The sequence below is a fragment of the Cavia porcellus genome, unplaced genomic scaffold, assembly GCF_034190915.1.
Source record: "Cavia porcellus strain 051 isolate PalLab524CR breed Dunkin Hartley unplaced genomic scaffold, mCavPor4.1 scaffold_34, whole genome shotgun sequence".
Taxonomy (NCBI): Eukaryota; Metazoa; Chordata; class Mammalia; order Rodentia; family Caviidae; genus Cavia; species Cavia porcellus.
The window spans coordinates 32,741,545-32,809,536 of NW_026947517.1; positions in this window are offsets into that span (position 1 = coordinate 32,741,545).

The following is a 67,992-nucleotide window of genomic DNA, read 5'->3' on the forward strand; positions in this document are numbered from 1 at the left end:
GGGTTATTTGTTAGGGAGAGGGTTAGATTTAGGCTTCCGGTTACTCTTACGTTTAGGGTTATGATTAGGTTTAAGCTTCGGGTTATGGTTAGGGTTAGGGTTAGTTTTAGGATTACGGTTAGGGTTAGGTTTACGATTAGGTTTAGTGTTTGGATTATTGTTAGATTTAGGGTTAGTTATAGAGTTAGGGTTAGAGTTAGGATTTGGAGTTAGGTGTTAGGGATAATGTTAGGGTTAGTGTTAGGTTTAGGTTTAGGCTTAGGTTTAGGGATAGTGTTAGGGTTAAAGTTAAAGGTTAGGATTAATGTTAGGATTAGAAGTTTGGTTTAGTGTTAGTATTAGGTTTAGGGATAGGGTTACTGTTAGGGTTAGAGATTAGTGTTAGGTTTAGAGTTAGGTTTAGGATTAGGGTTAAGGTTAGTGTTAGATTTATGGTTAGTATTAGAGTTAGGGATTAGGTTAGGGTTAGGTGTTAGGTGCTAGGGATATTGTTAGGGTTAGTGTTAGGTTTAAGGTTAGGGTTAGGTTTAGGGATATTGTTAGGGTTAGAGTAAAAGGTTAGGATTAAGGTTAGGGTTAGAAGTTTGGTTAAGTGTTACTGTTAGGTTGAGGGTTAAGGTTAGTGTTAGGCATAGAAGTTAGTGTTAGGTTTAGAATTAGGTTTAGGATTAAGGTTACGCTTAGAGATAGGTTTAGGGTTAGAGGTATGGGTTAGGGTTAGTGTTAGGGTTAGATTTAGTGTTAAGGTTAGGTTTAGGGTTAGGGTTAAGGTTAGGGTTAATGTTAGAGGTATGGGTTAGGTTTAGGGTTAGGGTTAGTTTTAGGGTTTTGGTAGGTTTCGGGTTAGGGTTAGGGTTATGTATTATGGTCAGTGTTAGTGTTAGTTTAACGGGTATGGTTATGGTTTTTGGTAGGGATTTATGTTAGGTTTAGTGTTCGGTTTATGTCTGGTTTTAGGGTTAGCGTTAGTGTTAGTGTTTGGGTTAGAGTTTAGGGTTAGTGTTAGGTTTCCGGTTATTGTTAGAAGTTAGGGTTTGGCTTATTGTTAGCATTAAGCTTAGGGTTAGGGTTAGAGGTATGCGTGAGGGTTAGGTTTAGGCATAGGCTTAGCTTTAGTGTTAGGGTTAGGGTTATTGTTATAGTTTAGGGTTAGTGTTAGTGTTAGAGTTAGGGTTAAGATTAGGGTTAGGTTTAGGTTTACATTTAGGGTTAGGGTTAGGGGTTAGCTGTTAGGGATAGTGTTAGGGTTAGGCTTCGTGATACGGTTAGGGTTAAGGTTACAATTAGGTTTAGGGTTAGTGTTAGGGTTAAGGTTAGAATTTAGAATTAGGGTTGGGGGTAACGTTAGTGTTTTGGTTACGGTTAGATTTTAGGTTTAGGTTTAGGGTTAGTTTTAGATTTAGGGTTATGGTTAGAGTTTAGCATTAGGTTTAGTTTTAGGTTTAGGTTTAGGGTTAGGGTTAGGGTTAGCTTTAGGGTTGGGGTTATGGTGATGTTAGGTTTAGGGTTTGTTATTACTGTCATGTTTCAGGTTTGTTTAATGGTAGTGTTAGGGTTTAGATTAGGGATTAATGTGAGGTTTAGGGTTAGTGTTATGTTTAGGGTTATGGTTATGTTTAGTGTTATGGTTAAGGTTAGGTTTTGGGTTAGAGTTTAGGGTTAGGGTTAGGGTTAGGATTAGGATTAGAATTTAGGGTTAGAGTTATGTTTAGGATAAGGGTTACGGTTAGGGTTAGGTTTAGTTTTAGGGTTAGGGTTAGGTTTAGGGTTTAGGGTTAGGTGTTAGGGAGAGTGTTAGGGTAGGTGTTAGTGTTAGGGATTAGTTGTTAGGGAGAGTGTTATGCTTAGGCTTTGTGTTACCGTTTGGGTTCCGGTTACAGTTAGGTTTAGGGTTGGTGTTAGCATTAGGGATAGAGTTTAGAAATAGGGATAGGGGTAGCGTTAGGGTTTTGGGTTAGGGGTAGGGGTAGTGTTAGCTTTATAGTTGTGGATAGAGGTTAGCGTTAGGTTTACGGTTGGAGTTAGTTTTAGGGTTAGTGTTTTTTTTTTAATTTTTTATTTAAAGAAAAGGAAACAAAAGAATACATGGAGATTTTAAAAAAGGGTAGAAATGATACAAACTTACAGAAAAACAAACGGTAAGAAATTGCTGGTTGATAAGTTACACATCGTCATCTTAGAAGTAGCTGTTCATGTTATGGAATTAAAGCATTTAGAATGACATTCATAAAGTGACACTACAAACCCTTCTGCTCTATGATCGAACAAGAGCTCAGTAACATGGTTATCAGTCCTACACATTTGTTTTACTTCTCAAAGAGGGTAAGATTAAACATATTAAAACAGAACATAGCAGTTAAAAAAACAATTTAAAGAAATACAGATTTCATAGGAAGCCCACTGGAGATCTTGATTGTCTATCTAACTGTCTCTAGTTTTTTACAAATAGTTGTCCCCTTCTTCATCCACCTTATATACTTAGTGTATATTATAGAACTAATCAAATCATTGAAGACTTTTTAGGTGCTCAAGTACCAAATTAGGGAAGACAATAGTAACTACCAACTCATCTCTCCTTCTCTTTGTGATAGCTGTCCCCATCTCTACATATGCTGAAATTGAACTCAAGAAACCAGTCCAATGTCATTCTAATCAGCAAACATTAGTATTGCTAGAATTTCTATCATAATGCTACTAAATTAGCCTCGAGTTTCCTAGAGTCTCTTCCTCAGAGTATCTGTTCATTACATCTTACATTATATAATCTGTTCCCATAAATAATTAAAAAGAAAAAAAGAACCCATGTGTGAATTTCTACATATATATCTATCCTCTCTGTGTTATAGGGAATACCAAGTCATAGCAAGCCAGCAAAACAATTTCCTAGAAAAACATGCAATGGATAAAACATTTAAGACCACAATATAGATGATCTTCCATAGTTACTATGTTTCCTCTTGTTATTTTCAATAGATTTGACCACCACACTGGCTTATTATAGTTAAATATAGTATCACCTATTTTTATAAAAACTTAACTTTGGCAGCATTGTAGGGTTTGGAAGCTGTTACTAATTAATACCAGTATGGATATTCTTTACAACTTGTCATCCTCAGAGTAGTTGCCTCTACTTTTAGGGTTGATACTGACAAGCATACCAATTTCAAATAAAATCAGCCATGGCCAACCCATAGTCTTACGATTCAGATTCAATTAAGATCAGTCATAGTAAGACAATGTAAGTATTATAGGATTTCAGTTTAAGTTAATAGGAAAGTAAGGATAGTTACCATGGTATAGCCTGCTATTTTTGGGTCAAGATGTCTGTGTCCTCAAATCTGACATGAGCAGACAGACCAGAACAAATTAAATTCAATCTAAATATGGCACTAGGGCTACTGTGTCTTTTAAATCATTATACACCATTAGCAATGACCTCTGTTTTTTTTTTAATATAGTTTCAGAGCTCTCTATACTAAAGACTAGCTTACCGTCTCGGCCTCATGTCTGCTACTCCACTTTTCTGCTATAATTTGTCCACCTTATTCCCTCATTCCATTGTCTGCCCCGTTCACTGAGGCCTCTCTGCCACTGTTGCTGGAATCCTGGTATCTCTTCCTCTCTTTCTCTGTAATGTCCTTCAGCGCTCTCTGTAGGGTTGGATTGGTGGCCACGAACTCCCACAGTTCCTCCTTGTCTTGAAAGTATCTTATTTCTTCATTAATTTTTAGAGAGAGTTTTGATGGATATATGAACTTTGGTTGCATATTTTTTTCTTTCAGGACTTGGAATATTTCTCCCCACTCCCTTCTTGACTTAAGAGTTTGTGTTGATAAGTCTGCTGTTATTTTGATAGATTTCCCGTTATAGGTAACCTGCATCTTTTCTCTGGCTGCTTTTAATATTCTGTTTTTTTGGTGGATTTCTGGGATCTCGATTATTATATGTCTAGGCATAGATCTGTTTTGGTTGTAGGTAGCTGGTGTTCTGTATGCTTCTTTTATCTGGATATCATTTCTTTTTGCTATACATGGGAAATTTTGCTTTAAAATCTCTGTGAATATTTTTTGTATTTCATTTTTGGATGTTCCTGCTTCCTCACTCACATTCTTTATTCTTAGGTTATGTATCTTTTTGTCATCTTCCAGTTTTAGAATTGCTTCTTTCTGGTTCCTTGTTATTTTTAAGAGGCTTTTTCTTTCACGTTCATATGTCCTAAATCTCTCTTCAAGTTTCAGAAGGCTGTCTTTAGTTTCTGTCAAGGCATTTTGCCAATGTTCAATGGAGTTTTTAGTTTCCTGATACTCTCTTTGGATCTGTTTCATGTATTCTAGGTTACGCTTAAATTCTTCTTCAGATGCTTCTCTTTCTTTTCTGATTTCCTCAGTTCTTCCATCTGTGTTCTCTTGGGCGGGGCTTGTCATTTCTTTAATTAATCTCTTTATATCTTGCCTCACTTGGATCAGGAGTACAGCTTTAAATTCCTCTATGAGATCATGTAGGTACTTTTTAATTTCGGCTGATGCTGTGTCGAGTAGTGGATGGTTACTGTGCTTGTTCTCTTCAGTGTTTAGTTCTCCTGGGCTTATTTTCTCCTGTTGGGCAGCTGGAGATTTTTTTTTTTATCTCTTGTCATGTTTCTGGTTTCTTTCAGACTGTCCTGGAGTTCTCTGGCCCTCTCCGAATTGCTTAGGGCCTTTCAGAAGCGTGCTGGCTTGAGTTTTTGCTGTCCTCCCCAATTTACTGTTATCTGGGGTAGACTGGGATGCAGGGGCAGTACAGGCTAGTCTCTAGCCTCTGTGCCAGTTAGTTCCTAAATTAGGCTGTACTTTCTGGTTGTCACTGAGTTGTGACTATTTTGTATCCGCTCATTGGGCCCCAAGCAGAGGCTTGGGTTAGCCCCAGTATCTCCTGCCAGTTCTCTTTGTACCAGAAGCAGCTGACTAATGTCACTATGGCACAGGGTCCTGCCCAAATCTCAGCTGTTCTCTTCCAGACCTCTCTGTGTCAGGAGCACCAGCACAGCAGAACTGCCCAAACTCTGTATGAGGCTGAAGCCAACACGTACTCAGGCTCTGCCCAATTCCAAGATGCCTTCCACTAGCCCTCCCTACAGGGGGCTCAGTGACGCCACTGAGCTGTAGGTTCTGCCCAACTGTAAAATGGCTGCCACCAGACTCTGTGTTATTGATGTCCCCGTGGTGGCGGGCACTGTCCCGTTCCAAGATTTGCACTCCCTGTACGGCGTGGAAGGGTCAGAAACCCGTGCGGCGTGCCCTCCCAGCACAGTGCGGAGCAGCGTTTGGCTTTGGAGCTCGAGAGTCTTTCACAATCTCCTCTGGTGTAGCTGGGCAGTCAAAAGCCAACACAGCTTTTCCTGTTGCGTCCATGGGTTAAACTGTTGATTTAAAGGCGCAGGATTTGCATCTTCCCGTTTTCAGCCTTCACAGTCTCAGCACGACTTTAAATCCTCCAGCTGCACTGTCTTGGTTAATAAGAATCGTTATCCATTTGTCTGGCCCTCTCCATGTTGTGATATTCTAGCTTTTAATATGATTTCTCCGGAGAGACTCTCCGCCCGATCCTCTAGTTAGCCGCCATTTTCTCCCATCTCTAGGGTTAGTGTTAAAGGTTAGTGTTAGGGTTAGTGTTAGCGTTACAGTTTTGGGTTAGTGCTAGCTTGAGGGTTAGGGTGTTTGGGTTAGGTTTAGGGTAAAAGTTTATGGTTAGGGTTAGGTTTAGGTTTAGGTTTAATGTTAGGAATATAAGTTAGTGTTAGGGGTAGGGTTAGGGTTAGTGTTACGGTTAGTGTTAGGGGTTAGGTGTTAGGGAGTGTTAGGGTTAGGCTTTGGGTTATGGTTACTGTTACGGTTACAATTAGGTTTAGGGTTAGGGTTAGCGTTAGGGTTGGGGCTAGGTTTACGGTTAGTTTTAGTGTTAGGTTTAGGGTTAGGGTTAGGGATTAAGTGTTACGGATAGGATTAGGGTTAGGGTTAGTGTGAGGGTTAGGGTTAGGGTTACATTTAGGTTTAGGGTTAGAGTTAGGGTTAGGTTTAGGGGTACATATTAGAGGTAGGATTAGGGCTATGTTTTGGGTTAGGGTTAGTTTTACGGTTAGGTTTAGCGCTACGGATAATGTTAGGGTTAGGGTTAGGCTTTAGGGTTAGTGTTAGGGTTGGGGTTAGTATTAGGTTTAGGATTATGGTTAGAGGTTAGCATTAGGTTTAGTGTTAGAGTTTAGGGTTAGGGTTAGGGTAAAAGTTAGGCTTAGTGTTTATGGTTAGGGATAGGGTTAGGGTCAGTGTTAGTGTTGGTCTTAGGGTTAGGTTTAGAGATATGGGTTAGGATTATGGTAAGGGTTAGGATTAGGGTTAGGTTTAGGGTTATGCTATCGTTAGGGTTAGTGTTAGGGTTAGGTATTACATTCAGTTTTAGGTTTAGCTTAAGTGGTAGGGTTAGGGTTAGGGCTAGGGATTAATGTTAGCTTTAGGGTTATGGTTATGGTTATGGTTAGCATTAGGGTTAGGGTTAGGGTTAGTGTTAGGGTTAGGTTTAGATGTTAGGATTAGTGTTTGGGATAGGTTTATGGTTATGGTTAGGTTTAGGTTTAGTGTTAGATTTAGGTATAGGGGTTAGTTGTTAGGGAGAGGACTAAGATTAGGCTTCAGGTTACGGTTAGCTTTAGGGTTACAATTAGGTTTAGGCTTAGGCTTATGATTAGGGTTAGGGTTAGGGTCTTGCTCTAGGGTTAGGGTTAGTGTTAGAATTTGGGTTAGGATTAGGGTTAGTTTTAGTGTTAGGGATATGGTTATGGTTAGGCTTTGTGTTATGGTTAGTGTTATGGTTGGGGTTAGGGTTAGGGTTAGGGTTAGTGTTAGGGTTAGGGTTAAGGTTAGGTTGAGGGTTAGGGTTAGGGTTAGTGTTAGGGTTAAAAGTTAGGTTTAGTCTTAGGTTTAGGGTTAGGGTAGGGATAGGTTTAGTGTTAAGGGTAATGTTAGATGTTAGGATTAGTGTTAGTGTTAGAATTAGGGTGAGGTTTATTGTTAGGGTTAGTTTTAGGCTTAGGGTTAATTGTATGAGTTATGGTTAGGTTTAGGATTAGTATTATGATTAGGGTCATGGTTAGAGTTAGGGCTGGGTTATGCTAGGTTTAGGATTAGGGTTAGAGTTAGGTATTACAGATTGGGTTAGGGTTAGTTTAAGGGGTAGAGTTATGGTTAGGGTAAGGGATTAATGTTAGGTTTAGGGTTAGGGTTAGGGTTATGGTTATGGTTATGGTTATAGTTAGGGTTAGGGTTAGGGTTAGTGTTACAGGTTAGTGTTAGGGTTAGGATTAGGGTTAGTGTTATGGTTAGAGTTTAGGGTTACATTTACTGTTAGGGTTAGTGTTATGGTTAGAGTTAGGGTTAGGGTTATGGTTAGAGGTTAGCATTTTGTTTACGGTAAGAGTTAGGGTTAGGGTTAGGCTTAGGCTTAGAGGTGATGGTTAGGGTTAGGTTTAGGCTTAGGGTTAAATATTAGGTTCAGGGTTTGTTTTAGTTTTAGGGTAAGAGTTAGGGATAGGTTAAGGGTTAGTATTAGGGTTAGTGGTTAGGTTATGGTTAGGATTACGTTTAGTGCTAGGGTTAGGTTTAGAGTTTAGTGTTAGTATTAGGGTGAGGTTTAGTGTTAGATTTAGGGCCAAGGTTAGAGTTCGAGTTAGGGTTAGGTTTACGCTTAGGCTTATGGTTAGTGTTAGGGTTACAATTCGGTTCTGTTTAGGGTTAGTGTTACGTTTAGGTTTTGCGTTAGATTTAGCTTTAGGGTTAGGGTTTGGGTTAGGTTTAAGGGTTGGGTGTTAGGGATAGGGTTAAGTTTATGGTTATGGTTATGGTTATGGTTAGGTTTAGGGTTAGGTTAGGTTAGGGTTAGGTTTAGGGTTAGGGTTAGGGTTAGGATTAGAATTTAGTGTTATGGTTAGGGTTAGGGTTAGGTTTATGTGTTAGGGTTATTGTTATGGTTATTGTTAGACGTTAGTGGTAGTTTTAGGTTTATGGTTAGGGTTAGGGTTAGGGTTAGGATTAGATTTAAAGGTTAGTGTTAGGGTTAGGGTTATGGTTACAGTTTAGTGTTAGTGTCAGTGTAGGGGTTAGGTTTAGGGTTTGGTTGAGGTTTAGGGTTAGAGTTTAGGCTGATGGTTAGGTTTAGGGTTAGGGTTACTGTTAGGGGTAGTGTTAGAGTTAGTGTTAGTGTTAGGGTTAGGGTTAGGTTAGGGTTAGGGTTAGGATTAGGGTTAGAGTTAGGGTTAGGTTTAGTGTTAGGGTTATGATTAAGGTTAGGGTTAGGCATTAGGTGTTAGGGAGAGTTTTAGTGTTAGGCTTTGTGTTACGGTTAGGGTAGGTTTTAAATTAGTTTTAGGGTTGGGGTTAGGGTTAGGGTTAGGCTTAGTGTTAGGGTTAGGTTTAGGTTTAGGGTTAGGGTTAGGGTTAGGGTTAGAAATTTGGTTTAGTGTTAGGGTTGGGGTTAGGATTAGGGTTAGGTTTAGCTTTATGGTTAGAGGTTAGCGTTTGTTTTAGGGTTAGTGTTAGGGTTAGGGTTAGGCTTAGAGGTTATGGTTATAGTTAGGGTTAAGGTTAGGGTTAAAGCTGGGGTTCAATGTTATGGTTATGGTTAGAGGTAGGGTTACGGTTAGGGTTATTGTTAGAGGTTAGCTTTTGGTTTAGGGTTAGAGTTATGGTTAGTGTTAGGGTTAGTGTTAGACTTAGAGGTTATGGTTAGGGTTAGGGTTTGGGTTAGGTTTAAAGCTTAGGTTAAGGGTTAGGGTTAGTGTTAGGTTTAGCTTTAGGAATAATGTAAGGGCTAAGATTAGGGTTAGTGATTCGTTTTAGTGTTAGGGTTACAGTTAGTGTTAGGGTTAGGTTTAGAAGTTACTGTTAGTTTTACGGTTACGGTTAGGGTTAGTGTGAAGGTTAGGGTTAGGGTTAGAGTTAGGCTTAGGGCTAGGTTTAGGCTTAGAGTTATAGTTACGGTTTGGGTTATAATTAGGTTAGCAGTAGGTTTAGGGTTAGAGTTAGGGTTATGGTTAAGGTTAGCATTTAGGGTTAGGGTTAGGATTAGGGTTAGTGTTATGGTTAGGGTTAGGTTGAGTTTAAGGGTTAGGGTTAGAAGTTAGGTTTAGTGCTAGGTATAGGGTTATGGTTAGGGATGCTTTGGGGTTAGGGTTAGTGTTAGAGTTTAGGGTTAGTGTTAATGTTAGGGTTGGGGTTATTTTTAGGATTAGGGTTAGGTTTAGGGTTAGAGGTATGGCTTAGGGTTAGGGTTAGATTTAGTGTTATGGTTAGGGTTAGGCTAGGGTTACGGTTAGGGTTAGGTTTAGGTATTACAGTCAGGCTTAGCATTCGTTTAAGGGGTAGGTTTAGGGTTAGGGTAAGGGATTAAAGTTTCGTCTGTGTTGGGCTTATTGTTATGCTTATGTGTATGGTTAGGGTTAGGGTTAGGATTAGAAATTTGGGTTGTGGTTAGGGTTAGGGTTAGGGTTAGGCTTAGTGTTAGGCTTAGGTGTTAGGTGTTAGGGAGAGGGTTAAAGTTAGGCATTGGATTATGGTTAGGGTTAGTGTTACAGTTAGGTTTAGGGTTAGCCTTAGGGTTAGTGTTATGGTTACGGTTAGTGTTAGTGTTAGTTTTATGATTATGTTCAGCATTAGGGTTAGGGGTTAGGTGTTAGTGATTGGGTTAGGGTTAGGGTTCGGGTGACGTTTACGGTTAGTGTTGGGTTTTAGGATAGTGTTAGGTTTAGGCTTAGTGTTTAGGATTATTGTTAGGGTTGGGGTTATTATTAGGGTTAGAGTTAGGGTGAGGGTTAGGCTTAGGGTTTAGCTGTTAGGCTTACGTGTTACGGAGAGTGTTGGTTTAGGCTTAGGGTTATGGTTAGGGTTAGAGTTACGTTTAGGTTAGGGTTAGGGTTATGGTTAGGGTTAGGCTTAGATGTTAGGGATAGGTTTAGGATTTGCTTTAGTGTTTTGGTTAGAGTTTAGTGTTTCCGTTAGGGTTAGGGATAGGGTTAGGTTTAGGGTTAGTGGTTAGCATTAGGTTTGGGTTAGGGTTAGGCTTAAATTTAGTGTTAGTTTTAGGGTTAGATTTAGCATTAGGCTTTGGGGTTAGGTGTTAGAGTCAGGGTTAAGGTTAGGGTTAGGGTTAGAGTTAGGTTGAAAGTTAGTGTTAGGCTAAGGAATAGTATTAGCTTTCGGGTTAGGTTTTAGGGTTAGTGTTATGATTAGGGTTCGGGTTATGGTTAGGCTTTGGCTTATGATTAGGTTTTGGGTTAGGTTTAGGGTTAGAGTTCATGGTTACGGTTTGGTTTAGGGTTAAGGATTAGGATTAGGATTAGGATTAGGGTTAGGGTTACGGTTAGATTTAAGGTAATGTTTAAGTTTAGGTTTAGGGTTAGGGTTATTGTTAGAGTTTAGCTTTTGGTTTAGGGTTAGAGTTAGTCTTAGTGTTATGTTTAGTGTTAGGCTTAGAGGTTATGGTTAGGTTTAGGGTTGGGGTTGGGTTAAAGCTTAGGTTCAAGGTTAGGGTTATGGTTAGTGTTATATAAGCTATATAGTAAGGGTTAGGATTAGTGTTATTTTTTTAGGGTTAGGTTTACGGTTAGGGTTAGGGTTAGGTTTAGAGATTAGTGTTAAGTTAAGGGTTAGTTTAGGGTAAGTGAGCGTTAGGGTTAGGCTTAGAGTTAGGGTTAGGTTTAGTGTTAGGATTAGGGTTATGTTTAGGGTTAGGGTTACAATTAGGTTAGCATTAGGGTTAGGGTTAGGTTTAGGTTTTGCATTAGATTTAGTGTTAGTGTTAGGATTAGGGTTAGGGTTAGGTTTAGGGGTTAGGTGTTAGGGATAGGGTTATGGATTAGGGTTAGTGTTAGGGTAGGGTTAGGGTTAGGGTATGGGTATGGTTAGGGTTACAGTTACGTTTATGGTTACAGTTTAGCGTTAGGTTTAGGGTTAGGTTTAGGGTTTGGGTTAGAGTTAAAGGTTAGGGTTAGGTTTTGTTTTATGGCTAGAGTTTAGTGTTAGTGTTAGTATAAGAGTTAGGTTTAGGGTTAGGGTTGCGTTTAGGGTTAGAGTTAGTGTTAGGGTTAACGTTAGGATTAGAATTAGGGTTGCACTTAGTGTTATTGTTATGTTTAAGGTTAGCGTTAGGGATTAGTTGTTAAGAAGAAGGTTAGGTTTAGGCTTTGGGTTATGGTTAGGGTTAGGGTTACAATTAGGTTTAGTGTTAGGGTTAGGTTAGGGTTAGGGTTTTGGTTAGGAATAGCATAAGGGTTAGGATTAGGGTTAGTGGTTAGTTTTAGGGTTAAGTTTTACAGTTATGTTTAGGGTTAGGTTTAGAGGTTACTGTTAGTTTTAGGGTTAGGGTTAGTGTGAGGGTTAGGGTTAGTGTTTAGGGTTAGGGTTAGGATTAATGTTAGTGTTATGTTTAGGGTTATGGTTAGGTTGAGGTTAAGTGTTAGGGTTAGGGCTAGGGTTAGAAATTAGGTTTAGTACTAGGTTTAGGGTTAGGCTTAGGGATAGTTTAGGGTTAGGGTTAGTGTTAGAGTATAGGGTTAGTGTGAGTGTTAGGGTTAGCATTTAGTGTTAGTGTTAGGATTAGGGTTAGTGTTATGCTTAGGTTTAGGGTTAGGTTTAGGTTGAGGTTTAGGGTTAGTATTAGGTTTAGGGTTATGCTAGGGTTAGGTTTAGGTATTACAGTGACGCTTAGGTTTAGTTTAAGGGGTAGGCTTAAGTTTGGGGTAAGGTATTAATGTTAGGTCTGGGTTATGGTTAGGGTTTGGGTTAGGATTAGAATTTAGGGTTATGGGTGGGGTTAGGGATATGGTTATGTTTAGGGTTGGGGTTAGTGATAGGCTTAGGGTTAGGGGTTAGTATTTAGGGAGAGAGTTAAGTTTAGGCTTCGGGTTATGGTTATGGTTATGGTTAGTGTTACAATTAGGTTTAGGTTTAGGATTTGGTTAAGTGTTAGGGTTAGTGTTAGGTTTAGTGTTAGTTTTAGGGTTAGGTTTAGCATTAGGTTTAGGGGTTTGGTGTTAGGTATAGGGTTAGTGTTACGGTTAGGTTTAGCGTTAGGTTTACGGATAGGGTTAGGGTTAGGTATACTGTTAGGTTTAGGGTTAGGTTTTAAGGTTAGGGTTAGGGTTAGGTTTATATGTTAGTGTTAATGTTAGGTTTAGGTTTAGATTTTAAGGTTAGTGTTAGGGTTAGGGTTAGGTTTAGGGTTACAGTTAGGCTTCGGGTTCCTGTTAGGGTTAGAGTTATGTTTAGGTTAGTGTTAGGGTTAGGGTTAGTGTTAGATGTTAGCAATAGGTTTAGGATTAGGGTTGTTGTTATGGTTAGAGTTTAGGGTTAGGGTTAGGGTTAGGGTTAGGGTTAGGGTTAGTGTTTGCGGTTAGTGTTAGTTTTGGGTTAGGGTTAGGGTTAAAGCTTAGGTTTAGTGTTAGATTTATGGTTAGGGTTAAATTTAGTGTTGGGTTAGGGTTCAGGTTAGGGTTATGGATAGAGTTTAGTGTTAGGTTTAGTGATAGAGTTTGTGGTTAGGATTAGGTTTAGGGTGAGTCTTAGAAGTTATGGTTAGGGTTGTGGTTAGGGTTACTGTTAAAGCTTAGGTTTAGGGTTAAGATTAGCATTAAGGTTATGGATAGTGTTAGTGTTAGGGTTATGGCTAGGCCTTGGGTTATGGTTAGGGTAAGGATTACATTTAGGATAGGTTTAGGGTTAGCGTTAGGGTTAGGGTTAGGGTTAGAATTAAGGTTTAGTGTTAGTTTTAGTTTTAGGGTTAAGTATAGGTTTAGGGTTAGGGTTAGTTTTTGAGGTTAGGGTTAGTGTTAGGTTTAGAGTTAGGGTTAGGGTTAGGATTAGAGTTTTGCATTAGGGTTAGGTTTAGTTTTAGGGGTTAGGTGTTAGGGATAGCATAATGGTTATGGTTAGGTTTAGGTTTAGGTTAGGAACAGTGTTAGGGTTTGGTGTAGGTTTAGGGTTAAGGTTATGGCTAGGGTTAGGATTAGAATTTACGGTTAGTTTTAGGGTTAGGTATGCGAGTTAGGGTTAGAGTTACGGTTATAGTTACAGGTTAGCATTAGGTTTAGGGTTAGGGTTAGGGTTAGAGTTTGGGTTCGAGTTAAAGTTTAGGGTTAGGGTTACAGTTAGAGTTTAGGTTTTGTGTTCGGTGAAGGGTTAGGTTTAGGGTTAGAGTTCAGGGTTATGGTTTGGTTTAGGGTTAAGGCTACTGTTAGGGTTAGTGTTATAGTTACACTTAGTGTTAGGGTTATGATTAAGGTTAGGGTTATGGGTTAGGTGTTATGTAGTGGGTTAGGGTTAGGCTTTGGGTTACAGTTAGGGTTAAGGTTAGGATTCGGTTTAGGATTAGGTTTACGGTTAGGGTTAGAGTTAGGGTTAGGGTTAGGGTTAGGTGTTAGGTGATAGTCATAGTGTTAGGGTTAGAGTTAGGGTTAGGTTTAGGGTTAGTTTTAGAGTTAGTGTTAGGGTTAGGGTTAGGTGTTAGGTGATAGCCATAGGGTTAGGGTTAGGGTTAGGGTTTAGTTTAGGGTTCGGTTTAGGGTTAGGGTTAGGTTTAGGGGTAGTGTTAGGGTTAGGGTTAGTGTTTAGGATTAGAGGTAGGGTGACGGTCAGTGTTAGGATTAGGTTTAGAGTTAGGGTTAGAAGTTAGGTTTAGTGTTAGGGTTATGGTTAGAGTTACCATTACGGTTAGGGTTAGGGTTAGAGATTAGCATTTTGTTTAGGGTTGGGTTTAGATTTAGGGTTAGTGTTAGGTTTAGGGTTAGGCTTGGAGGTTATGTTTAGGGTTAGGGTTAAAGCTTAGGTTCAGGATTATGGTTTGGGTTAGTTTTACGGTTTGAGTTTAGGGTTAGTTTTAGAGTTAGGGTTAGTGTTAGGTTTAGGGGTCGGGAGTTAGCGATAGGGTTAGGGTTAGGGTTAGGCTTCCGTTTAGGGTTAGGTTTAGGGATAGTGTTAGGGTTTGGGTGAGGGTTTAGGGATATGGTTAGCGTTAGGGTTCAGGTTAGATTTAGGTTTAGGTTTAGGTTTAGTGTGAAATTTAGAAGTTAGCTTTAGTGTTACGTTTAGAGATAGTGTTACGGTTAGGGCTATGGTTAGGGTTAGAGGTTAGCGTTTGGTTTAGTGTTAGAGTTAGGGTTAGGTTTAGGGCTAGGTTTCGGCTTAGAGGTTATGGTTATGGTTATGTTTAAGGTTAGGGTTAAAGCTTATGTTCAGGTTTATGGTTATGGTTATGGTTAGGATTACGGTTCGAGTTTAAGATTAGGTTTAAATTTATGGGTAGGGTTATTGTTATATTTAGAGGTTAGCTTTAGTTTAGGGTTACACTTCGTTTTAGTGTTAGGGTTAGAGTTAGGCTTAGAGGTTATTGTTAGGGTTAGGGTTACGGTTAGGGTTAAAGCTTAGCTTCAGGGTAAGAGTTAGGTTTGGGGTTAGGGTTAGGGATATGGTAAGGTTTAGGATTAGGGTTAGTAGATATTTTTAGGGTTATGGTTACTTTTAGGGTTATGGTCAGGTTTAGAGGTTAGTGTTAGTTTTAGGGTTAGCGTTAGGGTTAGGTTTATGGTTAGTGTGAGCGTTATGGTTAGGATTAGAGTTAGGGTTAGGTTTAGGGTTAGGCTTAGGGTTATGCTAAGTGTTACAGATACAATTAGGTTAGCATTAGGGTTAGGGTTTGCCTTAGATTTAGTGTTAGTGTTAGGGTTAGGGTTATGTTTAGGTGTTAGGTATTAGAGATAGGGTTATGGGTTAGGTTAGTGTTGGGGTTAGGGTTAGGATTATGTTAAGATTATGGTTAGGGTTAGAGTTTAGTGTTAGTTTTAGGGTTTGGGTTAGTGTTAGGTTTAGGGTTAGGGTTTGGGATAGGTTTAGGGTTAGGGTTAATGTTAGAGGTTAGGGTAAGTGTTAGGGTTAGGGTTAGGGTTATATTTAGGTGTATGGGTTCGGTTTAGGGTTAGGGTTAGGGTTAGGTTTATGGTTAAGGTTATGCTAGGGTTAGGGATATATTTAGGGTTATGGTTAGGTATTACAGTCAGGCTTAGGCTTAGTTTAGTTGGTAGTGTTAGGGATAGGTTAAGGGATTAATTTTAGTTCTGGGTTAGGGTTATGTTTATGGTTAGGGTTAGGTTTAGGGTTAGAGGTTAGGTGTTAGGAAGAGTGTAAAGTTTAGGCTTTGTGTTACGGTTAAGGTTAGTGTTACGATTAGGTTTAGGGTTACGCTTAGGTTTAAGGTTAGGTTTAGTGTTAGTTTTATCGTTAGCTTTAGCGTTAGATTTATGGGTTGGTGCTAGGGATAACGATAGGTTTAGGGTTAGGTTTACGGTTAGGATTAGGTTTAGGGATAGTGTTAGGTTTAGGGTTAGGTTTTAGGGTTAGTGTTACTGTTAGTGTTATGGTTAGGGTTACGGTTAGGCTTCGGCTTACGGTTAGGTTTAGAGTTAGATTTAGGTTAGGGTTAGTGTTAGACTTAGGTGTAGGTTTGGGTTACGGTTAGGGTTAGATGTTAGGGATAGGTTTAGGGTTATGGTTAGTATTACGGTTACGGTTAGAGTTTTGGGTTAGGGTTAGATGTTAGGGATAGGTTTAGGGTTATGGTTAGTATTACGGTTACAGTTAGAGTTTTGGGTTAGGGTTAGGGTTAGGGTTAGTGGTGAGCGTTAGGTTTGGGTTCGGGTTAGGGTTAATCTAATTTTTAGGTTTAGGGTTACGGCTACTGTTAGGCTTAGGGTTAGGGTTAGTGTTAGGGTTAGTGTTAGGGTTAGTGTTAGGTTTAGGGTTAGGGTTAGTGTTATGCTTAGGGTTTAGGGTTAGGTTTCGTTATAGATTTGGGGGTTAGGGTGAGGGTTAGTGTGAGGCTTAGAAATTATCATTAGTGTTAGGGTGAGGGTTAAGTTTAAAACTTAGGTTTAGGCTTAGGGTTAGCATTAGGGTTAGGGATAGGGCAAGGGTTAGGATTAAGTTTAGTAGTTAGGTTTAGGGGATAGGTTTATGGTTTGGGTAATGTTTAGCTTATGGTTAGGGTTAGGGTTAGGGTTAGGTTTGCAGTTAGGTTTATGATTTGGATTAGGATTAGTGTTAGGATTACGGTTAGGTTAAGGTGTTAGGTTTTAGGGATAAGGTTAGGGTTAGGCTTGGGGTTACAGTTAGTGTTAGGGTTACAATGAGGTTAGGTTTAATGTTAGGGTTAGGGGTAGAGTTTGCGTTAGATTTAGGGTTAGTTTTAAGGTTAGGGTTAGGGTTATATTAGGGGTTAGGAGTTAGGGATAGGGTTATAGTTAGTGCTAGGGTTAGGGTTAGGTTTAGGTTTTAGTTTTAAAATTATGGTTAGTGTTAGCCTTAATGTTAGGGTTAGGGTTACATTTAGGGTTAGTGTCATGGTTAGGGTTAGGTTGACGTTTAGGGTTAGGGTTACAGTTTGGATTAGTGTTAGGGCTTAAGGTTAGGGGTCAGGATTAGTGTTATTGTTTAGGGTTACATGTTAGGTTTAGGGTTTAGAGTTGTGGTTAGGCTTAGGGTGGGTTTGGGTTATGGTTAGGGCTAGGGTTACTGCTTGGATTAGGGTTAGGGTTACTATTTGGGTTAGAGATTATGGTTATGCCTAGGGTTATGGTTAGGGTTAGTGTTACGGTTAGGGTAAGAGGTTAGGGTTAGTGTTAGGGTTATGGTTAGGGTTAGGGTAAGATTTAGGTTTAGGGTTAGGCTTAAGGTTAGGGTTAGAAATTAGTGATAGTGTTAGGGTTAGGTTTATGGTTACGCTTAGGGTTACTTTTAGTTTTAGGGTTAGGGTGTAGTGTTAGTTTTAGGGTTAGGGTTAGGGTTATGGTTAGGCTTCACGTTATGGTTAGGGTTATGGTTACAATTAGGTTTACTGTTAGGCTTAAGGTTAGAGTTAGGGTTAGCATTAGGTTCAGTGTTAGTTTTAGGGTTAGGTTTAGCCTTAGGGTTAGGGGTTAGGTGTTCGGGATAGGGTTAGGGTTAGGGTAGGGTTAGGGTAGGTCTACAGTTAGGGTTAGGGTTAGGGATAGTGTTAGTTTTAGGGTTAGTGTTACTGTTAGCGTTAGGGTTAGGATTACGGTTAGTCTTCGGGTTACGGTTAGGGTTAGATTTACAATTAGGTTTGGGTTAGGTTAGGGCTAGGTTTAGGGTTAGGGTTAGCATTAGGGTTAGATGTTAGGTATAGGTTTAGGGTTAGGGTTAATTTTTCTGTTAGAATTTAGTCTTAGATTTAGGGTTAGGGTTACAAGTTAGGTTTAGTGTTTGGTTTAGTTTTAAGATTAGGGATAGGTTTAGGGTTACGGTTAGTGTTATAGGTTAAGGTTAGTGTTAGTGTAGGGTTAGAGTTAGGGTTAGAGGTATGTGTTAGGGTTAGTGTTACCACTAGTGTTAGGGTTAGGGTTAGTGTTAGCCTTAGAGGTTATGATTAGGTTTAGGGTTAAAGTGTACATTCAGGGTTTGTGTTAATGTTACGGTTAGGGTTATGGTTAGGGATATTCTAAGGTTTAGGATTAGGTTTAGTGGTTTTTTTAGGGTTAGGTTTACGGTTAGAGTTAGGTTTAGAGGTTAGTATTAGTGTTAGGGTTAGGTGTAGGGTTAGTGTGAGGGTTAGGGTTACGGTTAGACATAGGGTTAGGCTTAGGACTAGGCTTAGGTTTATGGTTAGGGTTAGGGTTAAAATTAGGTTAGCATTAGGGTTAGGGTTAGAGTTTGTGTTAGATTTAGTGTTCGGGTTAGAGTTTGAGTTAGGGTTAGGTTTAGGGATTAGGTGTTAGGCATAGGGTTATGGATAAGCATTAGTGTAATGGTTAGGGTTAGGGTTAGGGTTATGGTTATGGTTAGTGTTAGGTTTAGGGATAGGGCTAGGCTTAGGGTTACATTTTGGGTTAGAGTTAAAGGTTAGGGTTAGGGTTTGGGTTAGAGTTAAAGGTTAAGGTTAGGGTTAGGGTAACGGTTAGAATTTAGGGTTAGTGTAAGTGTAAGGATTACGTTTAGGGTTAGGGTTAGGTTTAGGTTTAGCTTTAGAGTTAAGGGTTATTGTTCGGTTTAGGGGTAGGGTTAGTGTTAGGGTTAAGGTTAGGTTTACGCTTAATGTTGGGTTATGATTAAGGTTAGGGTTAGGAGTTAGGTGTTAGGGTGAGGGTTAGGGTTAGGCTTTGGTTTATGGTTAGGGTTAGTGTCACGATTAGGTTTAGGTTTAGGGTTATGGTTATGGTTAGTGTTTGTTTTAGTGTTAGTTTTAGAGTTAGGGTTAGTGTTAAGGTTAGGGGTTAGGTGTTAGCGATAGAGTTAGGGCTAGGGTTAAGTTAAAGGTTCAGTTTAGGGTTAGGGTTAGGGTTAGGGATATTGTTAGGGTTAGGGTTAGGCTGTAGGGTTAGTGTTAGGGTTAGGGTTAGTTTTAGGTTTGGGGTTAGGGTTAGTGTTATGGTTAGAAGTTAGGTTTAGTGTTAGGGTTAGTGTTAGTGTTAGAGTTAGGGTTAGTTTTAGGTTTGGGGTTAGGGTTAGTATTACGGTTAGAGGTTAGGTTTAGTGTTAAGGTTAGTGTCAGGGTTAGGGTTAGTGTTAGTGTTACAGTTAGCATTATGGTTAGAGGTTAGCATTTGGTTTAGGGTTAGATTTAGGGTTATTGTTAGTGTTAGTGTTTTGCTTACAAGTTATTGATAGTGTTAGGGTTAGGGTTAAAGCTTAGGTTCAGGGTTAGTGTTAGTGATTATTTTAAGGCTAGGTTTACGGTTAGGGTTAGGGTTAGGTTTAGAGGTTAGTGTTAGGGTTAGGGTTAGGTTTCAGGTTAGTGTGAGAGTGAGAGTTTGGGTTATGGTTACAGTTAGGGTTAGGGTTAGGGTTAGGCTTAGAGTTAGGTTAGAGTGAGGTTTACAATTAGGTTAGTATTAGGTTTAGAGTTAGGATTAGGGTTAGGGTTAGGTTTTGGATTACGTTTAGGGTTAGGGTTATGTTTAGGTTGAAGGTTAGGTTGTGGGTTAGGGTTAGGGTTTGGATTCAGGTTAGTTTTATAGTTAGGATTAAGTTTTAGTGTTTAGGTTAAGGTTGGGGTTAGGAGTTAGCAATAGGGTTAGTGTTAGTGTTAAGTTTAGGGGTTAGGTGTTAGCGATAGGGTTGGAGTTAGGTTTAAGTTTAGGGTTATGGTTAGGGTTAGGTTTAGAGGTTAATGTTAGGGCTAGTGTGAGGCTTAGGGTTAGGGCTAGAGTTAGGTTTAGGTTTAGGGTTAGGCTTAGGGTTATGGTTAGTGTTAGCGTTTCAATTAGTTTAGCATTAGGGTTAGGGTTAGGTTTAGGGTTTGAGTTAGATTTAGTGTTAAGGTTATAATTAGCTTTATGGTTAGTTTTAGGGGTTAGGTGTTACGGATTGTGTTATGGATTAGGGTTAGTGTTAGTGTTAGGGTTAGCATTTGGTTTAGGGTTAGGGTTAGTGTTATGGTTAAGGTTAGCATTTAGGGTAACCGTTAGGATTAGGGTTAGTGTTATGATTAAGTTTAAGGTTAGATTGAGGTTTAGGGTTAGGGTTAGGGTTAGGGTTAGAAGTTAGGTTTAGTGCTAGGTTTAGGCTTAGGGTTAAGGATAATTTAGGTTTAGGGTTAGAGTTAAAGGTTAGGGTTAGGGTTAGGGTAAGGTTTAGGGTTAAGTTTAGGGTTAGATGTATGGGTTAAGTTTAGGTTTAGGTTTAGGGTTAGGGTTATGCTAGGGTTAGGGTTAGGGTTAGGTTTATGTATTACAGTCAGGCTTAGGGATAGTTTAAGGGGTAGGTTTAGGGTTAGGGTAAGGGATCAATTTTAGGTCTGGGTTACGGTTATGGTTATGGTTATGGTTAGGGTTAGGGTTAGGATTAGAAGTTAGGGTTAGTGGTAGAGTTAGGGATATGGTAACGTTTAGGTCTAGGGTTAGGGTTACTGTTAGGTGTTAGGTGTTAGGGAGAGGGTTAAGGTTAGGCTTCGTGTTACGGTTAAGGTTAGTGTTACCATTAGGTTTAGGGTTAGGCTTAGGGTTAGGGATATGCTTAGGTTTAGTGTTAGTTTAAGGTTAGGTTCAGTGTTAGGTTTAAGTGTTAGGTGTTAGGGATAGGGTTAGGGTTAAGGTTATGGTTAGGGTTAAGTTTACTGTTAGGGTTATGGTTAGGGATAGTGTTAGTTTTATGCTTAGGGTTTAGGGTTAGTGTTAGGGTTAGGGTTAGTGTTAGGGTTACGGTTAGGCTTCTGGTTACGTTTCGGTTTAGATTTACATTTAGGTTAGTTTTAGAGTTAGGGTTAGGGTTAAGGTTAGTCTTAGGGTTAGGGTTAGATGTTAGGGATATGTTTAGGGTTAGGATTAGTGTTATGGTTAGAGTTTAATGTTAGGGTTAGGGTTAGGTTTTGTGTTAGGGTTAGTGGTTAGCTTTAGATTTGGGTTAGAGTTAGTGTTAAATATTAGGTTTAGGTTTAGGGTTAGGGTTAGGGTTATTTTTAGGGTTAGGGTTAGTGTTAGGTTTAGGGTTAGGTTTAGGGTTAGGGTTATGGTTAGAGGTAAGCGTTAGGTTTAGTGATAGAGTTTGTGGTTAGTGTTAGGATTAGTGTGAGGCTTAGATGTTATTTTTATGGTTATGTTTACGATTCGGGTTAAAGATTAGGTTTAGGGTTAGGGTTAGTGTTAGGTTTAGGGATAGGGTTAGTGTTAGGGTTAGGGCTAGGCTTAGGGTTATGGTTAGGGTTAGGATTACATTTCGGTTAGCATTAGGTTTAGGGTTATAATTTAGGGATAGTGTTAGGTTTAGGGTTGGCTTAGGGATAGGTTTAGGGTTAGGGTTAGTTTTAGGGGTTAGTGTTAGTGTTTGGGTTAGCGTTAGCCTTAGGATTAGGGTTAGGATTAGAAATTTGTGTTAGGGTTAAGTTTAGGGGTTAGGTGTTAGGGATAGGGAAAGGGTTATGGTTAGGTTTAGTGTTATGTTAGGGTTAGGGTTAGGTTTTCGGTTATGGTTAGGGTTAAGATTAGAATTTAGGGTTAGTTTTAGGGTTAGGTTTACGGGTTAGGGTTAGGGTTACAGTTATGCTTAGAGTTTAGCATTAGTTTTAGGGTTAGGGTTAGTGTTAGTGCTAGGGTTTGTGTTAGAGTTAAAGGATAGGGTTACGGTTAGGTTTACGGTTAAGGTTTAGGGTTAGTGTTAGGGTAAGTGTTAGGTTTAGGGTTAGAGTTTACGGTTATGTTTCGGTTTAGGGTTTTGGTTATTGTTAGGGTTAAGGTTAGGTTTACGCTTAGTGTTAGGGTTATGATTAAGATTAGGTTTAGTGGTTAGGTGTTAGGGAGATGGTTAAGGTTAGGCTTTGGCATATGGTTAGGGTTTGGGTTGCGATTAGGTTTAAGGTTAGGGTTAGGTTTAGTTTTAGAGTTAGGGTCAGGAATATGGTTAGGTATTAGCATTAATGTTATGGTTAGGGTTAGGATTAGGTTTGGTTTAGTGTTACAGTTATGGTTAGAGATAGTGTTAGGATTAGGGTTAGCATTTAGCATTAGGTTAGGTTTAGGTTTTGGGTTAGAGTTAGGGTTAGTGTTAGTATAAGAATATAGGTTTAGTGTTAGGGTTAGGTTTAGGGTTAGGGTTAAGGTTAGGTTTATTGTTAGACTATAGCATTTGGATTATGGTTAGATTTAGGGTTAGTGTTAGTCTTAGAGGTTATGGTTATGGTTATGGTTAGGGTTAGGGTTAAAGCTAAGGTTCAGGTTTACAGTTAGGGTTAAGTTTAGTGTTACGGTTAGCATTTAGGTTTAGGTTTAATATTTGGGTTAGTCTTTGGGTTATGGTTAGAGGTTAGGTTTTGTTTTAGGTTTAGAATTAGTGTTAGTGTTAGGGTTAGTGTTAGGCTTAGAGGTTATGTTTATGGTTAGGGTTGGGTTTAAAGCATAGGTTCAGGGTTAGGGTTAGGGGTAGGGTTAGGTTATGGATATGCTAAGTGTTAGCATTAGGGTTAGTGGTTAATTTTAGTTTTAGGGTTACCGTTACGGTTAGGGTTAGGTTTAGAGGTTTGTGATATGGTTAGGGTTAGGGTTAGGGTTAGTGTGAGGGATAGGGTTATGGTTACAGTTAGGTTTATGGTTTGGGTTAGGCTTAGGGATATGGCTGGGTTAGGGTTACAATTAGGTTAGCATTAGTGTTATGGTTAGGGTTTGCGTTAGATTAAGTTTTAGGGATAGGGTTATAGTTAGTGTTAGACTTAGATTTAGGGGTTAGGTTTTAGGGATAGGGTTATGGATTAGGGTTAGTGTTAGGGTTAGTGTTAGGGTTACGGTTAGAATTAGGGTTACGGTTATGGTTAGAGTTTAGCATTAGGTTTAGCTTTAGGTTTAGGGTTAGGGTTTGTGTTAGATTTAAAGGTTATGATTAGTTTTAGCGTTACAGTTCGAGTAAGAGTTAGTGTTAGGATAAGGGTTAGATTTAGGGTTAGAGTTATGTTTAGAGGTGGAGTTTTGGGTTATGGTTTGATTTAGGGTTAGGGTTATTTTTTGGATTAGGTTTAGGGTTACGCTTTTGTTAGGGTTATGATTAAGGTTAGGGTTAGGAGTTATGTGTTAGGGAGTGGGTTAGGTTTAGGCTGTGGGTTACAGTTAGGGTTAGGATTACGATTAGTTTTATGGTTAGCATTAGTGTTAGGGTTAGGGTTAGGTTTAGAGTTAGTTTTAGAGTTAGGGTTAGGGTTAGTGTTCAGGGTTAGGTGTTAGTGATAGGGTTAGGATGATGGTTAGTTTTATGGTTCAGTTTATGGTTATGGTTAGGGTTAGGGATAGTGTTAGGTTTAGGGTTAGGTTTTAGGGTTAGTGTTACGGTTAGGTTTATGTTTAGGTTTAGGGTTAGGGTTAGTGTTAGGGTTAAAAGTTAGGTTTAGTGTTAGTGTTAGGGTTAGGTCTACGTTATGGTTAGAGGTTAGCGTTTGGTTTAGGGTTAGAGTTATGGTTAGGGTTTGGGTTAGTTTTAGTGTTAGGGTTAGGGTTAGTTTAGAGGTTATTGTTAGGGTTATTGTTAGGGTTAGTGTGAGTGTTAGGGTTTGGTTTAGAGTAAGGGTTATGGTTAGGTTTAGGGTTACAATTAGGTTTGCCTTAGGGTTAGGGTAAGGGTTAGGTTTAGGGTTTGTGCTAGATTTAGTGTTAGGGTTCAGGTTAGGGTTAGGGTTATGTTTAGGGGTTAGGTTTTAGGGATAGGGTGATGGGTTAGGGTTAGTTTTAGGGTTAGGGTTAGGGTTACGGTTAGGGTTAGGGTTAGGGTAAGGTTTAGGGTTAGGGTTACAGTTTGAGTTAGGGTTACGGTTATGGTTAGAATTTAGTGTTAGTTTAGGGTTCGGGTTAGTGTTAGGGTTAATGTTAAAGGTAGGGTTAGGATTAGTGTTATGGATAGACTTTATCATTAGTTTTATGGTAAGGGCTAGGTTTAGGTTTAGGGTTAGTTTTAGGGTTAAAGCTTAGGGATATAGTTCAGTTTAGGGTTAGGGTTAGAGTTAGGGTTACACTTAGTGTTAGGGTTAGTTAGGGTTAGGCTATTGGTTTCGGTTAGGTTTAGGGTTATGATTAGGTTTAGGGTTAGAGTTAGGGTTAGGGTTAGTGTTAGTGTTAGTGTTAGGGTTAGGGTTAGGGTTAGGAAGTTAGGCTTAGCGTTAGGGTTAGAGGTTATGTGTTATCAATAGGGTTAGGGTTAGGGTTAGGTTTAGGGTTCAGTTTAGGGCTAGAGTTAGGGGTAGGGATAGCATTAGGGTTAAGGTTAGGGTTTAGGTTTAGGGTTTTGTTTAGGTTTAGGTTTAGGTTTAGGGTTAGGGTTAGGGTTAGTGTTAGGGTTAGAAGTTAGTTTTAGTGTTAGTGTTAGGGTTAGGGTTACAGTTATGGTAAGAGGCTAGCGTTTGTGTTAGGATTAGAGTTAGGGTTAGGGTTACGGTTAGTGTTACGCTTAGAGTTTATGGTTAGGGTTAGGGTTATTGTTAGGGTTAAAGCTTAAGTTCAGGTTTATGGTTAGGTTTAAGGTTAGGGTTATGGTTAGAGTTTAAGGTTAGGATTAAGGTTAGGGTTCGAGTTAGGGATATGGTTAGAGGTTAGCTTATGTTTTACGGTTAGAGTAAGGGTTAGTGTTAGGGTTGGTGTTAGGCTTATAGGTTATGGTTATGGTTAGTTTTAAAGCTTAGGTTGAAGGATAGGATTAGGGGTAGTGTTCGTTTAGGGATATGCTAGGGGTTAGGATTAGGGTTAGTGGTTAGTTTTAGGGTTAGGCTTATGGTTAGGGTTAGGGTTAGGTTTAGATGTTATTGTTAGTGATAGTGAGAGGGTTAGGTTTATGGTTTAAGTTAGATTTATAAGTTAGGGATAGGCTTAGGTTTATAGTTAGTGTTAGGGTTACAATTAGGTTAGTGTTAGGTTTAGGGTTAGGGTTTGCTTTAAATTTAGTGTTCGTGTTAGGGTTAGGTTTGGGGGTTAGGTTTTAGGAATAGGGTTATGCGTTAGGGTTATTGTTAGGGTTAGCATTAGGGTTAGGGTTACGGTTAGAGTTAGGTTTATGATTAAGGTTAGGGTTAGGAGTTAAGTGTTAGGGATAGGGTTAGGGTTAGTCTTTGGGTTTCAGTTAGGGTTAGGGTTATGATTGGGTTTAGGGTTTGAGTTAGAATTATGGTTAGTGTTAGGGTTAGGTTAGGGTTAGGGTTAGTTTAAGAGTTAGGGTTAGGGTTAGGGTTTAGGTGTTAGCAATATGGTTAGGGTTATGTTTAGGATTAGGTTTCGGTTTAGGGTTAGGGTTAGAGTTAGGGATAGTGTTAGGGTTACAGTTAGAGTTTAGAGTTAGGGTTAGTGTTAGGTTTTGTTTCGGTTTATGGTTAGGGTTAGTGTTAGGATTTGAAGATAGGTTTAGTGTTATGGTTAGTGTTAGGGTTAGGGTTATGATTAGAGGTTAGCTTTTGTTTTAGGGTTAGAGTTAGGGTTAGGTTTAGGGTTTTAGTTAGGCTTAGAGGTTATGGTTAGGATTTTGGTTAGGGTTAGGGTTAGGGTTCAACTTGGGTTCAGGTTTACATTTAGGGTTACAGTTAGGGTTACAGTTAGAGTTTAGGATTAGGTTTAAGGTTATGGTTATGGTTAGGATTATGGTTAGAGTTTAGCTTTTGTTTTAGGGTTAGGGTTAGGATTAAAGCTTCACTTCAAGGTTAGGATTAGGATTAGGTTTAGGGTTAGGGACATGGTAAGGGTTAGTGGTTAGTTTTAGGGTAAGGGTTACGGTTAGGGTTAAGGCTATGTTTGGATGTTAGTGTTAATGTTAGGTTTAGGTTTAGGGTTTGTTTGAAGGTTAGGGTTAAGTTTAAAGTTTGTGTTAGTGTTAGGGTTAGGTTTAGGTTTATGGTTAGTGTTAGGGTTACAGTTAGGTTAACATTAGAGTAAGGGTTAGGGTTAGGGTTAGGGTTAAGGTTAAGTTTAGGTTTAGGTTTAGGTTTAGGTTTAGGTTTAGGTTTAGGTTTAGGGTTAGTGTTAGTGTTAGGATTGGAAGTTAGTTTTAGTGTTAGTGTTAGGATTAAGGTTACCATTTTGGTAAGAGGCTAGCATTTGGCTTAGGGTTAGAGTTATGGTTAGGGTTAGGGTTAGGCTTAGAGGTTATGGTTAGGGTTAGGTTTAGGGTTAGTGTTAAAGCTTAAGTTCAGGTTTATGGTTAAGGTTAAGGTTAGGGTTGCAGTTAGAGTTTAGGTTTAGGATTAAGTTTAGTGTTAGGGTTAGGGTTATGGTTAGAGGTTAGCTATTGGTTTAGGGTTAGAGTAAGGGTTGGTGTTAGGGTTAGTGTGAGGCTTAGAGGTTATAGTTATGGTTAGTGTTACTGTTTGGTTTAAAGCTTAGGTTGAGGGTTAGGATTAGGGGTCAGGTTCGGTTAGGGATATGCTAGGGGTTAGGATTATGCTTACTGGTTAGTTTTAGGGTTAGGGTTACGGTTAGGGTTAGGCTTAGGTTTAGATGTTAGGGTTAGTTTTAGTGTGAGGGTTAGGTTTATGGTTAAAGTTAGGGTTATGTTTAGGGTTAGGCTTAGAGTTATGGTTAGGGTTAGGGTTACAACTAGGTTAGCGTTAGTGTTAGAGTTAGGGTATGCATTAAATTTAGTGTTAGGTTTACGTTTAGGGTTAGGGTTAGGGTTAGAGTTAGGGTTTAGGTTGTTAGGGATAGGGTTATGGGTTAGAGTTAGTGTTAGGGTTAGCATTTGGGTTAGGGTTATGGTTTAAGTTAGGGTTACGGTTATGGTTAGAGGTTAGCGTTCAGTATAAGGTAATGGTTAGGGTTTGTGTTAGAGCTAAAGCTTATGGTTAGGTTTAGTGTTATTTTTAGAGTTTAGGGTTAGTGTTAGGGTAAGGGTTAGGGTTACTTTTAGGGTTTAAGTTTAGGGCTATAGTTTGGTTTAGTGTTGAGGTTAGTGTTAGGGTTAGGGCTAGGGTTACACTTAGTTTTAGGTTTATGATTAAGTTTAGGGTTATGAGTTAGGTGTTAGGGAGAGGGTTAGGGTTAGGCTTTGGTTTTTGGTTAGGGTTAGTGTTACAATTAGGTTTAGTGTTAGAGTTAGGCTTAGGGTTGGTGTTAGGGTTAGGGTTAGGGTTAGGGTTTGTTTTAGAGGTAGGTTTAAGGTTAGGGTTAGGGGTTAGGGGTTAGCGATAGGATTAGGGTTAGGGTTAGGATTAGGGTTTGGTTTAGGGTTAGGGTTAGAGGTAGGTATAGTGTTAGGGTTACTCTTAGGGTTTAACGTTAGGGTTAGTGTTAGGTTTATGTTTATATTTAGTGTTAGGGTTAGTGTTAGGGTTAGAAGATAGGGTTAGTTTTAGGGTTAGGGTTAGGGATAGGGTTAGAGGTTAGCTTTTGGTTTAGTGTTAGAGTTAGAGTGAGGTTCAGGGTTAGGGATAGGGTTAGATGTTATGGTTATGGTTAGGGTTAGAGTTAGGGTTAGGGTTACGGTTAGGGTTAGGGTTAAAGCTTAGGTTCAGATTTACTTTTAGGGTTACGGTTAGGGTTACGGTTAGAGTTTAGGATTAGGTTTAAGGTTATTGTTAGGGTTAGGGTTATGGTTAGATGTTAGCTCTTCGTTTAGGGCTCGAGTTAGTGTTAGTGTTAGGCTTTGAGATTATGGTTAGTGTTAGTTTTAGTATTAGGTTTAGGGTTAAAGCTTAGGTTCAGAGTTAGGATTAGGGTTAGGGTTAGGGACAGGGTAAGGGTTAGGATTAGGGTTAGTGGTTAGTTTTAGGCTTAGGGCTATGGATAGGGCTAGAGTTAGTGTTAGATGTTAGTTTTAATGTTAGGTTTAGGTTGAGGGTTAGTGTGAGGGTTAGGGTTAAGTTTAGATTTAGGTTTAGGGTTTGCGTTAGGCTTAAGGTTATGTTTAGTGTTAGGGGTGCAGGTAGGTTAGCCTTAGGGTTAAGGTTAGGGTTAGGGTTAGGATTAGGTTTATTGTTGGGTTTAGGAGTTAGGTGTTAGGGTTAGTGTTATGGGTTAGGGTTAGTGTTATTGTTAGATTTAGTGTTAGGGTTAGGATTAGGCTTAGTGTTAGAGTTTAGGGTTAGGGTTAGGCTTTGGATGAGTGTTATGGTTACGTTTAGGGTTAGGTTGAGGTTTAGGGTGAGGGTTAGGTTTAGAAGTTAGGTTTAGTGTTATTTTTATGGTTAGAGTGGGGATAGGGTTAGGGTTAGGGTTAGTGTTAGAAGTCAGAGTTAGTGTTACTGTTAGGGTTAGTGATAAGGTTAGGGTTAGGGTTAGGGTTAGGGTTAGGGTTAGGCTTAGAGGTTATGGTTAGGGTTAGGGTTAGTGTTTGGGTTAAAGCTTAAGTTCCGATTTTCGGTTAGGGTTAAGGTTAGGGTTACGGTTAGAGTTTAGGTTTAGGATTAAGGTTAGTGTTAGGGTTAGGGTTATGGTTAGAGCTTAGCTTATGGTTTAGGATTAGAGTAAGGGTTAGTGTGAGGCTTAGAGGTTATGGTTATGGTTAGAGTTATGGTTAGGTTTAAAGCTTAGGTTGAGGGTTAGAATTAGGGGTCGGGTTCGGTTAGGGATATGCTAGGGGTTAGGATTACGGTTACTGGTTAGTTTTAGGTTTAGGGTTACAGTTAGGGTTAGGTTTAGATGTTAGGGTTAGGTTTAGTGTGAGGGTTAGGTTTAGGGTTAAAGTTAGGGTTATGTTTAGGGTTATGCTTAGGGTTATGTTTAGGGTTAGGGTTACAATTAGGTTAGCGTTAGTGTTAGTGTTAGGGTTTGCATTAAATTTAGTGTGAGGTTAGGATTAGGGTTAGGTTTAGGGGTTAGGTTGTTAGGGATAGGGTTATGGGTTAGGGTTAGTGTTAGGGTTAGCATTAGGGTTAGGGTTATGGTTAGAGTTAGGGTTACGGTGATGGCTAGAGATTAGCGTTAGGTTTAGGGTAATGGTTATTGTTTGGGGTAGAGTTAAATCTTATTGTTATGTTTAGTGTTATTTTTAGAGATTAGGGTTAGTGTTAGGGTAACGGTTAGGTTTAGGGATAGGGTTAGTTTTAGGGTTAAAATTTAGGGCTATAGTTCGGTTTAGTGTTAGGTTAGTGTTAGGGTTAGGACTAGTGTTACGCTTAGTGTTAGGTTTAAGATTAAGGTAAGGGTTAGGAGTTAAGTGTTAGGGAGAGGGTTAGGCTTTGGGTTTCGGTTAGGGTTAGGGTTATGATTAGGTTTAGGGTTAGAGTTTGGTTATGGTTAGTGTTAGGGTTAGGGTTAGGTTTAGGATTAGTTTTAGAGTTAGGTTTAGGGTTAGGATTAGGGGTTAGGTGTTAGCGATAGGTTTAGGGTTAGGGTTAGGAATAGGGTTCGGTTTAGTGTTAGGGTTAGAGGTAGGTATAGTGTTAGGGTTATGGTTAGGGTTTAGGGTTAGTGTTAGGGTTAGTTTTATGTTTATGTTTAGGGTTAGGGTTAGTCTTAGGTTTAGAAGATAGGGTTAATTTTAGGGTTAGGGTTAGGGTTATGGTTAGAGGTTAGCTTTTGGTTTAGTGTTAGAGTTAGGGTTAGGTTTAGGGTTAGGATTAGGCTTAGATTTTAAGGTTATGGTTATGGTTAGGGTTAAAGCTTAGTTTCAGGTTTACGTTTAGGGTTACGGTTAGGGTTACAGTTAGAGTTTAGGATTAGGTTTAAGGTTATGGTTAGGATTATGGTTATGGTTATAAGTTAGCTTTTGGTTTAGAGTTAGAGTTAGTGTTAGTGGTAGGGTTAGTGTTAGGCTTTGAGGTTATGGTTAGGGTTAGGTTTAGTGTTAGGTTTAGGGTTAAAGCTTAGGTTCAGGGTTAGGGTTAGAATTAGCATTAGGTTTAGGGACATGGTAAGGTTTAGGATTAGGGTTAGTGGTTAGTTTTAGGATTAGGGATATGGTTAGTGTTAGAGTTAGTGTTAGATGTTAGTTTTAATGTTAGTTTTAGGTTTAGGGTTAGTGTGAGGGTTAGGGTTAAGTTTAGATTTAGGTTTAGGTTTTGGGTTAGGCTTAACGTTATGGCTAGTGTTAGGGGTACAATTACGTTAGCCTTAGGGTTAGGTTTAGGGTTAGGTTTAAGGTTAGGGTTAGGGTTAGTGTTAGGTTTAGGGGTTAGGTTTTAGGGATAGGGTTACGGATTAGTGTTAGGGTTAGGGTTATGGTTACGGTTATAATGAGGGTTATGGTTATGGTTAGAGTTTAGAGTTAGGTTTAAGGTAAAGGTTAGGGTTTGGGTTAGAGTTAAAGGTTATGGTTACGTTTAGTGTTATGGTTAGAGTTTAGGGTTAGTGTTAGGGTAAGGATTAGGTTTAGAGTGAGGGTTAGCTTTAGGGTTAAAGTTTAGGGTTATAGATCAGTTTAGGTTTAGGGCTAGTGTTATGGTTAGGATTACGCTTAGTGTTAGGGTTATGATTAAGTTTCAGGTTAGGAGTTAGGTGTTAGGGATTGGGTTAGGGTTAGGCTTTGTGTTTCGGTTAAGGTTTGGGTTGTGATTAAGTATAGGGTTAGAGTTATGGTTAGCGTTAGAGTTAGGTTAGGGTTAGTTTAAGAGTTAGGGTTAGGGTTAGGGTATAGGTGTTAGCGATAGGGTTAGTGTTAGGGTTAGGTTTACGATTCAGTTTAGGGTTAGGTTTAGAGTTAGGGATAGTGTTATGGTTAGGGTTAGGTTTTAGGGTTAGGGTTAGGGTTTGGTTTAGGTTTAGTTTTAAGGCTAGAGTTAGTGTTAGGTTTAGAAGATAGATTTAGTGTTAGTGATAGGGTTAGGGTTATGGTTAGAGGCTAGCGTTTGGTTTAGGGTTAGATTTAGGGTTAAGTTTAAGGTTTTGGTTAGACTTAGAGTTTATGGTAATGGTTATGGTTATGGTTAGGGTTAAAGCTTAGGTTCAGGTTTATGTTTAGTGTTACGGTTAGGATTACATTTACAGTTAAGAATTAGGTTTAAAGTTATGGTTAGAGTTAGGGTTTTGGTTAGAGGTTAGCTTTTGGTTTATGGTTAGAGTTAGTGTTAGTGATTTGGTTAGATTTATGGTTAGGGTTAGGGTTAGGGTTAATGTTAGGGTTAAAGCTTAGGTTTAGGGTTAGGTTTAGGATTAGTGTTAGGGTTAGGGACATGGTAAGTGTTAGGATTAGGGTTAGTGGTTAGTTTTAGGGTTAGGGTTATGGTTAGTTTTAGGTTTATGTTTAGATGTTAGTGTTAGGGTTAGGGTTAGTGTTAGGGAAAATGTGAGTTTTAGGGTTAGGTTTAGAGTTAGGGTTAGGGTTTGGCTTATGCTTAGGGTTATGGTTAGTGTTAGGGTTACAATTTGGTTAGCGTTAGGATTAGGGTTAGGGTCAGGGTTGGGTTTAGCTTTAAGCTTAGGATTAGGGATTAGGTGTTAGGGATAGTTTTATTGGTTAGTGTTAGTGTTATTGTTAGTATTAGGGTTAGGGTTAGGGTTAGAGTTTAGGGTTAGGGTTAGGGTTTGAGTTAGTGTTATAGTTAGGGTTAGGGTTAGGTTGAGGTTTAGGGTGAGGGTTAGGATTAGAAATTAGGTTTAGTGTTAGGTTTAGGGTTAGGGGTAGGGATAGGTTTAGGGTTAGGGTTAGTGTTAGAGGTTAGAGATAGTGTTAAGGTTAGGGTTAGGGTTAGGTTTAGGGTCAGTGTTAGGGTTAGGGTTAGATGTATTGCTTAGGGTTAGGTTTATGGTTATGGTTAGGGTTAGGGTTATGCTAGGGTTAGTGTTAGGTTTAGGGTTAGGTATTACTGTCAGACTTAGGGTTAGTTTAATGGTTAGGGTTAGGTTTAGAGTAAGGGATTAATGTTAGGTCTGGGTTAGGGTTAAGGTTTTGGTTAGGGTTAGGGTTAGGGTTAGGATTAGAAATTAGTTTTAGTGGTAGGGTTAGGGATATCGTTATGTTTAGGGTTAAGGTTAATGCTAGTTTTAGGGTTAGGTGTTAGGAATTAGGGAGATTGTAAAGGTTAGGCTTTGGTTTACAGTTAGTGTTAGTGTCCACATTAGGTTTAGGGTTAGACTTAGGGTTAGGGTTAAGTTTTAGTTTAGGGTTAGTTTTATAGATAAGGTTAGGGTTAATGTTAGGGGTTAGGTGTTAGCAATAGTGTTAGGGTTAGGTTAGGTTTAGGGTTCAGTTTAGGGTTAGGTTTAGTGTTAGGGATAGTGTTAGTGTTAGTGTTTCGGGTTAGGGTAGGGTTAGGGAGACTGTAAAGGTTAGGCTTCGGTTTACAGTTAGGGTTAGTGTTCACATTAGGTTTCGGGTTAGGCTTAGGGTTAGGGTTAAGGTTAAGTGTAGGGTTAGTTTTAGAGTTAAGGTTAGGGTTAATGTTAGGGGTTGGTTGTGAGCGATAGGGTTAGGGTTAGGTTAGGTTTAGGGCTCGGTTTAGGGTTAGGTTTAGGGTTAGGGATAGTGTTAGTGTTTAGGGTTAGGGAAGGGTTAGGGTTAGGTTTAGGTTTAGGGTTTGGTTTAGTGTTAGGAAGGAAGTTAGTTTTAGTGTTAGTGTTAGGGTTACGGTTATGTTTAGAAGTTAGCATTTGGTTTAGGTTTAGAGTTAGTGTTAGGGTTAGGCTTAGAGGTTATGGTTAGGGTTAGGGTTAGTTTTAGGTTTAGGATTAAAGCTTAAATTCACGTTTACAAATAGGGTTAAGGTTAGGGTTATGATTAGAGTTTAGCGTTATAATGAATGTTAGGGTTAGGGTTAGGGTTAGGGTTATGATTAGAGGTTAGATTTTGGTTTAGGGTTAGAGTTAGGGTTAGTGTTAGGGTTATTGTTAGGCTTAGAGGGTATGGTTCTGGTTAGTGTTAAGGTTATTGTTAAAGCTTCTTTTGAGGGTTAGGGTTGGGGTAGGGATCAGTTAGGGATATGCAATGGTTAGGATTAGGGTTAGTGGTTAGTTTTAGGGGTTGGGTTACTGTTAGAGTTATGGTTATGTTTAGAGGTTAGTGTTAGGTTTACGGTTAGGTTTAGGGTTAGTGTGAGGGATAGAGTTAGGTTTAGAGCTAGGGTTATGTTTAGGGTTAGGCTTAGGGTTATTATGGTTAGTGTTAGGGTTATAATTAGGTTAGCGTTAGGTTTAGGGATAGGGTTTGCGTTAGATTTACTGTTAGGGTTAGGGTTAGGTTTAGGGGTTAGGTGTTAGCGATAGTGCTATGGGTTAGGGTTAGGCTTAGGGTTTTGGTTAGGGTTATGGATAGAGTTACGATTACGGTTATGAGTAGAGGTTAGCCTTAGGTATCGGATTAGTGTTAGGGTTAGAGTTATGGTTTGGGTTAGAGTTAAAGGTTAGGGTTAAGTTTATCTTTATAGTTAGATTTTAGGCTTAGTGTTAGGGTAAGTGTTAGGTTTAGGGTTAGGGTTAAGTTTAGGGTTACAGTTTAGGCTTATTTTTCGGTTTAGTGTAAGGGTTAGTGTTTGGGTTAGGGTTAAGATTAGGCTTAGTTTTAGGGTTATGATTAAGTTTAAGGTTAGGAGTTAGGAGTCAGGGAATGGGTTAGGGTTAGGCTTTGTGTTTTGGTTAGGGTTAGGGTTACGATTAGGTTTAGGGTTAGAGTTAAGGTTAGGGTTAGGGTTAGGGTTATGTTTAGGGGTTAGCTTTTCTTTTAGAGTTAGAGTTAGTGTTAGGGTTAGTGTTAGGCGTAGAGGTTATGGTGATGGTTAGGGTTACAGTTAGGTTAAAGCTTAGGCTGAGGGTTAGGTTTAGTGGTAGGGTTCGGTTAGGGATATGTCAAGTGTTAGGATTAGGGTTAGTGGTTAGTTTTAGGGTTTGGGTTACAATTAAATTTAGGCTTTGTTTTAGAGGTTAGTGTTAGGGTTATGGTTAGGGTTAATATTATGGTTATGGTTAGGATTAGGGTTACAATTAGGTTAGCGTTAGGGTTAGGGTTAGGGTTATGGTTTGCGTTAGATTTAGTGTTAGGGTTAGGGTTAGGGTTACGGGTAGAGTAAGGAATACGGTTATGGGTAGATGTTAGCATTAGGTTTAGAGTTCAGGTTAGGGTTTGGGTTAGAGTTAAAGGTTATCATTGGGTTTAGTGTTACAGTTAGAGTTTAGGGTTAGTGTTAGAGTTAGGGTTAGGGTTAGGTTTAGGGTTACAGTTTAGGGTTTTAGTTCAGTTTAGGGTTAGGGTTAGGTTTACGCTTAGTGTTATGATGATGATCAAGGTTAGGGTTGGGAGTTAGGGAGAGTGTTAAGTTTAGGCTTTGGGTTTCGGTTAGGGTTAGGGTTACAATTATGTTTAGTGTTAGAGTTAGGGTTAGGGTTAGAATTAGGGTTAGTGTTAGGTTTAGGGTTAGTTGCAGAGGTAGGGTTAGGATTAGGTTTAGGGGTTAAGTGTTAGCGATAGGGTTAGGGTTAGTGTTAGTTTTAGCGTTCAGTTTAGGGTTAGGGTTAGGTATAGTGTTGGGTTTAGGATTAGGGTTAGGGTTACGTTTAGGTTTAGGTTTAGGTTTAGGGTTAGGCTTAGTGTTAGGGTTAGAAGATAGGTTTAGTGTTAGTGTTAGGGTTATGACTAGTCTTGGGTTTTGGGTTAGGGTTAGGGTTAGGTTTATGTTTAAATTTAGGATTACGGTTAGTGTTAGGGTTAGAAGATAGGTTTAGTGTTAGAGTTAGGGTTAGGATTAGGGTAATATTTAGAGGTTAGCGTTTGATTTAGGGTTCGAGTTACGGTTAGGTTTAGGGTTAGCGTTAGGCTAGGGGTTATGGTTAGGCTTAGGGTTATGGTTACGGTTAAAGTTTAGGTTCAGGTTTATGTTTAGGGTTACGGTTAGAGTTATGGTTAGAGTTTAGGATTAGGTTAAAGTTTATGGTTAGGCTCACGGTTATGGTTAGAGGTTAGCTTTTGGTTTAGTGTTAGAGGGTAGCTTTTGGTTTAGGGTTAGAGTTAGGTTTAGGGTTAGGGTTAGGCTTAGAGGTTATAGTTAGGGTTAGGGTTAGGGTTAAAGTTAGTGTTAGGGTTAAAGTTAAGTTCAGATTTATGGTTAGGGTTAAGTTAGGGTTACGGTTAGAGTTTAGGGTCAGCATTAAGCCTAGTGTTAGGCTTAGGGTTATGGTTAGAGGTTAGCTTTTGGTTTAGGATTAGAGTTAGGGTTAGTGTTAGGGTTAGTGTTAGGCTTAGAGGTTATGGTTATGGTTAGGTTTATAGTTAGGGTTAAAGCTTAGGTTGAGTGTTAGAGTTAGGGTAGGGTTCGGTTAGGGATATACTAAGTGTTAGGATTAGGGTTAGTGGTTAGTTTTAGGTTTAGGGTTACGGTTAGGATTAGGGTTAGATTTAGAGGTTAGTGTTAGTGTTAGGGTTAGGGTTACGCTTAGGGTTAGTGTGAGGGTTAGGATTAGGGTTATATTTAGTGTTATGTTTAGGGTTAGGCTTAGGGTTATGGTTAGTGTTAGGGTTAAAATTGGGTTAGGGTTATGGTTAGGGTTAAGGTTTGCATTAAATTTAGTGTTAGTGTTAGTGTTAGTGTTAATGTTAGGGTTAGGTTTAGATTTAGGGGTTAGGTGTTAGAGATAGGGTTATGGCTTAGGGTTACTCTTAGGGTTAGGGTTAGGGTTATATTTAGAGTTAGGGTTACAGTAATGGTTAGAGGTTAGCATTAGGTTTAGGGTTAGGGTTAGGTTTTGGGTTATAGTTAAAGGATATTGTTAGGTTTAGGGTTACAGTTAGGGTTTAGGGTTAGTGTTAGGGTAAGGGTTAGGTTTGGAATTAGGGTTAAGTTTAAGGTTAAAGTTTAGGGTTATAGTTCAGTTTAGGGTTAGGGCTACTGTTAGAGTTAAGGCTAGGGTTACACTTAGGGTTATAATTAAGTTTAGTGTTAGGAGTTAGGTGTTAGGGAGAGGGTTAGGGTTAGGCTTTGGGTTTCTGTTAGGGTTAGGGTTACAATTATGCTTAGTGTTAGAGTTAGGATTAGGGTTAGCGTTAGGGTTAGGTTAGGGTTAGTTTTAGAGTTAGGGTTAGGATTAGGGTTACGGTTTAGGTGTTAGCGGTAGATTTAGGGTTCAGGTTAGTTTTATCCTTCGGTTTAGGGTTAGGTTTAGAGTTAGGGATAGTGTTAGGATTAGGGGTAGGGTTTAGGGTTAGGGTTAGGGTTTGGTTTACGTTTAGTTTTAGGGTTATGTTTAGTGTTAGTGTTAGAAGGTAGGTTTAGTGTGAGGGTTAGGCTTAGGCTTAGGGTTAGGGTTAGGATTAGGGTTAGGGTTAGGTTTAGTGTTATCCTAGGATTAGGATTAGGTTTATGGTTAAGTATTAGAGTCATTCATAGGGTTAGTTTAAGTGTTAGGGTTAGGGTTAGGGTAAGGGATTAATATTAGGTCTGGGTTAGGGTTATGGTTATGGTTAGGGTTAGGGTTACGATTCGAAGTTAAGGTTAGTTGTAGGGTTAGGGAAATGGTTAGGTTTAGGGTTAGGGTTAGTGTTAGCATTAGGGTTAGGCGTTAGGTGTTATGGCGAGTGCAAAGGTTAGGCTTCGGTTTACGGTTAGTGTTAGTTTTATGACTAGTTTTAGGTTTAGGCTTAGACTTATTTGTAGGGTTAGGTTTAGTGTTAGGTTTAGGTTTAGGTTTAGCATTATGGTTAGGGTTTAGGTGTTAGGGATAGGTTTAGGGTTAGGGTTAGGTTTACGCTTATGGTTAGGGTTAGGTATAGTGTTAGGTTCAGGGTTATGGTTTAGGGTTAGTGTTAGTGTTAGGGTTATGGTTAGGCTTCGGGTTATGGTTAGGGTTAGAGTTATGTTTAGCTTAGGGTTAGACTTAGGTTTATGGTTAGGTTTAGGGTTAGGGTTACATGTTAGTGATAGGTTTAGGTTCAGGGTTAGTGTTATGGTTAGAGTTTAGGGTTAGGGTTAGGGTTAGGTTTAGGGTAGGCAGTTAGCATTAGGTTTGGGTTAGGGTTAGGGTTAAAGCTTAGGTTTAGGGTTAGTGTTAGGGTTAGTGTTAGGATTAGGGTTAGGGTTAGAGTAAGTGTTAGGCTTATGTTTAGAGGTTAGCGTTAGGTGTAGTGATAGAGTTTGGGGTTAGGGTGAGGGTTAGGGTGATGCTTAGAAGTTATCATTAGGTTTAAGGTTAGGCTTAGGGTTAAAGCTCAGGTTTAGGGTTAGGGTTAGCGTTTAGATAAGGGATAGGGTAAGGGTTGGGATTAGGTTTAGTCATTAGGTGTAGGGTTAGGTTTACGGTTAGTGTTAGGTTTAGGTTTAGAGGTTATTGTTAGTGTTAGGGTTAGGGTTAGGGTTAGGGTTAGGGTTAGTGTTAGGGTTAGGTTTAGGGTTAGGGTTAGCGTTAGGTATAGGGTTACGGCTAGGCTTCGGGTTACTGTAAGGCTTAGGGTTACAATTAGGTTTAGGGTTAGGCTTAGGGTGGGATTAGGGTTAGTGTTAGGATTAGTGTTAGTTTTAGGGTTAGGTTTAGCATTAGGTTTAGGGTTTAAGTGTTAGGGATATGGTTAGGGTTAGGTTAGGGTTAGGGTTAGGTTTAGGTTTACAGTTAGGGTTAGGTTTAGGATTAGTGTTAGGGCTTAATGTGAGGGGTTAGGATTATGGTTAGGCATAGGGTTAGGGTTATGGTAGATTTAGTGTTAGGGCTTTGGTTAGAGGTTAGTGTTAGTGTTATAGATAGAGTTTGTGGTTAGGGCTAGCGTTAGGGTGAGGCTTAGATGTTGTTTTTAGTGTTATGGTTAGGGTTAGAGTTAAAGCTTAGGTTTAGTGTTAGGGTTAGCATTAGGGTTAGTGATAGGTTTAGTCTTATGGTTAGAGCTAGGCTAGGGTTATGGTTAGGATTAGGATTACATTTAGGTTAGGGTTAGAGTTAGAATTTAGGGTTAGTGTTACGTTTAGTGTTAGGGTTAGGGTTAGTGTTAGAGTTTAAGGTTAGTGTTAGGGTTAGGTTTAGGGTTAGGGTTAGGATTAGAATTTTTTTCTTAGGGTTAGGGTTAGGCTTATGTTTAGGTGTTAGGTGTTAGGGATAGGGTAAGTGTTATGGTTAGGTTTAGGGTTAGGTTAGAGTTAGGGTTGGTCTAGGTTTAGGGTTATGGTTAGGGTTATGGTTAGGGTTAGAATTAGAATTCAGTGTTAGGGTTAGGTTTATGGGTTAGGGTTAGGGTTACGGTTATGGTTTGAGATTAGCATTAAGTTTATAGTTAGGGGTTCGGGTTAGGTTTAAGGTTTCGGTTAGAGTTAAATTTAGGGTTAGTGTTACGGTTAGAGTTTAGGGTTAGTGTTAGGGTATGTGTTAGGTTTAGGTGGTTAGGATTAGGGTTAGAGTTTAGTGTTATGGTTCAGTTTAGGGTTAGGGCTATTGTTAGGATTAGGTTTAGGTTACGCTTAGCTTTAGGGTTATGATTAAGGTTAGATTTAGGAGTTAGGTGTTAGGGAGGGGGTAAAGTTTAGTCTTTGTGTTATGGTAAGGGTTTTTGTTATGATTAGGTTTAGGGTTAGGGTTAGAGTTAGGTTTAGGTTTAGGTTTATGTTTAGGGTTAGTTTTAGAATTAGGATTAGTGTTAGGTTCAGATGTTAGGTGTTAGTGATAGGGTTATTGTTAGAGTTACATTTAGGGTTTGGTTTAGGGTTCGGGTTAGGGATTGTGTTAGGGTTAGGATTAGCGTTTAGGGTTAGGGTTATGGTTTGGGTTAGGATTAGGTTTATGGTTAGGGTTAGTGTTAGGTTTACAAGTTAGGTTTAGTGTTAGGGTTAGGGTTAGTTTTAGGGTTATGGTTAGAGGTTAGCGTTTGGTTTAGGGTTAGGGTTAGGGTTAGGCTTAGAGGTTTTGGTTATGGTTATGGTTAGGTTTAAAGCTTAGGTTCAGGGTTAGGTTTAGGGGTAGGGTTCCGTTAATGATATGACAAGGGTTAGGATTAGGGTTAGTGGTTAGTTTTAGGTTTAGGGTTACCCTTAGCGTTAGGGTTAGGTTTACAGGTTAGTGTGAGCATTAGTGTTAGGGTTAGGGTTATTTTTAGTGTGAGGGTTAGGTTTAGGGTTAGAGTTAGTTTTATGGTTAAGGTTAGGCTTAGGGTTATGTTTAGGTTTAGGGTTACAATTAGGTTAGCATTAGGGTTAGGTTTACATTAGATTTAGTGTTAGGGTTAGGGTTATGGTTAGGGTTAGGTTTAGGGGTTCGGTGTTAGTAATAGGGTTATGTGTTAGGGTTAGTGTTAGAGTTACGTTTAGGGTTACGGTTAGAGTTAGGGTTACTGTTATGGTTAGAGGTTAGCGTTAGTTTTAGGATTAGGGTTAGGATTAATGTTTGGTTTAGAGTTAAAGGTTATGTTTAGGTTTAGCATTACCGTTAGAGTTTAGGGTTAGTGTTAGGGTAAAGGTTAGGTATAGGGTTAGGGTTAGGTTTAGGGTTATAGTTTAGGGTTATGGCTCGGTTTAGGGTTAGAGTTAGTGTTAGTGTTAGGGTTAGGTTTACGCTTAGTGTTAGGGTTATGATTAAGGTTAGGTTTAGGAGTTAGGTGTTAGGGAGTGGGTTAGGGTTAGGCTTTGAGTTAGGGATAGGGTAGGGGTTAGGATTAAGGTTAGTCCTTATTTTTATGGTTACAGTTATGGTTAGAGTTACTGTTAGGTTTAGACGTTAGCGTTAGGGTTAGGGTTAGTGTTAGGGTTAGTTTAGGGTTAGGTTTAGATTTAGGCTTACGTTTAGAGATAGGGTTACGGTTAGGCTTTGGGTTTTGTTTAGGGTTAGGGTTACGATTAGGTTATGATTAGGGTTAGAGTTAGCATTAGGGTTTGGTTTGCTTTTAGCGTTAGTGATTGGATTAGGATTAGCGTTAGGGTTATGGTTAGGTTCAGGGATTAGGTGTGAGGGATAGGGTTAGGGTTAGGCTTCAAGTTACAGTTAGGGTTATGGTTATGATTACGTTAGGGTTAAAGTTAGGGTTAGAGTTAGTGAAAGGGATAGTGATTGCATTAGATTTAGGGTTAGTTTTAGAGTTAGGACTGGCATTAAGTTTAGAGGTTAGGCGTTTTGGATAGGGTTATGGTTATGGTTAGGGTTAGGGTTAAGTTTAGCGTTAGTTTTATGGTTATGGTTAGGATTAGCGTTTATGGTTACTGTTATGTTTAGTGTTTGGTATTACTGTCCGAGTTAGGGTTAGTTTAAGTCGTAGGGGTAGGGTTAGTGTTAGGGTTATTGTTAGGTTTAGGGTTATGATTAGTTTTAGGGTTATGGTAGGTTTAGGGTTAATGTTAAGGTTAGAGTTTCGGTTTAGAGTTAGGGTTAGCCTTAGGGTTTGGTTAGGGTTAGAGTTGGGGTTCAGGGTTACGGTTAGTGTTAGCATTAGGCTATGTTTTGTGGTGGGGTTTTGGTTAGGTTTAGGGTTAGGGTTAGTGTTAGCGATAGTGTTCAGTTTAGAAGTTAGCGTTGGGGTTAGGTTTAGCTTTACGGTTAAGGTTAGAGGTTAGGGTTAGGGTTAGGGTTAGGATTAGGGTAGGAGCTTATGATTAGTTGTTAGGGTTAGGGATGGGGATTGGGTTAGGGTTATTGGTAGGCTTAGGTTTAGTGTTAGGTTTAAGGTAAAGGTTAATGTTTGGCTTAGGATTAAGTTTAGGATTAGTTTTAGGGTTAGGGTTAGTGTTAGGATTAGGGGTCAGGGTTAAGGGTTAGGGTTATGGTTATTGTTAGCCTTAGGGTTAGTGTTACGGTTAGGTTTAGTGTTATGGTGAGGGTTACGGTTAGGGTTAGCATTGGAGTTAGGGTTAGGAATTTCGGTTACGGTTAGGGTTAGGTTTAGGGTTATGGTTAGGTTGACAATTACAGTTAGGTGTTAGGGATCGGGTTAGGATTAGGGTTACTGTTAGTGTTAGGGTTAAGGTTAGCTTTAGGGTTAGAGTTACAGTTAGGGTTAGTCTTAGAGGGTTATGGTTATGGTTAGGGTTAGGGTTACTGTTAGGGTTAGGGTTAGGGTTACCGTTAGGGTTAGGGTTAGGGTTAAGGTTAGGTTGAGGGTTAGAGTTAGGGTTAGAGATTTGGTTTAGGGTTAAGTTTAGGGTTAGGGATAGGGTTAGGTGTTTGAATTAGTGATATTGTTAGTGTTAGGTTTATGGGTAGGGTTAGGGTTCCAGATTAGGGTTAGGGTTAGGTTTAGAGTTAGGGATAGAGTTAGTGTAAGGTTTAGATTTAAGGATTAGGTTTAGGGTGAAGGTTATTGTTAGGGTTATGGTTAGGGTTAGGCTTAGGGTTAGCGTTAGGGATAGGGTTAGGTTTAGTTTTAGGGTTAGAGTTTGCGGTTGGGTTAGAGTTAGGGTTAGGCTTAGAGGTTAGGGTTAGGGTTAGGGTTAGGGTTAGGGTTAGGGTTAGGGTTAAGTTTAGGGTTAAAGCTTAGGTTTAGGGTGAGAGTTAGTGTTAGAAGTTGGTTTAGGGTTAGGGCTAGTTTTAGGGTGAGTTTTAGGGTTAGATTATGGTTAGGGTTAGGGTTTAGGTGATAGAGATAGTGTTAGGCTTAGGGTTAGGTTTACACATAGGGTTAGGGATATGTGTTAGGATTAGGGTTAGGGTTAATTTAGGGTTAGTGTCAGATTTAGTGTTAGGGTTTGAATTAGGGTTAGTGTTAGATTTTATGGTTAGTGTTAGGGTTGGTATTACGGTTAGAGGTATGGGTTAGGGTTAGTGTTAGGAATAGGGTTAGGGTTAGGGTTATGCTAGGGTTAGGGTTAGTGTTAGGGTTAGGTATTACAGTCAATGTTAGGCTTAGTTTAAGGGGTAGGGTTATGGTTAGGGTTAGGGAGTAATTTTAGGTTTAGGGTTATGGTTATGGTTATGTTTAGGGTTAGGATTCGGGTTAGGTTTAGTATTAGAAACTATGGTTAAGGTTAGGCTTAGGGTTAGTTTTAGGGTTAGGTTTAGGGTTAGGTTTGGGTTTAGGTGTTAGGAATAGGCTTAGGGATAGGGTTAGGGTTAGGATTTCAGTTAGCTTTATGCTTAGGAATAGTGTTAGGATTAGGTTTAGGGTTAGGGTTTAGGGTTAGCGTTATGGTTAGTGTCAATGTTAGGGTTTAGATTTAGGGTTAGGGTTAGTTTTAGGGTTAGAATTTGGTTTAGTGTTAGACTTAGGGTTCAAGTTAGAGTTAGAGATAGGATTAGGGTTAGATATTAGTGTTAGTGTTAGTGTTACAGTTAGAGTTTAGGGTTAGGGTTAAGGTTAGAGTTAGGATGAAGGTTAGGGTTAGGGTTAGGGTTAAAAGTTAGGTTTCTGGTTAGGGTTAGGGTTAGGGTTAGGGTTAGGGTTAGTGTTATGGTTAGTGGTAGGTTTAGTTTGAGGTTTAGTGTTAGGGGTTGGGTTAGGGTTAGAAGTTAGTTTTAATATTATTTTTGGGTTAGGGTTAGGGATAGGTTTAGGATTAGGGTTAGTGTTAGATTTTATGGTTAGTGTTAGTGTTAGGGTTAGTATTACGGTTAGAGGTATGGGTTAGGGTTAGTGTTAAAAATAGTGTTAGGGTTAGGGTTATGCTAGGTTTAGGGTTAGTGTTAGGGTTAGGTATTACAGTCAATGTTAGGGTTAGTTTAAGGGGTAGGGTTACGGTTAGGGTTAGGGAGTAATGTTAGTTTTAGGGTTATGTTTATCGGTATGGTTAGGGTTAGGATTCGGGTTAGGTTTAGGATTAGAAGTTATGGTTAGGTTTAGTGTTAGTTTTGGGGTTAGGTTTAGCATTAGGTTTGGGGTTAGGTGTTAGGGATAGGCCTAAGATTAGGGTTAGGGTTAGGTTTTCGGTTAGCTTTATGGTTAGGAATAGTGTTAGGTTTAGTTTTAATGTTAGGGTTAGGGTTAGGGTTAGATTTAGGGTTAGGGTTAGTGTTAGGGTTAGAAGTTGGTTTAGTGATAGGGTTAGGGTTAGGATTAGAGTTAGAGTTAGAGTTAAGTTTAGGGTTAGATATTAGTGTTAGTGTTAATGTTATGGTTAGACTTAGGGTTAGGGTTAGTGTTAAAACTTAGGTTTAGGGTTAGGGTTAGGGTTATTGTTAGTGTTAGTGTTAGTGCTAGGTTTAGGTGTTAGGTGTTACGGAGAGGGTTAGGGTTAGGCTTTGGGTTTCGGTTGGGTTTAGGGTTACAATTAGGTTTAGGCTTAAGGTTACGGTTAGGTTTAGGCTTAGGTTTAGGTTTATAGTTAGGGTTATGTTTAGCATTAGGTTTAGGGGTACTGTTTAAGGTAAGGTTTAGGTTTAGGGTTAGGTTTACGGTTAGTTTTAGGGTTAGGGTTAGGATTGGTTTAAGGTTAGGTTAAGAGTTAGGGTTAGGTCGAGGTTAGGTTTAGGTTTAGGGTTAGGGTTAGAAGTTAGGTTTAGGGTTAGTGTTACGGTTAGGGTTAGGGCTAGGGTTAGGATTAGGGTTAGGGTTAGAGGTTAGTGTTAGTTTTAGTGTTAGGGTTAGGTTTTGTGTTTGGGTTAGGGTTTAGTTGTTAGGGAGACGGTTATGGTTAGGCTTCGGGTTACGGTTAGTTTTAGGGTTACGATTAGCTTTAGGTTTAGGGTTATGGTTAGGGTTTGTTGTATGGTTAGGTGTTAGTTGTTAGGGATAGAGTTAGCATTAGCGTTAAGGTTAACATTAGTGTTAGGGTAGGTTTAGGGTTGTTTAGGCTTTTCGTTAGGGTTAAGATAGGCTTCGGGTTAGGCTTAGGGTTACGGTTTAGGGTTATGGTCAGTGTTATTATTAGGGCTAGGGTTAGGTTGAGGTTTAGGTTTAGGGTTAGGGTTAGGGTTAGTTTTAGGGTTAGGTTTCAAGTCAGGTTTAGGGTTAGGATTAGAGTTTAGCATTAGGTTTAGGGTTAGGGTTAGTGTTAGGTTTAGGGTTAGATATTAGGGTTAGTGTTGTTTTAGGGTTATTGTTAGGCTTAGTTTTAGTATTAGGGTTAGGGTTAGGGATTAAGTTAGGTTTTGTGTTAGGGTTTGGTTGAGGGTTAGGGTTATATTTTGGGTTAGGGCTAGGGTTAGGGTTAGAGTTTAGGGTTAGGGTTAGGGTTAGTTTTCATGTTAGGGTTACGGTTAGGTTTAACTTTAGAATTTAGGGTTAGAATTACATTTAGGGTTACGACTAAGCTTAGGCTTATGGTAGGGTTAGGGTTAGGTATTATGGTCAGGGTTAAAGTTATTTTTAGGGTTAGGGTTAGGGATAGAGTTAGGTTTAGGGTTAGAGTTTACTGTTTGAGTTCGGTTAGGGTTAGGGATAGGGTAAGTGTTAGTATTAGGATTAGAAGTTTAGGTTACGGGTAGAGTTAGGGTTATGATTACTGGTAGGCTTAGGGTTAGTGTTAGTGTTAGGGTTAGGTGTTAGGTGTTAGGGAGAGGGTCATGGTTAAGCTTCGGATTACCGTTAGTGTTAGCGTTACAATTATGTTTAGGGTTATGGTTAGTGTTATGGTTAGGGTTAGGTTTTTCGGTTAGTTTTAGAGTTAGGTTTAGGTGTTAGGTGTTAGCGTTAGGTTTAGGGTTAGTGTTAGCATTAGGTTTACAGTTAGGTTTAGGGATATGGATAGTGTTAGGGTTATGCTTAGGGTTAGGGTTAGGGTTAGGATTAGGGTTAGGTTTAGGATTAGTGTTAGGTTTATGGTTAGAGGTTAGCGTTAATTTTAGTGATAGAGTTTGGGGTTAGCGTTAGGGTTATGGTTAGGCTTACAGGTTATGGTTAGGGTTAGTGTTAGGGTTAGGGTTAAAGCTTAGGTTTAGGGTTAGTGTTACGGTTAGGGTTAGTGTTAAGTTTAGAGGGTATTGTTAGGGTTAGGTTAGGGTTAGGATTATGGTTAGAGTTAGGTTTATCTTTACTGTTAGGTTTAGATTTATGTTTAGTTTTAGGCTTAGGGTTAGGGTTAGGGATAGGGTAATGTTTAGGCTTTGGGTTATGGTTAGAGTTAGGGTTATCGTTAGGGTTAGGGTTACGGTTAGGTTGAAGTTTAGGGTTAGGGTTAGGGTTAGGGTTTGAAGTTAGGTTTAGTTTTCGATTTAGGGTTACGGTTACGGATAGGTTAGTATTAGGGTTAGGTTCACAGTTGTAGGGTTAGGTTTAGAGTTAGGGTTAGGTGTTAAGTGTTAGGGATAGGATTAGGGTTAGGCTTAGTTTTAGGGTTAGGGTTATGGTTAGTGATAGGGTTATGGTTAGTTTTATGTTTAGGGTTAGGTTTAGGGTTAGGTTTATAGTTAGGGATAGAGTTAGTGTTAGGTTAGGATTAGCATTTGGGTTAGGGTTATTGTTAGTGTTAGGGTTAGGGTTAGGGTTAGGGATAGGGTTAGGTTTAGGTTTAAGGTTAGGGTCCGGATTAGTGTTAAGTTAGGTTTTAGGGTTAGGGTTTGAATTAGTGTTAGGATTAGTGTTAGGGATGGGGGTTAATGTTAGTCTTAGGGTTAGCATTAGAGATAGAGTTAGGGTTAGGTTTAGTGGATTACGGTGAGTGTTATGGTTACGGTTAGGGTTAGGTTTAGGGTTACGTTTACAGTTAGTTGTAGGGTTAGGTTTAGGGTTAGGGTTAGGTGTTAAGTGTTAGGGATAGGATTAGGGTTAGGCTTAGTGTTATGCTTAGGGTTATGTTTATGGTTAGTTTTATTGTTAGGTTTAGGGTTAGGTTTATAGTTAGGGATAGAGTTAGTGTTAGGTTAGGGTTAGGGTTAGGGTTAGGGTTATTGTTAGAGTTAGGGTTAGGATTAGGCTTCGGGTTAGCATTAGGGATAGGGTTAGGTTTAGGTTTAAGGTTAGGGTCCATGTTAGTGTTACAGTTAAGTTTTAGGGTTAGGTTTAGAATTAGTGTTAGGCTTAGGGTTAGTATTAAAGATAGAGTTAGGTTTAGGGTTAGTGGATTAGGGTAAGGGTTATGGTTACAGTTAGGGTTAGGTTTAGGGTTAGGTTTATCGTTAGAGGTTAGGGTTATGATTAGGGTTAGGGTTATGGTTAGGGTTAGGGTTAAGTTTAGCGTTAGGGTTAGAAGTTAGGGTTTGGGTTATGGTTAACATCGGGGTTAGGTTTTAGGGCTTAGGGTTACGTTTATAGTTTGTGTTCGTGTTAGGGTTACGGTTAGTGTTAGCATTATGGTTAGGTTTACAGCTAGGTTTAGGGTTAGTGTTAGGGTTAGAGGGTTAGGGATAGGGTTACGCTTAGGTTTAGTGTTAGGGTTATTTTTAGGGTTATGGTAGGTTTAGGATTAAGGTTAGTTTAGGGTTAGGTTTAGGGTTAGGGTAGGAGCTTATGGTTAGTTGTTAGGGTTAAGGTTAGGGGTTCGGGTTACGGGATACAGTTATTGTTAGGCTTAGGTTTAGTGTTAGGTTTAAGGTAAAGGTTAGTGTTTGTGTTAGAATTAAGTTTAGGGTAAGGTTTATGGTTAGGGTTTGGGTTAGGATTAGGGGTCAGGGTTAAGGGTTAAGGGTTACGGTTATGGTTAGGGTTAGCCTTAGGGTTAGTGTTAAGGTTAGGTTTAGGGTTATGGTGAGGGTTAAATTTAGGGTTATCATTACAGTTATCTTTAGGGATTTCAGTTAGGATTAGGGTTAGATTTAGGGTTATGGTTAGATTTATGGTTACATTTAGGGGTTAGGGTTCAGGGTAGGATTAGGGTTACTGTTAGTGATAGGGTTAGGGTTTAGTGTTAGAGTTAGGGTAAGGGTTAGTGTTAGAGGGTTAGTGTTGTTAGGGTTAGGGTTAATGTTAGGGTTAGGGTTACCATTAGGGTTAAGGTTAGGGTTAGGGTTAGAGTTACTGTTAGGGATTTGGTTTAGGGTTAAGTTAGGGATAGGGTTAGGTGTTTGGGTTAATCATATTGTTAGTGTTAGGTTTATGGGTAGGGTTAGGGTTAGGGATAGGATTAGTGTTAGCTTAAGGTTTACGCTTAGGTTTAGTGTTACTGATAGTATTAGTATTATGCTTAGCATTAGGGTTAGGGTTAGGTTTAGGGTTAGGATTAGTGTTAGGGTTAATGTTAGAGATTAGCATTAATTTTAATGTTAGATTTTGGAGTTATTGTTAGGTTTAGAGGTTAGTCTTAGGGTTAGGTTAGGGTTAGTATTAGGGTTGGGTTGAGGTTTAGGGTTAGGGTTAGTTTTAGAGTTCGGGTTAAGGTTAGGGATAGGGTTACGGTTAGGCTTTGGGTTATTCTTAGAGTTAGGGTTAGGGTTATGGCTAGTGTTAGGGTTAGGTTGAGGTTTACTGTTAGGGTTAGGTTTAGGCTTAGGGTTTGAAGTTAAGTTTCTTGCTAGGTTTAGAGTTATGGTTATAGATAGGTTAGTGTTAGGGTTAGTGTTACAGTTAGAGTTTAAGGTTAAGTTTAGGGTTAGAGTTATCGTTATGGTTATGGTTAGGGTTAGAGTTAACGGTTAGTGTTAGCGTTAGGGTTAGTTTCAGATTTAGAGTTTAGGGTTAGGTTTAGGTTTAGAGTTAGGGTTAATGTTAGGATAAGATGTTACTGTTAGGGGTAGAGTTAGCATTATGGTTACGGTTAGGTTTAGTGTTAGCATTAGGTTTAGGGGTTAGGTTTTAGGGAGAGGGTTAGGGTTAGGCTGTGGGTTACGTTTAGTTTTACGGTTTACGGTTAGTTTTATGGTTATGGTTATGGTTATGGTTAGGGTTAGAAATGAGGTTTAATGTTAGGTTTAGGGTTAGTGTTAGGGATAGGTTTAGGGTTAGGGTTAGTGTTAGAGGTTAGGGTTAGTGTTAGGGATAGGGTTAGGGTTAGAGTTAGGGTTAGTTTAAGGGTCATGGTTAGGTTTTTCTTTAGGGTTAGTGTTAGTCTTAGGTTTATGGTTAGAGGTTAGCATTAGGTTTAGGGTTAGAGTTTGGGGTTGGGTTAGGGGTAGGGTTGGCTTAGAGGTTAGGGTTAGTGTTAGGGTTATGGTTAACGCTTAGTTTTAGGGTTAGAGTTTGGGTTAGAAGTTGGGTTAGTGTTAGGCTTAGTTTTAGGGTAAATTTTAGGGTTAGGTTTATCGTTAGGGTTAGGGTTTACGTGTTAGGGATAGTGTTAGGCTTTGGGTTAAGGTTAGGGTTAGGTTTACTGTTAGGATTATGGATAGTTTTAGGGTTAGGGTTAGGGTTAAGTTAGGGTTAGTTTTAGCGTTAGTTTTAGGGTTAAGGTCAGGGTTATCGTTACAGTTTAGCATTAGGTGTAGTGATAGAATTTGTGGTTAGGGTTAGGGTTAATGTTATGCTTAGAAGTTATGGTTAGACTTGAGGTTACGGTTAGGTTGAAAGCTTAAGTTTAGGGTTAGGGTTAAGGTTAGCATTAGGGTAGGTTATGGGGTAGGATTAGGGTTAGTCATTAGGTTTAGGTTTAGGTTTAGGCTTAGGTTTAGAGGTTAGTGTTAGTTTTAGAGTTACGATAAGTATTAGGGTTAGGGTTAAGTTTAGAATTAGGTTTAGTGTTATGTTAGGCTTAGGGTTAGTGTTAGGTTAAGTGTAGTGTTATGTTTAGGGTTAGCATTTAGTGTTAGTGTTAGTGTTATGGTTAGGTGTAGGTTTAGGTTGAGTTTTAGGTTTAGGGGTTAGGGTTAGGGTTAGAAGTTAGGTTTAGTTTTAGTTTTGGGTTAGGGTTAGGGATAGGTTTAGTGTGAGGGTTAGTGTTAGATTTTATGGTTAGTGTTAGGGTTAGGGTTAGTGTTACGGTTAGAGGTATGGGTTAGTGTTAGGGTTTGGATTATATTAGGGTTAGGGTTATGCTAGGGTTAGGGTTATGCTAGGGTTAGGGTTAGCATTAGGGTTAGGTATTACAGTCAGTGTTAGGGTTAGGGTTAGGGTTAGGGTTAGGGTTAGGGTTAGGGGTAGCTTTGGGGAGTAATGTTAGATTGAGGGTTATAGTAATGGTTAGGGTTAGGGTTAGGATTCCAGTTAGGGTTAGGATTAGATGTTATTGTTATTGTTAGGGTTAGGTTTAGGGTTAGGGTTTTGTTTAGGTGTCAGGGATTGGGTTAGGTTTACTTTCAGGGTTTTTGGTTAGGTTTATGGTTAGGAATAGTGTTAGGTTTAGGGTTAGGGTTTAGTGTTAGGGTTAGGGTTAGTGTTAGGGTTAGGGTTAGGGTTAGGGTTAGAGTTAGGTTTAGGTTTAGGGTTAGGGTTAGTGTTAGGATTAGAATTTGGTTTCGTCTTAGGGTTAGTGTTAGTGTTACCGTTTAGTGTTAGGGTTAGGGTTAGGGTTAGGGTTAGGGTTAGTGTTAGGGTTAGGGTTAGGTTTCGCATTAGAATTTAGGGTTAGACTTACGTTTAGGGTTAGGATTAGGCTTAGGCTTATGGTAGGGTTAGGATTAGGGTTAGGTATTACGGTCAGGGTTAATCTTAGTTTTAGGGTTAGGGTTAGGGTTGGACTTTAGAGTTAGAATTAGGTTTATGGTTAGAGATAAGGTTAGTGTTAGCATTAGGATTAGAAGTTAGGGTTAGGGGTATGGTTAGGGTTATGATTACTGGTAGGGTTAAGGTTAGTGTTAGGGTTAGGGCTTGGTTTAGGGGTTAGGTGTTAGGGAAAGGGTTATGATTAGGCTTCGGGTTACGGTTAGTGTTAGTGTTACCATTAGGTTTAGGGTTAGGTTTAGGGTTAGGGTTAGGTTTAGGTTTAGGGTTAGGTTTAGTGTTAGGGTTAGAAGTTGGTTTAGTCTTAGGGTTAGTGTTAGAGTTAGAGTTAGAATTATAGTTAGGGTTAGGGTTATTGTTAGGGTTAGGGTTAGGTTGTGGTTTAGGTTTAGGGTTTTTTTAGGGCTAGGTTTAGGGTTAGGTTTCGGGTCAGGGTTAGGTTTAGTGTTAGAGTTTAGAGTTTGGTTTAAGGTTAGGCTTAGTGTTAGAGTTAAGGTTAGGTTTAGGCTTAGATATTAGGGTTAGGGTTAGGTTTAGGGTTAGTGTTAGTGTTAGGGTTAGTTTTATGATTAGAATTAAGGGTTAGGGTTCAGGTTAGGGTTAGGTATTACGGTCAGGGTTAGGATTAATTTTAGGGTTAGGGTTAGGTTTAGGGATTAATTTTAGATTTTGGGCTAGGGATATGGTGAGGGTTAGCGTTAGGTTTAGGGTTAGGGTTAGGGTGTAGGTTAGATTTTAGGGTTAGGGTTAGGGTAAGTGTTAGTGTTAGTGTTAGGGTTAGGGTTAGGTTTAGCGTTAGAATTTAGTGTTAGAATTACGTTCAGGGTTAGGATGAGGCTTAGCCTTATGGTAGGGTTAGGGTTAGGGTTAGGTATTACCATCAGGGTCAAAGTTAGTTTTAGGGATAGGGTTAGGGTTAGAGTTTAGGGTTAGAATTAGGTTTAGGTTTAGGGTTAGGGTTAGTGTTAGTATTAGGATTAGATGTTAGGGTTATTGGTATGGTTAGGGTTATGATTACTGGTAGGGTTAGGGTTAGTGTTAGGGTTAGCGTTAGGTGTTAGGTGTTATGGAGAGGGTTATGTTTAGGCTTCAGGTTACGGTTAGTGTTAGTGTAACGATTAGGTTTAGGGTTAGGGTTGGTGTTAGGGTTATGGTTAGGGTTAGGTTTATGGTTAGTTTCAGGCTTAATTTAGGGTTAGGGTTAGCGGTTAGGTGTTAGGGATAGTGTTAGGTTTAGGGTTAGGCTTAGTTTTAGGTTTAGGGTTACGGATAGTGTTTGGGTTATGCTTAGGTTTAGGTTTAGGGTTAGGGTTAGGGTTAGGTTTATTGTTAGGATGAGGATTACTGTTAGGGTTATGTTTAGAGGTTAGCATTAATTTTAGTGTTAGAGTTTGGGGTTAGCATTAGTGTTACGGTTAGCCATAGAGGTTATGGTTAGGGTTAATTTTAGGGTTAGGGTTAATTCTTAAGTTTATGTTTAGGGTTGTGGTTATGGTTAGGGTTAGCGTTAGGTTTAGAGGTTAGTGTTTGGGTTAAGTTAGGGTTAGTGTTAGGTTTAGAGTTAGGTTTACCTTTAGGGTTAGTGTTAGTGTTAGGGTTAGTGTTAGTTTTAGGTTTAGGGTCTGGGTTAGGGATAGGGTTACTGTTAGGCTTTGGGTTAGTGTTTCGGTTATGGTTATGGTTATGTTTAGGTTTAGTTGAGGTTTAGGGTTATGGTTAGAAGTTAGGTTTAGTGTTATGTTTAGGGTTAGGGTTCCGGATACCTTAGTGTTAAGGTTAGGGTTAGGTTTAGAGGTTAATGTTAGGTTTAGGGTTATCGTTAGCATTAGGGTTATAGTTAGGTTTAACGTTAAAGGTTACTGTTTGTGTTAGGGTTAGTGTTAGGGTTAGGTTTAGGGTTAGGGTTAGTGTTAGGTTTATGGTTAATATTTAGTTTTAGTGTTAAGGTTAGGATTAGGGTTAGAGTTACGGTTAGGCTTCGGATTACAGTTAGGTTTAGTGTTATGATTAGGTTTACGGTTAGGCTTAGGGTTAGTTTTAGGGTTACGGTTAGGTTTAGGGTTAGGGTTACGATTAGGTTAGGGTTAGGGTTAGGGTTAGGGTTAGCATTTTCTTTAAATTTACATTTAGTTTTATGGTTAGGTTTAGGGTTAGGTTTAGGAATTAGGTGTTAGTGATAATGTTGTAGTTAGGTGTAGGCTTACGGTTAGGGTTAGAGTTTAGGTTTAGGGTTAGGGTTAGGTTTAGGTTTAGAGTTTATTTTTAGGATTAGGTTTAGCATTAATATTACGGTTAGGTTTAGGATTAGAATTTAGGTTTAGGTTTAGTTTTAGGTTTAGTTTTAGGGTTAGGGGTAGGGGTTAGGGAGTTGGTTATGGTTAGACTTCTGGTTACTGTTAGTTTTAGGGTTACGATTATGTTTAGGGTTAAGTTTAGGGTTATGGTTAGGGTAAGGTTTATGATTAGAATTTAGCATTAGGTTTAGGGTTACAATTACGGCTAGGGTTAGGGTTAGGGCTTGGTTTAGGGGTAACCTTAGTGTTATGCTTTGGGTTATGATTAGGTTTAGGGTTACAATTAGGTTTAGGCTTAGGTTATGGTTAGGTTTAGGGTTAAGTTTAGGTTGAGGGTTAGGGTTATGGTTAGTGTTAGGATTAGCGGTACTGTTTAGGTTTTTTGTTACTTTCAGTGGCATGTTTATGATTAGTTTTAGGGTTAGGGTTAGGGTTAGGGTTAGGTTAAGGGTTAGGGTTAGTTTGAGGTTCAGGGTTAGTGTTAGAGTTAGCGTTAGAAGTTAAGTTTAATGTTAGTGTTTATGTTATGGTTAGGGTTAGGGTTAGAGTTAGTCGTTAGTGTTAGGTGTAGGGTTAGGGTTAGGTTTAGGGCTTGAGTTAGGGTTAGTTTTAGGGTTAGATGTATGGGTTAGGCTTATGTTAGGGTTAGGATCAACGTTAGGGTTAGAGTTAGGTATTGCGGTCAGGGTTAAGGTTAGTTTTAGGGTTAGGGTTAGGGTTAGGGATTAAGGTTAGATTTTGGGATAGGGTTATGTTGAGGGTTAGGGTTAGGGTTAGGTTTCAGGTTAGGGTTAGGGTTAAGATAAGAGTTTAGGGTTATGGTTTGGGTTATTGTTAGTGTTAGGGTTTGGGTTAGGTTTAGGGTTAGATTTACAGTTTAGGGTTAGTGTTAGGGTTACGGTTAGGTTTAGGGTTAGAGTTTAGGTTTATTGTTAGGTTTAGCATTAGGGTTAGGGTTAGAGTTAGGATTTAAATTTCGGGTTAGGGTTAGTTTTAGGTTTAGGTTTAGCTTTAGTGGTTAGGTGTTAGGGAGAGGGTTATGGTTAGGCTTTGGGTTACGGTTAGGTTTAGGAATATGATTAGGTTTAGGGTAGTGTTTAGGGTTATGGTTAGGATTTGTTTTACGGTTAGGGTTAGAGTTAGGGGTTAGGTGTTAGGGATAGAGTTATCATTAGGGTTAGGGTTAGATTTAGTGTTAGGGTTAGTTTTAAGGTTAGGGTTAGGGTTAGGGATAGTGATAGGTTTAGGGTTAGGGTTAGGATTAGGGATAGGTTTTGTGTTAGGGTTAGGGTTAGGTTTAGGGTTTTGGGTTAGGGTTAGGGTTAAGTTTAGGTTATGATTAGAATTTAGGGTTAGGGTTAAGTTTAGGTTTAGGGTTAGGATTATGGTTACGGTTAGGGTTAGTGCTAGGTTTAGGGCTAGCGTTATGGTTTAGGTGTTAGAGACTGGGTAAGGGATAGTTTTTGGGTTATGGTTAGGTTTAGGGTTATGATTAGGTTTAGGCTTAAGTTTATAGTTAGCTTTAGGGTTAGGGTTATGTTTATTGTGAGGTTTAGGGGTACTGTTTAGGGTAAGATTCAAGTTCAGTGTTAGGTTTATGGTTAGTTTTATGGTTGGGGTTAAGGTTAGGTTTAGGGTTAGGGTTAGGTTAGGGTTAGGTTAAGGGTTAGTGTTAGATTGAGGTTTAGGTTTAGGGTTAGGGTTAGAAGTTAGGTTTAGTGTTAGTGTTAGTTTTAGGGTTAGGGTTAGAGGTTAGTGTTAGGTTTAGTGTTAGGGTTTTGTTTAGGCCTTGAGTTAGCTTTAGGTTTAGTGTTAGATGTATGGGTTACTCATATGTTAGTGTTAGGTTTAGGTTTAGGGTTAGGGTTAGGTATTACGGTCAGGGTTAGGGTTAGTGTTAGTTTTAGGGTTAAGGTTAGAGATTAAGGTTAGGTGTTGGGTTAGGGTTATGCTGAGGCTTAGTGCTAGGGTTAGGTTTCGGGTTAGGGTTAGGGTTAGAGTTGTTAAGTTTAGGGTTTGTGTTAGTGTTAGGGTTATTGTTAGGTTTAAGGTTAGAATTTAGGTTTAGATTTAGGGTTAGACTTAACATTAGGGTTTGGCTTATGATATGGTTTGAGTTAGGCTTATGGTAGGGTTAGGGTTAGGGTTATAGTTAGGTATTACGGTCAGGGTTAAGGTTAGGGTTAGAGTTAGGTTTAGGATTAGAGTTGAGTGTTAGGGTTTGGTTTAGTGTTACGGTTAGAGTTATGGTTTGGATTAGAATTTAGGATTAGGGGTAGGGGTAGGGTTATGGTTACAGTTAGGGTTATTGTTAGGGTTAAGGTTAGGTGTTAGGTGTTATGGCGAGGGTTAGGGTTAGGTTTCAGGTTATGGTTAGTGTTAGGGTTACTGTTAGGTTTAGTGTTACGGTTTGGGTTAGGTTTAGACTTAGGTTTATGGTTAGTTTCAGTGTTAGGTTTAGGGTTAGGGTTAGGGGTTAGTTGTTAGGGATAGCTTTAGGTTTAGGGTTAGGGTTAGGTTTAGTGTAAGTGTTAGGTTTACGGTTAGGTTTAGGTTTACGGATAATGTCAGTGTTATGCTTAGGGTTAGGGTTAGTTTGAGGTTTAGGGTTAGGGTTATGGTTATGGTTAGAGGTTAGGTTTAGTTTTAGGTTTAGGTTTAGGTTTAGGGATAGGTTAGTGTTAGTGTTAGGGTTAGGGTTAGAGGTTAAGGTTACGGTTAGCATTAGTGTTAGTGTTTGTGTTAGGGTTAGAATTAAATGTTAGTGTCAGTGTTAGTGTTAGTGTTAGGGTTAGAGTTTATGGTAAGTGTTAGTGTAGTGTTAGGGTTAGGTTTAGAATTAGAGTTTAGGGTTAGTGTTACGTTTAGCATTAGGGTTAGTGTTAGGAGTAGAATTTAGTGTAAGGAGTAGGGTTAGTGTTTTTGTTCGGTTTAGTGTGAGGGTTAGGGTTAGTTTTAGGCTTATGCTAGTGTTAGGGCTAGGTTTAGGGTTAGGTATTACAGTCAGATTTAGGGTTAGTTTAAGGGTTAGATTTAGGGTTAGGGATTAATGTTAGGTTTAGTGTTATGGTTTGGTTATGGTTACGGTTAGGGTTAGTATTAGAAGTTAGGGTTAAGGTTAGGGTTAGGGTTTTGATTAGGATTCGGTTTAGGGTTAGGGTTAGGGTTAGGGGTTAGGTGTTAGGGATAGATGTAGCATTAGGCTTAGTGTTATGGTTATGGTTATGGTTATGGTTATGATTATGATTATGTTAGGGTTAGTGTTAGGGTGAGGGTTAGAGTTTGCTTTAGTTTTATTGTTAGTTTTACGGTTAGGGTTAGGGTTAGGTTTTGGAATTAGGTATTAGGGATAAGGTTGTAGAGTTAGGGTTAGGTTTACAGTTAGGTTTAGGGTTACGGATAGTGTTAGGATTATGCTTAGGATTAAGGTTTAGGTTAGGGCTATGGTTAGGGTTAGGATTAGGGTTATGGTTAGAGGTTAGCGTTAGGTTTAGAGTTAAAGTTTGGGATTAGAGTTAGTGTTAGGGTTAGGCTTAGAGGTTATAGTTAGGGTGAGTGTTAGGGTTGGGGTTAAAGCTTAGGTTTTGAGTTAGGGTTTACACTTTTGGTTAGGGTTACGTTTAGTAGTTAGTGTTAGGCTTAGGTTAGGTTTAGTGTTTGTGTTAGTGTTAGGGTTAGGTTTAGGGTTAGGTTTTGGTTTAGAGTTAGGTTTTGGTTTAGGGTTAGGGTTAGGATTAGGGTTAGTGTTAGGGTTAGTGATAGGGTTACACTTAGGCTTTGGTTTATGTTTAGAGTTAGTTTTATGGTTAGGGTTAGAGTTGGGTTGAAGTTTAGGGTTAGGGTTAGGGTTACGGTTAGGGTTAGGGTTAGGGTTAGGTGATAGGGGTAGGGTTAGGGTTAGGGTTAGGGTTAGGGTTAGGGTTAGGGTTAGTGATAGGGTTACACTTAGGCTTTTGTTTATGTTTAGAGTTAGTTTTATGGTTAGGGTTAGAGTTGGGTTGAGGTTTAGGGTTAGTGTTATGGTTAGAAGTTAGGTTTAGTGTTAGCTTTAGGGTTAGGGTTATGGATAGGTTAGTGTTAGGGTTAGAGTTGGGGTTAGAGGTAAGTCTAGGGTTAGCATCACTTTTAGGGTTACAGTTAGGGTTAGAGTAAGAGTTAAAGGTTCGTGTTAGTGTTAGGGTTAGTGTTAGTGTTAAGGTTTAGGTTTTGTGCTATGGTGAGGGTTAGGGTTAGTGTGAGTGTTAGGTTTAGGGTTAGAGTTTAGGGTTAGGATTATGTTTAGGGTTAGGGTTAATGTTAAGATTAGAAGTTAGTGTTAAGGGTAGGGTTAAGATGGTTATGGTTAGGGTTAGGGTTAATGTTATGGTTAGCGTTAGTGGTTAGATGTTAGGGAGAGGCTTAGTGTTATGCTTCGGGTTACGTTTAGTGTTAGTGTTACGATTTGGTTTAGGTTTAGGGTTAGGGTTAGTTTTAGTGTTAGGGTTAGTGGTTAAGTTTTACGGATAGGCTTAGGATTATGGTTAGGGTTAGGGTTACGGTTAAGGTTAAGGTTAGGTTTACGGTTAGTTTTAGGGTTATGATTAGTTTTAGAGTTAGGGTTAGACTTTAGAGTTTGAATTAGTGTTAGGAGTATGGTTAGAGGTTAGCGTTCGGTTTAGTGTTAGAGTTTGGTGTTAGGGTTAGGGTTAGGTTTAGGCTTAGATTTTATGGTTAGGCTTAGTGTTAGGGTTATCGTTAAAGTTTAGGTTTTGGGTTAGGGTTAAGCTTAGGATTAGCGTTAGTGTTAGGGACAGGGTTAGAGGTATGTGTTAGGGTTATGGTTAGGGTTGTGCTAGGGTTAGGCTTAGGCTTAGGTATTACAGTCAGTTTTAGGGTTAGTTTAAGGGGTAGGGTTAGGGTAAGGGTTACGGTTAGGGATTAATATTAGGTTTAGGGTAATGATTATGGTTAGAGTTAGGGTTAGGTTTAGGGTTAGGGTTAGGATTAGAAGTTAGGGTTATGGGTAAGGTTAGGTTTATGGTTACAGTTAGTGTTAGGGTTAGTGTTTGCGTTAGGGTTAGGGGTTAGGTGTTAGGGAGAGGATTAAGATTAGGCTTTGGGTTATGGTTATTGTTAGGATTATGATTAGTTTTAGGCTTAGGCTTAGGGTTAGGGTTAGGTTTAGGTTTAGAGTTAGGGTTAGTTTTATGGTTAGAATTTGGTTTAGTGTTAGGGTTGGGTTAGGGTTACAGTTAGAGTTAGGGTTAGGGTTAGATGTTAGGGTTAGGGTTAAGTTTACATTTAGGGTTACAGGTAGGGTTAGGGTTAGGGTTACACATAGAGTTTAAGGTTAGTTTTAGGGTTAGAGTTAGGGTTATGGTTAGGGTTTGGATTATGGTTAGAGGTTAGCGTTAGGTTTAGGGTTAGAGTTTGGGTTTAGGTTTAGGGTAAGGGTTAGGCTTAGAGGTTTTGGTTAAGGTTAGTGTTAGTGTTAGGGTTAAAACTAAGTTTTAGTGTTAATGTTAGATTTAGGGTTAGGGTTAGTGTTAGGATTATTGTTAGGGTTAGGTGTTAGGTGTTAGGGAAATGGTTAGGGTTAGGGTTAAGTTTAGAGTTAGGTTAGGTTTAGTGTTAGAGGTATGGTTAGGGTTAGGGTTAGGGTGAGGGTTAGTGTTAGGGTTAGGGTTTGTGTTAGAGGTATGGTTTAGGGTTAGGTTTAGGGGTAGGGTTCAGGGTAGGTTTAGTTTTATTGTAGGTTGAGGGTGACTGTTAGGGTTACGTATTATAGTCCATGTTAGCATTAGTTTAATGCATAGGGTTAGGGTTAGGATTCGGGATTAATGTTATGTTTAGTGTTAGGTTTATGGTTAGGGTTAGAGTTATGGTTAGTGTTACGGTTAGGTTTGTGTTAGGGTTAGGGTTAGAGTTTAGTGTTACGGTTAGGTTTGTGTTAGGGTTAGGGTTAGAGTTAGGATTAGGGTTAGTGTTAGGGCTTGGATTAGGATTAGCATTAGTTTTAGGGTTACAATTAGGGGTTACGTGTTAGAGATAGTGTTAGGGTTAGGCTTCGGGTTACGTTTAGGTTTAGGGTTACTATTAGGTTAGGGATAGTGTTACGGTTAGGGTTAGCGTTTGCATTAGATTTATGTTTAGTTTTAGGGTTAGGCTTTGGGTTAGGGTTAGGGTTTAAGGTTAAGTTTAGGTTTAGTGTTACGCTTAGTGTTAGGGTTAGAGGTATGGGTTAGGGTTAGGTTTAGGGTTAGTGTTAGGGTTAGGTTTAGAGTTAGGTTTAGTTTTAGGCTTAGGGTTATTGTTAGGGTTAGGCTTAATTTTAGGTTAGAGTTAGGGTTGGGATTAGGGTTAGGGTTAGGTTTAGATGTAAGGGTTAGGGTTAGATTTAGGGGTAAGTTTAGGATTAGGGTTAGTGTTAAGCTTAGGGATAGGGTTACGGTTAGGCTTTGGGTATGGTTAGTATTAGGGTTAGGGTTATGGTTAGGGTTAGGGTTAGTTTGAGGTTTAGGGTTAGGGTTAGAAGTTAGGTTTAATGTTCGGTTTAGGGATAGGTTAGTGTTAGGGATAGGGTTAGAGGTATGGTTTAGGGTTAGGTTTCTGTGTAGGTTTAGAGTTAGGGCTAGGGTTATGGTAGGTTTAGGGTTAGGGTTAGGATTAGGTATTACTGTAAGTTTAGTGTTACTTTAAGGGGTATGGTTCAGGTTAGGGCTAGGGTTTGGGTTATGTTTAGAGTTTAGCTTTAGGTTTAGTTTTAGGGTTAGGGTTAGAGTGTAGGGTTTGCTGTAGGGTTAGTGTTAGGATTAGAAAGTAGGATTAGGTGTAGGGTTAGTGTTATGATTATGGTTATGGTTAGCGTTAGCGTTAGGGTTAGTGTTAGAGTTAGTTTGAGGGGTTAGGTGTAAGTGAGAGGGTTAGGGTTAGGATTAATGTTAGGCTTAGTGTTAGGGTTATGGTTAGGGTTAGTGTAGGGTTAGGGTTAGAGGTTAGTTGTTCGGGAGAGTGTTAGAGTTAGACTTCAGGTTACAGTTAGTGTTAGTTTTATGATTAGGTTCCGTGTTAGTGTTAGGGTTTGGGTTATTATTAAGGTCAGAGTTAGGTTTACAGTTAGGTTTATTGTTAGGTTTAGGCTTAGGGTTAGAGTTAGGGTTAGGGTTAGTGTTCGGGTTAGAGTGAGGGTTAGGGTTAGGGTTAGAATTCAGGTTAGGGTTAGGTGTAGGTTTAAGGTTAGTGTTAGGGTTGGGGTTAGTGTTAGAATTAGAATTTAGGGTTAGGCTTAGGGTTAGGATTAGATTATGGTTTAGGGTTAGGTATTAGGTGTTAGCGTTAAGCTTAGGGTTAGTGTTAGGGTTATAGTTAGAGGTTACAGTTAGCTTTAGGGTTAGGGTTAGGGTTAGGGTTATGGTTAGGGTTAGAGTTAAAGGTTAGGATTAAGATTAGGTTTAGAAGTTTGTTTTAGTGTTAGTGTTAGGTTTTGGGTTAGGGTTAGTGTTAGGGCTAGAGGTCAGTGTTAGGTTTAGAGTTAGGTTTAGGGTTAAGGTAAGGGTTACAGTTAGGTTTAGTGTTAGAGGTTTGGGTTATCATTTAGGTTAAGGTTAGTTTTAGGGTTAGTGTTAGGGTTATGGTTAGAGGTTAGCATTAGGTTTAGGATTAGGGAGAGGTTTAGGATTATTGTTAGGGTTAGCTTTATGATTGTTGTTATGGTTGTGTTAGGGTTAGGGTTAGGTATTACTGTCAGGTTTATGGTTTGTTTAAGGGGTAGGGTTAGGGTTAGGCTTAGGGCTTAATGTTAGGTTTAGGGTTAGTGTTATGTTTAGGGATAGGGTTAGGTTAAAGGTTACGGTTAGGGTTAGGTTTTGGGTTAGAGTTTAGGGTTAGTGTTAGGTTTAGGGTTAGGATTAGGATTAGAATTTAGGGTTAGTGTTATGTTTAGGATTAGGGCTATGGTTATGGTTAGGGTTAGGTTTAGGTTTAGGTTTACAGTTAGTTTTAGGGTTAGGTTTAGCGTTAGGGTTAGGGATTAAGTGTTAGGGATAGGTTTAGGGTTAGTGTTATGGTGAGGGTTAAGTTTATGGTTAGTTTTAGGGTTAGAGTTACGGTTAGGTTTAGGGGTTAAGTGTTAGAGGTATGTTTAGGGTTATTGTTAGGGTTAAGGTTAGGGCTATGGTTAGGGTTAGGGTTAGGTTTAAGGTTACAGATAGTGTTAGTGTTAGGGTTAGGCTTTAGGCTTAGATTTGTGTTAGGATTTGGGTTAGGGTTAGGGTTACATGTAAGCGTTAAGTTTAGTGTTAGATTTTGGGTTTAGGGTTATGGTTAGAGTTAAGCGTTAAGTTTAGTGTTAAATTTTGGGTTTAGGGTTAGGGTTAGGGTTAGGCTTTTTGTTTATGATTAGGGTTAGTGTTAAGGTTAGGGTTACTGTTAGGGTTAGTCTTTGGGTTAGGGTTATTGTTAGTGTTAGGGTTAGGTTTAAGTTTAGGGTTATGCTATGGTTAGGGTTAGGGTTAGGTTTAGGTATTACACTCAGGTTTAGGGTTAGTTTAAGGGGTCGGTTTATGGTTAGGGTTAGGGATTAATGTTAGGTTTAGGGTTAAGGTTATGGTTAGTGTTAGGGTTAGGGTTCGGGTTAGTGTTAGGATTAGATATTAGGGTTAGTGTTAGGGTTAGGGTTATGGTTACGGTTAGGTTTAGGGTTACGGTTAGGTTTAGTGTTAGGGGTTAGTTGTTAGGGAAAGGTTTAAGATTAGGCTTTGGTTTACGGTTAGTATTAGGGTTACGATTAAGTTTTGGGTTAGGCTTAGGGTTAGTGTTAAGTGTTAAGTTTTCGGAAGAGAGTTATTGTTAGATTTCGGGTTAGGTTTAGTGTTAGTGTTCAGGTTAGGGTTTGGCTTAGTGTTTATGATTAGGGTTAGTGTTAAGGTTAGGGTTACTTTTAGGGTTAGTCTTTGGGTTAGGGTTAGAGGTATGGGTTAGGGTTATTGTTAGGGTTAATTTTAGGTTTAGGTTTAGGGTTATGCTATGGTTAGGGTTAGGGTTAGTGTTAGGTATTACACTCAGATTTAGGATTAGTTTAAGGGGTAGGGTTATGGTTAGGGTTAGGGATTAATGTTAGGTTTAGGGTTAAGGTTATGGTTAGTGTTAGGGGTTAGTTGTTAGGGAAAGGGTTAAGATTAGGCTTTGGTTTACGGTTAGCATTAGGGTTACGATTAAGTTTTGGGTTAGGCTTAGGGTTAGGGTTAAGTGTTAATTTTTCGGAAGAGGGTTATTGTTAGGCTTCGGGTTAGGTTTAGTGTTAGGGTTAGGGTTAGAGTTAGGGTTAGGGATAATGTATTAGGGATAGAGTTAGCGTTAGTGTAGGGTTAGGGTTAGGGTTCCTTTTAGGTTTAGGGTAAGGTTCAGGGTTAGGGATAGTGTTAGGTTTAGTGTTCGGTTTAAGGTTAGGGATAGTGTTAAGGTTAGGTTTAGGGTTAGGGTTAGGGTTAGGTTTAGGGTTAGAGTTTAGGTTTAGGGTTAGGTTTAGGTTTAAGTTTAGGGTTAGGGTTAGGGTTAGGTTTAGGATTACAATTTATGGTTGGGGTAGGATTAGTGTTAGTGTTACGTTTAAGGTTAGGGTTAGGGCTAGGTTTAGGTTTAGAGTTAGGGGTTACTTGGTAGGGAGAGGGTTAGTGTTGGCTTCCGGTTACAGTTAGGTTTTGTGTTACGATTAGGTTTAGGCTTAGGGTTATGGTTAGGTTTAGGTTTTAGGTTTAGGCTTAGGTTTAGAGGTAGTGTTAGGATTAGTGTTAGGGGTTAGTTGTTAGTGACAGGGTTAGGGTTAGGGTTAAGTATTACAGTCAGGCTTTGTGTTAGTTTAGGGCGTAGAGTTAGGGTTAGGGTAACAGATTAATGTTAGGTTTAGGGTTAGGGTTATGGTTATGTTTAGGGTAAGGGCTAGGATTAGAAGTTAGGGTTAGTGGTAGGGTTAAGTTTATGGTTAGGATTAGGGTTATGGTTAGTGTCAGGGTTAGGGTTAGGGGTTAGGGGTCATGTAGAGGCTTAAGCTTAGGCTTCAGATTACCGTTAGTGTTAGGGTTACGATTAGCTTTAGGGTAAGCCTTAGGGTTAGGGTTAGTGTTAGCGGTAGTTTTATTGTTAGTTTTAGGGTTAGGTTTAGAGTTACGGTTAGGGATTAGGTGTTAGGGATAGGGTTAGGATTAGGGTTAGGTTTAGGGTTAGGGTTATGTTTAGGGATAGTGTTAGGGTTAGGGTTATGGTTAGTGATTAAGTTTAGGGTTACGATTAAGGTTAGTGTTACGATTAAGTTTAGAGGTTAGTGTTCGTGTTCATGTTAGGGTTAGGGTTAGGGTTAGAGTTAGGGCAAGGGTTAGGGGTAGGTTTAGGTTTAGGGTTTGGGTTAGGGTTAGTGTTAGTGTTCGAATTAGAATTTAGGGTTAGGGTTAGGCTTAGGTTCAGGGTTAGTGTTAGTTGTTAGGTGTTAGCGTTAAGGTTAGGGTTAGTGTTAGGGTTATGGTTAGAGGTTACCGTTAGGTTTCGTGTTAGGGTTAGTGTTAGGGTTATGTTTATGGTTATGGTTAGGGTTAGGGTTAGTGTTAAGGTTATGGTTAGGGTTAAAGTTAAATGTTAGGATTAAGATTAGGTTTAGAAATTCATTTTAGTGTTAGTGTTAGGTTTAGGGTTAGGGTTAGTGTTAGGTTTAGAGATATGTTTAGGGTTATGTAAGCGTTAGGGTTAGGTTTAGGGTTAGAGGATTGAGTAAGTGTTAAGGTTATGGTTAGGGTTATGGTTAAGCTTAGGGTTAGCATTAGTTTTAGGGTTAGGGTTAGTGTTACAGGTATGGGTTAGTGTTAAGGGTTAGGGTTAGGGTTTTAGGGTTATGGTAAGTTTAACGTTAGGGTTAGGGTTACATATTACCGTCAGTGTTAGTGTTAGTTTAATGTGTAGAGTTAGTGTTAGGGTTAGCGATTAATATTAGGTTTAGTGTTAGGTTTATGCCTAGGGTTAAGTTTAGGGTTAGTGTTAGTTTTAGGGTTAGAGTTTAGGGTTATGGTTAGGTTTATGCTTATTGTTAGTGTTAGGGTTAGGTTTCGGTTTAGAATTTAGGGTTATGGTTAGTGTTAGTGTTAGGCTTAGAGGTTATGGTTAGGCTGAGTGTTAGGGTTTGGTTTAAAGCTTAGGTTTCAGTTTAGTGTCACTGTAAGTGTTAGGGTTAGATTTAGAGGTTAGTGTTAGGGTTATGTTTAGTGTTAGTTTTAGGGTTAGGGTTAGGGTTAGGTTTAGAGTTATGTTTATGTTTAGGGTTAGTGTTAGGGTTAAGTATAGAATTAGGGTTAGGGACAGGTTTAGTGTTATGGTTAGTGTTAGATGTTAGAGTTAGGCTTAGTGTAAGGTTTAGGTTTAGAGGTATGGGTTAGTTTTGTTTGAGAAGTAGGATTAATTTTAGGGTTAGGTTTAGGGTTAGGGTTAGGGGTTAGGTGTTAGGGAGAGTGTTAGGAGTAGGATTCATGTTATGGTTAATTTTACGATCAGGGTTATGGTTAATGTTAGGGTTAAGGTTAGAGTTTAGAATTAGGGTTAGGGGTAGCATTAGTGTTTTGGTTACGGTTAGAGTTTAGGTTTAGGGTTTGGGTTAGTGTTAGGGTTAATGTTAGTGTTAGGGTTAGGGTTAGGGTTAGAGGTTAGTGTTAGGTTTTGGGGTAGGGTTAGGCTTAGGGTTAGGGTTAAGGTTAGCTTTATGTTTGCAGTTATGGAAATGTTAGTATTAGGGTTAGGTATTGCTGTCAGGTTATGGTTTAAGGGGTAGGGTTAGGGTTAGGGTTAGGGATTAATGTTAGCTTTAGGGTTAGTGTTATGTTTATGGTTAGGGTTAGGTTTAGTGTTACAGTTAGGGTTGGTTTTGGGTTAGAGTTTAGTGTTAAGGTTAGGTTTAGGGTTAGGGTTAGGATTAGGATTAGAATTTAGGGTTAGGGTTATGTTTAGGATTAGGGTTACGGTTAGGGTTAGGGTTATGATTTGGCTTACGGTTTATGGTTATGGTTATGGTTATGGTTAGGGTTAGTGTCAGGTTTAGTCTTTGGGTTATGTGTTAGGGTTATGGTTAGGGTTAGGATTAGGGTTTGGTTTAGGGTTATGCTATCGTTACGGTTAGGGTTAGGGTTAGGTATTACTGTCAGGTTTAGTGTTAGTTTAAGGGTTGGGTTAGTGTTATGGTTAGGGATTAATGTTAAGTTTAGGGCTATGGTTATGTTTAGTGTTAGGGTTAGTGTTAGTGTTAGGGTTAGTATTAGATATTAGGGTTAGTGGTAGGGTTAGAGTAATGGTTAAGGTTAGGTTTAGGGTTAGGGTTATGTTTAGGATTAGGGGTTAGTTTTTAAGGAGAGAGTTAAGATTCGGCTTCGGGTTACGGTTAGCATTAGGGTTATGATTATGTTTAGGGTTAGGCTTAGGATTAGGGTTAGGTTTAGGTTGAGTGTTAGTTTTAGGGTTAACTTTAGGGTTTGGGTTGGGGTTAGGTGTTAGTAATAGGGATAGGGTTAGTGTTAAGGTTAGGGTTAGGTTTAGGGTAAGGGTTAGGTTTATGGTTAGGTTTAGTTTTAGGAATAGAGTTAGGTTTACATTTAAGGTTTAGGATTAAGTTTAGGGTTAGGGTTAGAGTTAGGTTTAGGTTTAGGGTTAGGGTTAGTGTTAGGGTTAGAAGTTGGTTTAGTGTTAGTGTTAGGGTTAGGCTTTGAATTAGGGTTAGGGTTAGATGTTAGGGCTAATGTTAAGTTTAGTATTAGGGTTAGTGTTACGGTTAGAGTTTATGGTTAGGGTTAGTGTTAGAGTTGTGTTAAGGTTAGTGTTAGGTTTAGGGATAGCGGTTAGCATTAGGTTTAGGGTTAGATTTTGTGTTTAGGGTTAGGGTTAGGGTTAGTCTTAGATGTTATAGTTAAGGTTAGGTTTAGGGTTAAAACTTAGGTTTAGGGTTAGGGTTAGGGTTATGATTAGAATTTAGGTTTAGGGTTAGGTTTAGGGTTAAGATTATGGTTTCGATAAGGGTTATTTTTAGGGTTAGGGTTAAGCTTTAGGTATTAGGGAGAGGATTTTGAATAGGCTTCGGGTTACAGTAAGGTTTTGTGTTACGATTAGGTTTAGGTTTAGGTTTAGGGTTAGGGTTAGGGTTAGGGTTAGGGGTTATGTGTTAGGGATAGCGTTAGCGTTAGGGTTAGGGTTATGTTTATCGTTATGTGTTAGGGATAGAGTTAGCGTTAGTGTTAGGGTTAAGTTTAACGTTAGGGGTAGGTTTAAGGTTAGGTTTACGGTTAGCGATAATGTTAGGTTTATGGTTGAGGTTAGGATTAGGGATAAGGTTAGGTTTAGGGTTAGCATTTAGGGTTAGGGTTATGGTTAGGTTTATTGTTAGGGTTAGGTTGAGGTTTAGTGTTTGGGTTAGGGTTTGGGATAGGGTTAGTTTTAGGGTTAGATTTCGGATTAAGGTTAGTGTTAGGGTTAGAGTTTAGGGTTAGGGTTAGGTTTGTGTTAGAGTTAGGCTCAGGGTTAGATATTAGGCTTAGTGTTGGGTATAGGTTTAGGTTTAGGGTTAGGGTTATATTTATGATTAGAATTTAGGGTTAAGGTTAGGGTTAGGGTTAGCGTTACGGTTACGGTTAGGGTTAGCATTAAGTACAGGTTTAGGGTTAGTGTTAGGGGTTAGGTGTTAGGGAAACAGTTAAGGTTAGGCTTCGGGTTATGGTTAGGTTTTAGGTTATGATTAGGTTTAGGCATAGGGTTTGGCTTAGGGTTTTAGTTAGGGTTAGCATTAGGTTTACAGTTATTCTCATGGTTAGGTTTAGGGTTCGGGTTAGGGGTTAGGTGTTAGGTATAGTGTTAGGGTTAGTGTTAGGGTTAGCGTTACAGTTAGGTTTAGGTTTATGGATATTGTTAGGGTTAGGCTTAGGTTTAAGGATAGGGATAGGGTTAGGGTTAGGGTTTGGCTTGGAGTTAGGGTTATGGTTAGGCTTAGAGTTTATGGTTAGGGTTAGTGTTAGTGTTAGGGTTAAAGTTTAGTGTTATTGTTAGGATTACGCTTAGGGTTATAGTTAGGTTTAGAGGTTAGTGTTTGGGGTTGGCGTTAGGGTTAGGGTTATGGCTTAGAGGTTATGGTTAGGGTTAAATCTTAAGTTTATGGTTAGGGTTAGGTTTAGGGTTAGGTTTAGAGGTCAGTTTTAGTGTTAGGTTTAGGGTTAGTGTTTGTGTTAGGATTAGAGTTACGTTTTGAGTTAGGTTTAGGGTTAGGTTTAGGTTTAGGGTTAGGATTAGGGTTAGTGTTAGGGTTAGGGACAGGGTTATGGTTAGGTTTTGGGTTATGGTTATGATTAAGTTAGGGTTATGTTTAGGGTTAGGGTTAAGTTGAGGTTTAGTGTTACGGTTAGCATTAGGTTTATGGTTAGGGTTAAGTTTAGAATTTGAGATTAGTGTTATGTTTAGGGTTAGGGTTAGGGATAGGTTATTGTTAGGGTTAGGGTTAGGGTTAGAGGTTAAGGTTAGGGTTAGGGTTACGGTTCGGGTTAGGGTTAGTTTTAGTGTTAGGTTTAGGGTTAGGGGTTAGGTGTTAGGGTGAGGATTATGGTTAAGCTTCGGATTATGGTTTGTTTTAGTGTTACGATTAGATTTAGGGTTAGCGTTAGGGTTAGTGTTAGGGTCAGAGTTAGGTTTACGGTTATGTTTAGGGCTAGGTTTAGGGTTAGGGTTAGGGGTTAGGTGTTAGGGATAGGGTTAGTGTTAGGTTTATGATTAGGTTTAGGTTTAGGGTTAATATTAAGGTCAGAGTTAGGTTTACAGTTAGGGTTAGTGTTAGGTTTGGGGTTAGGGTAAGGGGTTAGGTGCTAGGCATAGGGTTATGGTTAGGGTTAGAGTTAGGGTTAGGGTTAGGTTTACAGTTAGGTTTAGATTTTGGATAGATTTTGTGTTAGGGTTAGGGTTTAGGGTAAGGGTTCGTGCTAGGGTTAGGTTTAGGATTAGGTTTAGGCTTATGGTTAGAGGGTAGCATTCGGTTTAGTGTTAGAGTTTAGATTTAGGTTTAGTGTTAGGTTTAGGCTTAGACGTTACTGTTAGAGTTAGTGTTAGGATTAGGGTTAAAGCTTAGGTTTAGTGTTTGGGTTACAGTTACGGTTAGAGTTAGGTTTAGAGTTTAGTGTTACGGTTAGTTTTAGTGTTAGTGTTAATGTTACGGTTAGGGTTAGGTTTAGAGTTAGGCTTAGTTTTAGGGTTAGGGTTAGGTTTAGGATTAGGGTTAGGTTTAGGATTAGGGGTAGGGTTATTGTTAGGCTTTTGGTTATGGTTAGGGTTATGGTTATGGTTGTTTAGAGGTATGGGTTAGGATTAGTGTTAGCGTTAGGGTTAGGTTTAGGGTTATGCTAGGGTTAGGGTTAGGGTTATGCTAGGGTTAGGGTTAGGGTTAGGGTTAGGGTTAGGAATTAAAGTCAGGCCTAGGGTTAGTTTAAGGGGTAGGTTTATGGTTAGGGTTACGGTCAGGGTTACGATTAGGGTTAGAGATTATGGTTACGTTTATGGTTACAGTTAGTGTTATTGTTACGGTTAGCATTAGATATTAGGGTTAGGCTTAGGGTTAGGGTAGTGTTAAGTTTAGGTTTAGGGTTAGGGTATGGGTTAGGGTTAGAATCTAGTGTTAGGTTTACGGTTAGGGTTAGTGTTAGGTGTAGGATTAGGATTTAGGGTTAGTGTTAGGTTTAGGGTTAGAGTTACGGTTAGGCTTCAGATTACAGTTAGGATTAGGGTTATGATTAGCTTTAGGGTTAGGCTTAGGGTTAGGTTTAGGGTTATGGGTAGGTTTAGCATTAGGGTTAGGGGTTACTTGTTAGGAATAGGGTTAGTGTTATTGTTGGGTTAGGGTTAGGTTTACAGTTATGGTTATGGTTAGGTATAGTGTTAGCTTTAGGGTTAGGGTTACAGTTAGGCTTTGCGTTATGGTGAGGGTTAGAGATATGATTAGATTAGGGTTAGGGCTAGGGCTAGGGCTAGGGTTAAGGTTATGGTTAGAGGTTAGCATTCAGTTAAGAGTTAGAGTTAGGGTTAGGTTTAGGTTTAGGGTAAGGGTTAGGACAAGGTTTAGTGGTTATATTTAGTGTTAGGATTATATTTAGTGCTTGGGTTAGTTTTAGAGGTTAGTTTTACTGTTAGGATTAGGATGAGGGTTAGTGCTAGCATTAGGGTTAGGGGTTAGGTTGGGTTAGGGTTAGGTTTAGGGCTAGGTTTAGGGTTAGGGTTAGGGTTAGGTTTAGTTTTAGGGTTAGTTTTAGAGTTAGGGTTAGGGTTAGGGTTTAGGTTTTTTGATAGGGTTAGGTTTAGTGTTAGGGTTCGATTTAGGGTTATGTTTAGGGTTAGACATAGTGTTAGGGTTAATGTTAGGGTTTAATGTTAGGGTTAGGGTAAGGTTTAGGTTTAGGTTTAAGTTTAGGGTTAGGGTTATTGTTAGGGTTAGTGTTAGTGTTAGTGTAAGGGTTAGGGTTAGGGTTAGAATTAGTGTTACAGTTAGAGTTTAGGGTTAGGTTTAGTGTTTGCATTAGTGTTTGGGCTAAGGTTAGGGTTATGGTTAGTGTTAAGGTAATGGTTAGAGGTTAGCATTTGGTTTAGTGTTAAATTAGGGTTAGGGTTAGTGTTAGGGTTAGGATTAGGCTTAGAGTTTTTTGTTATGTTTAGGGTTAGGGTTAGTGTTAAGGGTTAGTGTTAGTGTGAAAGCTTATGTTCAGGGTTAGGTTTAGCGTTAGGGTAAGCATTAGGGATAGGGTAAGTGTTAGGATTAGGGTTAGTTATTAGTTTTAGGGTTAGAGTTATGGTTAGGGTTAGGGTTAGCTTTAGGGGTTAATTTTAGGGTTAGTGTTATGGATAGGGTTAGTGTGAGGGTTAGTTTTAGGTTTAGAGTTAGGGTTAGGCCTAGCATTATTGTTAGGGTTAGGATTACATTTAGGTTAACGTTAGGGTTAGGTTAGGTTTTGCATTAGATATAGTTTTAGGGT